The sequence below is a fragment of the Leiobunum rupestre genome, chromosome 8 (genome assembly GCF_980474605.1).
Source record: "Leiobunum rupestre chromosome 8, qqLeiRupe1.1.hap1, whole genome shotgun sequence".
Taxonomy (NCBI): domain Eukaryota; kingdom Metazoa; phylum Arthropoda; class Arachnida; order Opiliones; family Sclerosomatidae; genus Leiobunum; species Leiobunum rupestre.
This window is the reverse complement of record NC_143391.1, coordinates 7,698,971-7,769,173: the sequence shown is the minus strand read 5'-3', so window position 1 is coordinate 7,769,173 and position 70,203 is coordinate 7,698,971. Positions and strand designations below refer to the sequence as shown.

At 37.8% G+C, this 70,203-nt stretch overlaps 6 protein-coding genes across 9 annotated transcripts; 3 read left to right on the top strand and 3 right to left on the bottom strand.

The window, feature by feature from the left end:
• Positions 1-19,270: 19,270 nt before the first annotated feature.
• LOC149932283 (uncharacterized) lies at positions 19,271-19,960 on the top strand. Its single transcript, XM_090157013.1, has 4 exons — positions 19,271-19,298; positions 19,379-19,571; positions 19,632-19,709; positions 19,773-19,960. Exons 1-4 carry the CDS (start codon positions 19,281-19,283, stop codon positions 19,793-19,795), a joined length of 312 nt encoding a protein of 103 aa, XP_090013139.1. The 5' UTR covers positions 19,271-19,280; the 3' UTR covers positions 19,796-19,960.
• Positions 19,961-24,649: 4,689 nt separating this feature from the next.
• On the bottom strand, positions 24,650-27,178 carry GatA (glutamyl-tRNA(Gln) amidotransferase subunit A, mitochondrial). The gene is made up of 10 exons (XM_090155404.1): positions 27,067-27,178; positions 26,725-26,884; positions 26,471-26,666; positions 26,275-26,412; positions 26,015-26,190; positions 25,820-25,932; positions 25,553-25,745; positions 25,279-25,396; positions 25,020-25,225; positions 24,650-24,952 (listed from the first exon to the last, which is right to left on the bottom strand). The coding sequence occupies exons 1-10, from the start codon at positions 27,082-27,084 to the stop codon at positions 24,798-24,800; spliced, it is 1,473 nt and encodes a 490-aa protein (XP_090011530.1). The 5' UTR covers positions 27,085-27,178; the 3' UTR covers positions 24,650-24,797.
• A 15,546-nt stretch (positions 27,179-42,724) lies between these two features.
• Positions 42,725-44,729, top strand: LOC149932281 (NAD(P)H oxidoreductase RTN4IP1, mitochondrial-like). 2 transcript variants are annotated; one of them, XM_090156425.1, is made up of 9 exons: positions 42,725-43,117; positions 43,270-43,337; positions 43,400-43,468; positions 43,541-43,665; positions 43,739-43,787; positions 43,845-43,981; positions 44,054-44,237; positions 44,291-44,386; positions 44,601-44,729. In XM_090156425.1, the coding sequence occupies exons 1-9, from the start codon at positions 42,874-42,876 to the stop codon at positions 44,712-44,714; spliced, it is 1,086 nt and encodes a 361-aa protein (XP_090012551.1). In that variant the 5' UTR covers positions 42,725-42,873; the 3' UTR covers positions 44,715-44,729. The 2 variants fall into 2 exon arrangements, with proteins under 2 accessions (XP_090012551.1, XP_090012550.1); XM_090156424.1 differs by having other exon boundaries at positions 43,186-43,337.
• On the bottom strand, positions 44,715-47,251 carry LOC149932280 (protein FAM76A-like). Of its 3 annotated transcripts, none has more exons than XM_090156426.1 (10): positions 47,214-47,251; positions 46,784-47,120; positions 46,658-46,722; positions 46,524-46,587; positions 46,292-46,459; positions 46,051-46,199; positions 45,923-45,988; positions 45,722-45,863; positions 45,549-45,650; positions 44,715-45,156 (listed from the first exon to the last, which is right to left on the bottom strand). In XM_090156426.1, the coding sequence occupies exons 2-10, from the start codon at positions 46,865-46,867 to the stop codon at positions 45,064-45,066; spliced, it is 933 nt and encodes a 310-aa protein (XP_090012552.1). In that variant the 5' UTR covers positions 46,868-47,120; positions 47,214-47,251; the 3' UTR covers positions 44,715-45,063. The 3 variants fall into 3 exon arrangements, with proteins under 3 accessions (XP_090012552.1, XP_090012554.1, XP_090012553.1); XM_090156428.1 differs by having other exon boundaries at positions 46,304-46,459; XM_090156427.1 differs by having other exon boundaries at positions 46,784-47,238.
• Positions 47,252-48,532: 1,281 nt separating this feature from the next.
• On the top strand, positions 48,533-52,927 carry Cul5 (cullin 5). The gene is made up of 18 exons (XM_090156423.1): positions 48,533-48,642; positions 49,038-49,147; positions 49,305-49,404; positions 49,464-49,643; positions 49,717-49,858; positions 49,919-50,157; positions 50,218-50,311; positions 50,371-50,501; positions 50,564-50,671; positions 50,739-50,803; positions 50,872-51,004; positions 51,066-51,197; positions 51,261-51,384; positions 51,450-51,622; positions 51,679-51,840; positions 51,901-52,019; positions 52,084-52,207; positions 52,268-52,927. The coding sequence occupies exons 1-18, from the start codon at positions 48,601-48,603 to the stop codon at positions 52,460-52,462; spliced, it is 2,373 nt and encodes a 790-aa protein (XP_090012549.1). The 5' UTR covers positions 48,533-48,600; the 3' UTR covers positions 52,463-52,927.
• Positions 52,904-54,718, bottom strand: LOC149932278 (prefoldin subunit 3-like). Its single transcript, XM_090156429.1, has 4 exons — positions 54,558-54,718; positions 53,908-54,201; positions 53,707-53,845; positions 52,904-53,131 (listed from the first exon to the last, which is right to left on the bottom strand). The coding sequence occupies exons 1-4, from the start codon at positions 54,627-54,629 to the stop codon at positions 53,052-53,054; spliced, it is 585 nt and encodes a 194-aa protein (XP_090012555.1). The 5' UTR covers positions 54,630-54,718; the 3' UTR covers positions 52,904-53,051.
• Between the last annotated feature and the right edge of the window lie 15,485 nt (positions 54,719-70,203).

Genomic DNA, 70,203 nt, shown 5'->3' with positions numbered 1-70,203 from the left:
CCCTCTAATCAAGATTTAACCTTTAAAATTTCATTCGTAAAAAACCAGATTAGGCCTTCATAAATTCATTAATAAAAAAAGACTTTATTACCTATTATGCTTACGATGCGTGTCTTAATTTCAGTGAACCTAAGCAGCTATCGGTGGTTCTGTGGTAGAGCGCTCGACTGCCAAGCCGAATGGCCTGGGTTCGAAACCTGGGTGGCGCATTTGTTTTTAATCAATAGAGAAACGCTAAATTAGAATTTCTTCGATGCAATAATTTCAATTCTATTTCAATTAAACCAAAATTTCGTACTCTATTAAATACGCTTCCGATAAAGCTGAAGATCTAATTTTCAAAAACGCGTAACAAGTGTCGGTGGTTCTGTGGTAGAACGTCCGCCTGTCAAGCAGGAGGTCTCGGGTTCAAATCCCGCCCGATGCGATCGCAAATTGATACTAAGACGAATACCGTGTACAACTGGTGGAAACCCTGCTATTGGCGTTGAGAGGTAGCATTACACTCAGCACTCGGTCCGTCCCAAAGTCATTAAGAAGAAGTTGGAGAGAAAACGCCCATATAAACACAACAGACTCAACATGCACAACCATCAGAACACAAACACAACAAATTCAACACTCACAACCTACGCATAAACATTACAAAAACGTAATACACCAAACCGTCACGACGGTGAGCGAAAAAACACCATCCAAACCAAACCGCAAATGAATCCGTTAACGCTCACCGTCACACGGTGGTTTTGCCAACCCTTCGAGAAACTGCGAACGCAGTGATTACACTTTGCACCGAAAATGCGAACGCGTTCGCAGGCCTGACAGACAGACACACAGACCCACAGACAGACACGGTAGTTGTATAACCCCTCCTAGGGGACTTTGTCCCCTCGGAGAGGTAAAAAACACTTTTTTCAAAGCTATATTCTTATTTTTAACTTAGTTCCAAGAAAAAATCAACATTTGAATACAAGTTAATGAATGTATACAGCTATAAAACCGTTAAGGTAATTTAAACAGGGCCGTCTTTAGCTTTCAGGCGCCCCTGGGCTAATTATATTAGGCGCCCTTTTACACATTTTTTATAGTATGTGTAAAAAATTAATGGCCAGACGGCGCCCCTCCGGGGAGACGCCGTGCCCCTGCCAGGCGCGGCGCCCTAGGGCTTAGCCCTACCTAGCCCAATGGTAGAGAGGGGTCTGAATTTAAACAAATAGTCCTCTAGCGAGGAGCATGGGGGAAAAGTGTTTAGTATCGAAGCCGCGTTGCCTCTTTGCACGGCTATTGCAATGCGTTGAAGTAGGTACTATACCCTCTTTTTCGCGGTCTTTTCAACCCCTTTTTTTTGGCCGCCCGCTAGTCGGCCATTACCTGGAACCACCGGTGGGGGGTCTAGGCTCGGGTCTCCCAGGATATGGAGAATGGCGGTTAAAGGGGGGAAAACTCAACATGAACGCGCCCAGCTAAATTACAAAAAAAGAGTATATACCGAGCGCGGCTCGCCAGTCACTTCGAGAATTCTTCGGCCGATGGAGTGAACCAAAGCTAGGCCATCACGCCCGAAGGACCCAAGGGTTTCGAGTCCTAGGGCTGTGTGAGTACTCGAACATCATCGAGTACTCGGCCTTTTCTGAGGTCGAGTACTCGAACTCGACCTCGAATAAGTAATTGGAGAATACTCGTCGATTACCGAATACCAAAAAATTTAATATTCGGGTACCCGATTACTCGAATAAGCTGCTCTCTAAACTCGTCGAGTATTTGTTTTTCTATTTTCGTTGCTACAAAGTTCGAAGAGGGGTTTTTATACCTTTTTGGGGGGCAATAAACGGTAACTACATAGTTGTGGAAACTGTGGTTCAGTTAAATTAAAGGAATATTTTTCAGCATTGAAAGCTACTCCGTTTAAATTTAATTTCATAATTACTTGAATAAAACCAGCTCCTAATCAAGTACTCGATAACCCGACTCGTTAAAAATATTACTAAATTTTTTTTTAGTTACTCGACTCGAATAAGAGAAAGTCTCCCCTTAATCAAGTACTCGCGTACTCGACTCGACTTCAATATTACTCGACTCGAATACTCGATGAAAAAATATTTGATACTCGATAACCGACTCGATTGCCTAAAACCACTACTCGCACAGCCCTAGTTTCGACTGCCACGGCTTTAAACACGTAACAGTTTTCTAGGCCTTCGTACTTGGTGTCAAGTTTGTTATATTGTACTATTCGATTTAACCATCTATATTATAAAAACCACTTCGTCGTCGTCGTTCGAGCTTTTGGTTAGTCAGTAAGGAAGGCGAAGGTGGGCCGGCGAGGAAAAAACGACCCGCGGAACATAGGGAAACCGAGACAGCCTTTGGCTTCGTTACTGAGGTGATTCGACTAACTATTTTCTCAAAATCTGTCGCCCCTGAGAGTTGGACCGTGTTTGTCCCAACCCGCAATACACCCGAAATTTTATCTCTTTCCGCGGCGAATTTCGGAGGAGGGAGGGGAGGGATCGTATGGGGTAGTTTCAGAAGGCCTGTTAGTTTCGGAAACGGGGAGGGCCGGAGGGTTTCGTGGTCGTTCCGATTTAAAAGTCCTGTGGCGCTCTCGGCGTACGTTAGTCCCGTGGCCTTTATGAATTAGCCATTGGAAAAAGGGGGAAGAAGGGCCTTACTGGGGTGGTTCTACTATGGGGAAAAGGGTACGACGGTAATTATCACATGGGAAAAAGAGGGAGGTGGGTACCACGGTAATTATAACATGAGAAAAAAGGGGATGAACGGTAATTATCAAATGGGAAAAAAGGAGAGGTATGGCCTTACTGGGGTGGTTCTAATTTGGGGAAAAGGGTACCATGGAAATTATCGCATGGTAAAAGGGGGATGTATGGCCTTACTGCGGTGGTTCGACTATGGGGAAAAGAGTGCCACGGTAATTATCGCATGGGTAAAAGGGGTTGGGGGGCGTACTGGGGTAGAGTGCCTCGAAACACACAACTAGCTTAGGGCCCGCCTTACAGGCGGGCTTCTCGGCTAGTCTATATTATAAGGAGCGCTTGGTACGTTGGTCGTACGTCCCAGCTTTCTGGAATGTTTGCTTAGTCTGTCATGAAGCCAAAGGCGGGGTGGCGAAAAGAAAGCCAGCGCGGGACGGAGAGAGAAGCTGCTGCCTTTCGATTTGTTAGTGGCTCAACTGTAGCCCTTTTTGTGTTTTTGCTTAGGTAGTAAGGGTACCAAAGGCGGGGGACGAACGGGAGAAGACAAAGGCGGCACGGGACAGAGAGAAACCGGGACTACCTTTCGCTTGGTCACTGGTGGTGGTTCGACTAGCCTATAGGCAGAAATAGCGAGGCACCAGCGACGTCTCCTCCCCCCCGCCTCCCACGCTGAAGTAATTATAGTCGACCTTGAACCACCGACGTTCGGGCTTTGGATTAGTCACAAAGGAAATCGGGACTGCCTTACCTTGTTAAGCCGGCCGAGTGGTAAAATCTACGCAATCTGCGCGTATGGGTAGTGGGTCCTCTTATTCCACGCTATTCTGTGGTCGCGAAAACTTATTACTAGTGGTGCCGCCAGGGGGTAGGCTGAGTAGGCTATAGCCTACGTGTAAATTTCATGAGGACCCCCAATTTATCTAAATTAATAGGGCCCCATCCTTTTGTCCAGCACTAGTATTTTACTTTTTTATTCCTTTCGCTTATAACTAACCGATTTTACTTGATATGAACATGAACATGGGGTCGGGTTTTCCAGCTATTTATTTGTTACAGTCCGCTTGAGGTCAATTTCGCAAGGCCATCTTATCGTAGATTTATTGTCTACTCTCACCCCCGAAAGCAAGCCGTTCTAGAACTGGGCCAGTAGCATTGTGGAAGGTAAAGCCTTTGATGATGCATTTCCTAGAAGTGAGAAGGGGGGAATGGAGCGCTTCCCAATTCTAGGAAACTCAGTCAGAGGTCGCGCATCTCGAGTACATTGTAAAATACCAAAACAAATTCCATGACGTTATGGTTAATCCGTAAACGCGCGACTCGGACTGAGCCTGACTTTCTTCATTATTTGCAATATGACGGGCAAACGTTACTTGTCTGGAGCACAAAAGCGTCTCAAGTGAAAAACAATTAAACTAGTCAATGATGGACAAGAAGGTACAATAGAAGCTTTCGTTACAAGTCAGCGAATAAAATCGGCTTGTCAATTAGTACAGGAGGAACCGAATAAATTTACGGATGCAGGATTGGACTCCGGAGGCACAAAACAACAAAGTAATTTTTATTCAAGCAGTTCAAATAATTGTTCCAATGAAGAAAACCGGGATGTACCAGAAACGGAAGCAATTTTTAATGTTCGAGAACCGGATGGCAACGAAAAAAAATAATTCTTCAGATTGGGAGCTAAAGTCTCTGCCAGAAAAGCAAAAAGAACTTTTAATATCTAATTTATCAGCGCAAAAACAAAAACAAAACCCAAGTGAGGAGCAATCAAACCAGGAGCCGAAGGACAATATACCGAGTAAGAAAATCAACTCATTAAGCACCATGGCGACCATGCCATGCGATTTAAGTTTCGACAAAGATAGTCTCCCAGTACAACCAAACCAGAGGTTCTGCAAAATCCACAGCTTTTTTATTCTAGAGCTAATGAATTATGTCAAGGAACTATAAAATCTTTAAAGGATACGAGAAATGAAGATAAATTTAACGAAATGTGGGCTGAGGCGTCTAAAGTGGCAAATATGATAGAAATCAAAGTAGCTGATCCCGACGCTTTAGCCAAAACACAAGGAAAAAGAATAAAAACTCAGAACAAAAAATTTAAAAAAATTTTTGTTTATGATACAATTGGTAGTAGAGTAACTGATGAAAGAGTTACCAAACCATAGGTCAAAAGCACCGCATAACTTTCTATTCCATACTGGATATGTTTGTCAGTGAAATGTAAACGCGATTTACGTACAACAATATGTTACTAAAACGGATAACAGCAGCTGAACCTCAAAACGAAAACTTTTTAAATCATGAAAAAGTTCATTTTTGTAAATAATTTGAAAGATTTTCTTTTAATATTGACGCTCTAAAATGTCAAACTAAAATTGCTAAAAACCTTTTAATTGATGGAAATTTTAAAACCGTTGAAGATTGTTTCAAACATCTTATTCCAATTAAGGAATCTCCTAAAATATTTGAATCTTGTCAATTGTATACCAGTTTCAAGCGCAACTGGCGAAAGAAGTTGTAGCTCGTTAAAGAGAATAAAGTCATTTACGCGAACAACTATGGGAGAAAATAGGTGGTCGAATCCAATCTCTCCATTTTATCAATAAATCGCGACTTGTCTAACATTCTTAGAGATAACCCTATGCGCGTTGTGGATGAATTTGGAAATGCTAAAAATAGGAGAATGTCTTTCATTGTTTGAAAAAATATTTTCTTATCATTTTGAAATATCTTTAAATTGACAATAAACATTTCTCTTAAAGGTTTCATTGTGTTATTTCGTCTACAAATGTCTCTAGCTTTGATAATTTTTTAGGGGCCCTCTCAAATGTTTAGCCTACGTGCAAAAAAATCCTGGTGGCGCCACTGGTGGGATTGGCTTGTCTGGTGGTTCGGATGTCCTTAATGATGGAACGAAATCCAGGCGGACCTTTATTGTGCCGTGATCTCTGTCGACCGGGTTCAGTGTGGATGATTTGGCCGGAGAATTTTCGACTGCTGGGAGTTCAGCGATGCTTGCCGGAGTTGTGGACTGTTCCTCTATGCTGCTCAACGGCATCCCGACTGGTTCCGAGGTCTGCGGTAGAAGTGCCGGTGTCCATCTAGGCGATATCTCTCGGTTCTCTGGATTTGCTACTGGTTCCGGTGTGTGTATTTGTTGCTCTGAGTATCTCTGGCGGATCAGATTTTTGTACCGTCGAATTGTTGTTCCTGAACTTGTTTCAATTTCGTACATCGTTGTCCCACCCTATTCGGCTTTTAATTTCCCATTTCAACCACTTTTCTCTTTTTCCGAAGTTTCGTGCGTATACTAGATTTTCTGGCTGTTGCCCTTTAGGACTGTATTCTTTTGGTTTTTCCAGTTCGTCCTTCCTTCTTTGTATCATTGGGTTGCAGAGATGGTTCTACGGTAACCAGGATGTACTTGTTCTCTATTAGGCCTGTGAAATCGGCATGCGTTAACTTCGGCATGGGTGCATTGTTTTAGCAATTTGCACATTCCCGGACAGTTATTTCAATATCATGATTGATTTCTGACCACCAGATCGTGGCTCTGGCGGAACTCTTCATAGCGATAATGCCTTGATGGGTGCTGTGTAATTCCTGCAGCATTTCTGGCTGGCGAGATTTCGGAATTACAACCCTATTTCCTCGCAGTAATATATTGTCCACGTTTGACAACTCCTCCCGTGCTCTGTGGTATGGTTTTATTTCAGCTGGGATGTTTCGGTTCCTCCATCGACTTTGCATGTTTATCCACACTTCCTGAAGAATTGGGTCCCTTTTTGTAGCTTCTTCTACCATTTTGGCGCTTACGGGTCCTCCATTCATCGCTGTTAGGAGCAGGACATACTCCGATGGCAGTGGCGTGTTGATCATTAATGTTGGCAGAAGTAACCGTCTGAGAGCATCAGCGTTCCCATTCAGTGATCCCTTTCGAAACCGTATTTCGTAGTCATATGCGGCAAGGATTAAAGCCGAGTGATGAATTCGCGCTGCTGCCATGGGTGGAATTTGTCTGTTTTCTCTCAAAAGAGTGACTAGGGGTTGGTGGTCCGTGTGCAGGATGAATTTCCTTCCGTATAGGTAGTCCCTGAACTTGTGGACTCCGAAGATGATTTCAAGGGCTTATTTTTCTATTTGCGAGTAATTTCGCTCGGCCTTGGTGAGGCTTCTGGAGGCAAACGCTATGGGTTGATCGATGCCATCCACATTGAGGTGCGATATCACTGCCCCCACCCCAACTGTTTCGAGATGTACCTCCTTGGTAACACCATAGTGTATGAGTAAATTCGATTTCTGTATAGTACTCTTTACTTCGGCAAAGGCATTTTGCTGTGGCTCTGCCCATGACCACTTGGTGTCCTTTTGTAGCAGGTCGTAAAGAGGGGCTAGTTTGGTGGCGTTGTTCGGTAGGAATCTGGTGTAATAGTTCAAAAGTCCTAAGAACGAACGTAGTTGTTCTACATTGGTGGGTGCCGGGGCGTCCATTATGGCCAGCATCTTGCTGTCTTGCGGGTGTAATCCTTCCACGTCAAATAGGTGCCCCAAGAATTCTACCCTGGGTTGTAGAAACTCGCATTTGTCCATACCTAATTTCAATCCATGGTCCTTTAAGGTAGTCAGGACTGCGTCCAAGTGTGATAGGTGCTCGTTTACCATTTTGCCGCCCAACAAGATGTCATCTTGAAACGGTGATACGTTCTTGTGGTTCTGTAGAATGTTTTCCATGTGGCGTTGGAAAATCGCTGAAGAAGACGAGATTCCTTGGGGAACCCTTTTGTAGTGTTGATTACTGTGAATTTCTGTGACTCATCGTCTAACTCGAGCTGGTTGTGAAGTCAATTCGCGTGAAAAATTTGCAGCCCGCTAGCCTTGAAAATATTTCCTCTGGCCGTGGTATATTTCCGTGTCCAGGTTCGGATTTACAGTTGTTTTGAAATCCCCGCAGATTCGAATGGAGCGTGAGGTAGATGGTGTTGACTTTTCATGTTCCTGGGTTTCAATTTTCTTTATCTTCTGGACGGGAACGATAGGTGACGCGAAGTTGGAAAATGCAACGGGTTCTAGGATGCCGATGTCGACCATCCTTTGCAGTTCCTCTTCGACGTCTGCCTTTAATGCGTAGGGGATTGTACGAGCATGGCAGTACTTGGACCGTGCGTCATTCTTTAAGTAAAAATGTACTTTTACTCCCTTTAGTTTTCCTAATCCAGGAGAGAAAAGGTCTGCGTTCTTGTCTAGGATAGCTTCCAATGTAGTGTTTTCCTCTTCCTTGGGCAAAACCTTGTTTATTTTTGAAACAGAATAAATGGAAGGTAGAATGTGTAGCTCAGAGTACAGCCATTTGCGACCGCAGAGGTTTGGGCCGGTTCCCTCCACTATGAGGACTGGAAGATTTGTGGTCTTCTCCTTGTACGTGACGGTGACTTTCGCTCTACCTATGATGTTTAGGCTGTGTCCCGTGTAGGCTTGAATAGGTTACTTCAGGTTTTGATTTCAGCTTCCTGAACCATTCGTGGGTGATCATTGCATGCCCTGAGCCGTTGTCCAGATCGAAGGGTACAATCGTGTTGTTTACCTCGAATTTGGCTACTTCCGCTGGCGGGATGTGATTATCTTCTTCGGAGAATGTTGTGGGAGGGTCCTGTCGTTGACAAATCGATCGCTTTCTTGTCTGACCACGCTTCAAGTGACTGTGCCAAGGCGAGGTTGCTCTCCATGAGCACTAAAGAATCCGGCTGCTGGTTGAACGCTCTTCCATCACCGTCATTGGGGACATTCTTAAACGATGACTCATTCCGAATAGCCATCGGCCTTCGTTTGGGCGCCCAAATATGTGTGCTGCATTCTTGCAACTGCGGTAGCCAAGTCGATTCCTTTGGAACTCACGGCCTAAGTTGTAAGAAGAGTGCGGGTAGGCTTTCGCGTCATGGTGCGGTGAACTATATTCTTATATTCTTAAACGCGCTTTGGTGTCCGCTGGGGTTCCGGCCATCCTGGAGCCCCAGGTCTATCGCATGAGGATGGAAAGCGTCCCGACGGTTTATCCTTGGTTCCCTGGTATGGTGGTAAATCCCTAGTGTGGGATTTTACCTGCACCGACCCTCTAGCGCCTTCCTATTTGGCCTCTTCTTCTTCAGCCCCTCTCTTTGGCCGCTTCCCTGGCTGAACAAAAGAAGAAAGCCAAGTGTCACAATATGACATAGTGATATTTATGTGATACTGATGTAACGCCCTCTAAGAGGGGACAGGGCCATTAAGTAAATGGACTAGGAGAATAAAGTAGCTTCAATCTTAGCGCTCTTATATATTTAATGGTTAAATAATATAGTACAATATAACAAACTTGACATGGTGTCAGAAGTGCTTTCAAGATATTCGCACTGACCGACTAACGTAATTATTTCGGAATCAAACAATATATTTTCCACAAGTATGAGGGATTGCTAAACCGTGGTGATCGGTTGATCATTCCTGCGGCCCTTCGAGAGTCAGTGATGCGCCAGATACATGGCGCCCACCAAGGGATAAGCTCTTATCTCCGCAAGGCTCGTCTCCGTGTGTATTGGCCAGGCCTTACCTCCCAAATCACGACATTCATCCATAGCTGTTCTATTTGTCGATCTCAGGACCGAGCTCAATCCCACGTGATAACATTTCCTCACCCCATTCCTAATCGTCCATGGGAAATTGTGGGCATGGACGTTTTTCATCACAACCAGCAACAACTTCTCTAATGCGTAGATTATTATTCCAACTACTTGGAAGTTGATGACCTTCGTTCTTCAACCGTTGCCTCAGTCATACGTGCAATAAAACCACACTTCGCGCGCCATGGCACACCTCAAAGGATAATTTCCGACAACGGACCACCTTTTAATTCAAAAGAGTTTGCGGAATTTTTAAAGCAATGGGGTGTTGCATATACGACTTCAAGTCCTCATTTTCCACAATCCAACGGAATGTCAGAGCGCCACATACAAACGATAAAAAATCTATTTTCCAAGGCAAAAGCCGCTGGCATAGATCCGCATTATGTCCTCCTTGAATACCGCTCCACACCTCAAGCCTCACTCCCCTCACCTTCCAAGATGTTAATGGGCCGTCTTCTGCGAACACCTTCAACTACAAATTCCCAGGTCCTAACTACACACTACCCAACTCATGACATTCACAATGCACTGACTGAACGTCGTTCCAAATTGATAATACACCCTGCAAAACCTCCTACTCACTACGAAGTTGGATCTCCCGTTCGTTACTTTGCATTTTGCATCCCATCGCAACTGGATTCCCGCAACCATTGCTGCCAAAACTGACGAATCTGACTCAAACATTATCGAAACTCCAAATGGTGCCCGCTACAGACGCACTGGACTGCATTTAAAGCCTAATCATTCCTCGGTTCACACTTCTCTCTCTCTTACCCCAAACCACCTTACCTCAATACCACCCCAGCTTCCTCCCTCTTCTTCCAGTTATGATCCCCCGATTCCTGTCTCGTACAAATCACCTATAGTACATCAGCCAGTCTTCATTCCACAACCCATTCCTTTACCTCCAGCTCCCTCTGCAATTCCCCTGCCTCCTCAACTCGCTGTAGTCGGTGACGATAATGCAGAAGCTATTGTCGTTGATATTGACAATAAGCAGGCTAATGAAACTGGGTATAATGATAATTAAGATACTGAAGACTCAATTGCTGTGATGGAGAATAATACCGATGTTCCTAAAGAATTGACCCCACTGGTTACCATGTTCTACGACAGACCTCAACCTGGACTCCCATTACCTAGTTCAACTGCTGAACTCACTGCGCGTGGAATTCCTGTTCAAATAACACGTAGTGGAAGAATATCGAAAATGGCTAACCGTCTACTCGAAGACTACTGAGAACTTTCATTAATTGTTTTTCTATCTAATCTATTGCCTTGTTAAAAAAAGAAAAGAAAAAACATGTCACAATATGACATAGTGATATTTATGTGATACTGATGTAACGCCCTCTAGGAGGGGACAGGGCCATTAAGTAAATGGACTAGGACAATAAAGTAGCTTCAATCTTAGCTCTCTTATATATTTAACTAGCCGAGAAGCCCACCCTACGGGTGGGCCCTCAGCTAGTTGTGTGTTTCGAGGCACTCCACATCAGTAAGACCTCCCTGCCCCATTTTCCCCATGCCAGAATTACCGGGGTACCCTTTTCCCCCCCGCGCAAAAATAACATAAAAACTCGTATTTTTCTCTCGAACCAAACCCTCCAATGAGGCACCCCGTCTCCCCTTTTTCCCGTGCCAGAATTACCGTGGTACCCTGTACCCTTTTTCCCTCGCAAAAATAACTTAAAAACTCGCCTTTCTCTCTCGTCCCAAACCCCCCAGTAAGGCACCCCTCCTCCTTTTCTCCATGCCAGAATTACTCGGGTACCCTTTTTCCCCGCAAAAATAACAAAAAACTCGCCTTTCTCTCTCGTCGCAAACCCCCCCTGTACCCCTGTAAACCCCCTGTTCCCAATGGCAGATTTTCTCCCCCTCATGATGAACAGAAACAACGACGCTCGTCCCTTAAAATTTGAAGAGACCGAGAGACCTCGCCTCGCAGAACGGCGGAAAGGCCGGGAGTGTCGAAAAGCTTGCCGCATTCCTCGTCCCAGCTTTGACAATGTTACCTACTGCTGCCCTGACCAAGGATTCTATATTTTAAAATATAGAATACTTGCCCTGACTGAGTAAAAAGACTCCAAGAAACCGAGATAATAGGCAGTGGCGTTTCCAGGATTTTTTTCGAGGTAGGCTAGAATATTAAAAGTGGGCCCCCAACCACATATTATTCTAAAAACTAAATGTTAAATTTATAAAATTGTTGAATGTGCTAAGCGAGACAATTTAAGTTATTTATTTTAAAAAAATTCGAAAAGAAAAAGCGGTTCTTCTGTTCTGTTTAGAAAACTCATCAACAACTTTCATGGGATTATCTTTCAAAATATTGGTTAGATCTCTATTAAGAGATAACAAAGATAAGTTTGAAAGACGATTTTCTCGCATCGTCGTTCGTGTGTTTGTTTTTATTCTGTTAAAGGTGCTAAAACTCCTCTCGCATGCCGCGCTGGAAACCGGGATACACTGAATTACATTAAAATACTTCACAATCTCTGGATAGCCATCCTTGATGTCCAAAATACTCTTGTGGCAGTATTGAGTTGATACAACGTTTTCGGTTGTCATAAGGCGTTTGACAACTTTTATTCCATCTTTAATGTCTCTAGAATTGAACTGAAATCTCTCAAAAATATTACAAAAATTTATAACATCAGCCTCGTTTAGAAATTGAACACTCTGAGGATCAGACGCCAATAAATAATTTAATACAGAAGAGTTATCGGTCAACCTTCTATTCATTTCTGCGCTAAATTTATCCAAAATTTCGAAATATGTACTTTTTACCTCTCCGAGGGGACTTTGTACCCTAGGAGGGGTTATACAACCACCGTGTCTGTCTGTCTGTCTGTCTGTCTGTGGGTCTGTCTGTCAGGCCTGCGAACGCGTTCGCATTTTCGGGGCGAAGGGTAATCATTGCGTACGCAGTTTCTTAGAATCAGGGAAAAGGTTTTTCCAAAAGCGCCCTCTTTTTGTCATTGGGTGTAGTATCATTTTTTAATCAGCCGGGATTTGAATCCGAGCCCTCTTAAACGACAGGTGAGATTTCTACCGCAGAACCACGGATACAGTTACGCTTCACTGATAATTAAAAACTCTTCCGAGGAGAGGTATATTTTGGCTTGCCAACTTATTAATTTCTGGCTCACGTTCATGTTTTCATTTTCCCTGTTTCCTAAGCTATCGTAAACTATGAACTCTTTCAATATCTTACTAACTACCCTTTTCCTTGGACCAAATTCACTCTTTGGATCTGGTATTGAAACATTTACTGTTTTGGCAAGCTTGGAAGCTTCGTCCCATATTTCAGTAAATTTAGTATCAGTTCTCATTTCTCTAAGTTCACTAACTGTAGCTTTGCACAAAGCAACGGCTCGTGAATATGCCAATTGGGAGTTTTGTAAATATTCCGAAAGACCATTTGTTGTTCCTAAAACTTCGTCTAAAGCAATTAACCGTACCAAGTTTTGAAAGTTTTCTAACTGAGAAATGTACTCTCTAAACTCCGCCGACTCTTCCGATTTACCATTTTCAATAATATTGTCTAAACCTAATAATACGGCATCCAATCTATTTCTGAAGTAGTTAATCCCTTTTCGTTTACTCGACCACCTTGTATGGCAACTCTGGGGCATTTTCAGTACATCCTTGTAATTGCGAGCACTTTGTGATTCTAAAAAAACTCGGATCTAAATACTGAGATGCACTGAAAGTTGTAAATTGCTTGAAGAAGTCCAAGAAGTTCTCTAACGGGCCCTAACTTCGAACAGCAATCTATTAAAACTAAATTCAAACGATGAGCATAACAGTGTATGTAGGGACAAGGGCCACCAACAGCGGTTTGAACCTTTATCTCTCGACTCGTCCGCAATTACAGAGTAGTATCCACCGGAATAATCAATTTCTGATTTTATCATTTTTTGAATTATGTTACCACTCAAAGAAATTAACTCATTCTGAATTATACAACTAGTGTACTTCGCGTTATTGGTAGAGGTCGGCGTTTGGATAACAATTAACCGTTTGTTTGGATAATATCCATAACCAAAATTATCCAAAAAATAATCAGTTATTTTTGGCTTTTTCCCATATTAAATCGTTTTTGTCCATGGATAATATCCACGGATAAACGGTAAACCGCAATTTTTATGATTAATTGAAATTTTGCTAGTTAATTTATCTTCTCCGCCGATCTCTAGTTATTGGGCATTTTATCTAATTAATTTTTTAAATCAGGGCACATCTTCTTAACCATCTCTAAAATTTCGATAAAGTTACCTCTGTTGTCCGAATCACTCATTTCCTTATGTCCCCGAAAAGCAATATCTTGCTGAGCGCAAAGAATAACAATTTTAACCAACGTAGCTAAAACGTCGCGATTCCGCGTAACATCGCTTTCTCTTTGATTATCGATTTTCATCGCGACTGATCCGTTATTTTTACTCTGACGATACATTTGAAACTTTTCGTATGCAAACATGTGGGGTTATTTATCAGAGCTAAAGTGTTTTTTAAATATCATGTTCTTAGTAGTAGAAAATGACGAAAGCAAAAGCAATACGTACGCCTTGTTGTTTTCAACCGAATATTCTAGCATTGGAAATTTATCATACCAATTTAAATTGAAACTTCTTTTTTGCCCATTAAAATCGGTTTGTGGAAATATTTTAAATTTAGGCTGAACTGGGTCATCGTCTTTACTAAAGCTAATATCTTTAACAGGTTTTATTGTTGGTATCTGTGCTTTTGCTGGTTTGTCGTTACTCAATAAAACAGTAAATGCTAATCGACTGTCAAGCATTGAATTCGCCAAGTTAATCTCACCAATAGTATTTTCCCTTTTATTAATTATTTCTTCGTGTTTTGGTTCGGAGTCGTTTGAAATACATTGATCCTCACCAAATTCTCCTTGCCCACTTGGTTCTGTAGCCGCTTTTTCTTGGGCTTCAATAATTTCATTGGTTTTAATTTTGAAAAACTTTCGAAGTGTATCCTTTTGAGAATCAATTTGTTTTTTGTTCTAATTTTCTCTTTTTTCGCTTTTCGGCTCCTGAAACGTGAGTGTTATTAAATCTTTTCATATTTAATCTCCACACTAAAACTAACCATTCAAATGAACTTTATAAGAGCGGGCTGAGCGGCTTTAAAAAATAAAAAAATTCCCTAGGAGGAGTCAGAGCTTAAACCCTATTATAACAAAAACAGTTCTTCGAACTGAAAAAACAGTTTAGAGCTCGTTAAATGGGCAGCCTTAAAGGGACATATAATATTTTTATTGTTGATTAATATGTCAAATTCATTTAAAGTATTAAAAAATATTCCTGTGAACAACAGTTAGACGTCATTCCGCCTTTCAAATCACAGTCCACTGCTCTTCCAATTTTTAACACAAAATCTTTGATCCAATTTTGCCCACGAAGGTATCCATATTTAAATTTATTTTCTTCCCTACACATTTAACATAAAAATTTTAAATTTATTATTATTTATTTATTGCAATAATCTGCAACAAAAATAAAATAATAATAAGAATAAATTTTAAAATTTTTATGGAACGTCTTGTTCAAGTAAGCGTAATCCTAAATAAAAAGGTGTGGCGAGTATAAAAATAATACAATTTTTTTTATAGGACGGAATGCTATCGGCGCTCAAGGCCACTTTCATAGAAGCGGGTGCGTTTGAAGGCCAGTTGCCAAGTGAAGATCATCTCTATCAGATGAAAGAGTTGATGCGTTTGCTGAAACCCATCAAGGTGGCAACTGACCGCTTCCAGAAGCGGGAGGCCGTTGCCCACCTGGTCATCGGCTCGCTTCTGGAAGTGTATGACCAAATAACCGCAGCACGAGCGCCCTATTTTAAAGAGCTACAAGAAGAATTGCTATCGCGATTAAAATCGCGTTTTTTTGAAGAGATCGTGGATCCAGAGTACGTGGTGGCTGCCGTACTTGACCCTCGAGGGAAAACCGCTCTATTTCCTTGTAAGATAATTTAAAAATTTATTTTTCCAAAACTAATTTAATACATGAAAAATGTGTTTTTTTACAGTGTCGTTTCCCGTCATGAATGTGTCGGAGACGTTGGAAGGAGGGTCGATCTTCCGGTCGCTATTTAATGTGGTCAATCTCCTCACATTCAGGGAGTGGGTACAGTTGAAAAATTAAGATATCTGTAAGTGTTGGTAAATGAGTACATCATAAATCATCGTGGTAATAAGATTATCATTCTTACCTTTATAGGTGAAGGTGTGGAGAGAATAAAAAACGGCCCTTCTCAGGGCCAAAACAAAAACGGCCCTTTTCAGGGCCATTCTCATTTTGAAAAAAGGTTCACCATAAAATGTATTGACCTAAGCTTATACGTTAAATATGCGCATCAACGTTTGAATGGTGCCGTTTTGGTGGTATTTGCTTTGGGCCCAGGGAAGTATTAACTTTTCTTGGGGCGCCAAAATTCTTATAAATATTTTCCATTTCCTCAAACGTTTTATTCAAAATTAGATCTACTACAGTCAGGCCCAAGGGAACATACTATTCATACCCACTTGACCGGTCTGTGGTGCCACGGATTAATTAACCTGTAAGGTTATTTATTCCATGGTCTAGCCTTGTTAGGTTAAGCCCAAGGTGCGTCAAAATGTTAATCCACCCCTGTTTGGGCCCGTTCACAAATTACGTAATAGGGTGAGGAGGTTGGTATAAGTGTAAATAAAAGTGCCAGGGGTGTGAAGGGTAGCTAAAAATGTTACGTTGCGTGATTTTATACCACAACCTAAGTTGTTAATTATTTTAAGGTACGGTCGCAATTTAGTACTTGTTTTCTCACGAGTTAAAACAAGTAATAAATAGACTAGAACTAAAGAAGACATACGCCATATAATTTTCCCCCTTTAATAACTTAAACTTTCAGTTGCGAGTAACTTGACAACGGCAAAGGTAAGTCGGTAAGTCATTGAAAACTTCAATGTACTAAGTTAAGAACAAATAAAAATTATTTTCAATGAATGTCGCCTATTTTTTTAGTAATACGCATACTGTATCATATCAACAAAAATGACTAGAAGGCCCAATAAAATAAAATACTGGTCCCTAACTTGCGAGAAAACTATTTTTCCTACTGAAAATAAGCGAGTGTTTATAATTGTGATTTTAGCTCGCAATTAAATAATTCTTCGTGATTTTCTCCCAAAAAGGGTTATTTACACATTTGAAAGCGTTTCAATTTTCAATAGGCCTGAGAGTTCCAAGTACTAGGAACAAATCGTGGAGAAGATGTGTCTGGCATTAGCCACACAATGATTTATTTGGCCATTGGCGAAATAGATTCAATAAAAAATATCATTCAATGAATAGGAAGTGTCATACTTAGTCTATTACGCTACTTATGGTAACGCAAAAAAGTCTATTTTCCGATATTCTCTCGCCCTAGTAGCGTAAAAAAATAATAATAACGATTTAAAATCATAGTTTAACTGAAATAACAACGATTTAAAATCATAGTTTAATTGAAATAATAACGCAGAGAGTAGAAAACTCATGGAATGCGCCCTGCCGGCTCCAATTAAGATTAAATCGTCTATTTTTGCGTTTATGAGTTGGATTGACAAATTTTAAGGATGGTAATGATCACGAATTCATTCTCTTTTTAGGCCCTGAGAGTCCAATGACGCCGCCAGCAATAGGCACGAGTAGGCACGTGCCTACGTGGAAAACTAGAGGGGGCCCCAAATTTATTAAAAAAGGGGCCCTATTTTTTCATATTGGTAAATTTTCCGTAGCGGAATTAATAGAGAAATTGCTGAAAAACTTGTGACTATCAACTAATGCACATATTTTATGGGTTTATATTAACTCCATTTAAAAAGGATAATACCCATTGTATAATGATTTAAGGCTTGTATATAATTCTCTTCGCTATATTTTTACGACTATTATGAAACGACCGTCAGTAGCAGAGATGTAGACTCACTTTCTCTTTTTATTTCGTGCCCGCCCTATATGGGGATTGGGGGGCGGGGCAAGAAATATTGCGTTTACTCAATAGTGGTACAATTAGATGGTTAGCTCCTGATATAATTATGCATAAATATTTTCACACAAAGTAAGCGTTATTTACATTTTTTAAAGCATTTCCATTTTTAATGGGCCTTGGCTGTATCACTCGTTGATTTCCAAAGACTAAGAGGAATTCGCCGAGAGTTATTAGTCTTAAGTGACATAATAATTTACGTTGTCAATGGTGAAACAGACTATTATTAAAAAAATGCATTAGGTAAATAGGTAGTGTCATACTTATGTTTATTATGTTACTTATGGTTGAAGTAAATATATTTAAAATTGGTGGGCAAGAGGGGGCCCCAAATTGTAATGCCTACGTGGGAAAAAACCCTGTCAAACTTTAAAATCTTATCTCCACTTGATTAATGGGCCGAAACTTGTAGGGCAATGGGAGAGTCCGGCTTCCTAGAATTTAGCCAATTTGCGCGAAATAGGTAAACTTCACTGTTAGCTCTGAAATAAAAAACGCCCACCTCCCCCAACAATTTGAGTGGTTAGCCAGTGGCTAGAGGGACAGCGCGTCAGCCCTCCAGAATAAAACCGAACGTTGTCCACTTGTTCCGCAAATAAATTGTATTATACACGTCTTGAAAATCTTTTCCAACGAGATTTTGCTTTCATGGAAATTATTACAGGTGAACAAAAAGGCAGTCGCGTGTTTAAGCAGGATGGTTATTTGTATTTAAGAAATAAAAAAAAGCCCAATGGCTCCATTTACTTTCGGTGTTATTTCCAAACTAACACCGTATTAAAGTGCAAACAAACTGCAGTTTTGCGACCTGGTGCTGAGCGTTTGGAGATGTGTAATAACCATGGACACAATTACAACCCACCAGCAAGAAGAACCAAGAAAATGGAGTTCAAAGGTAAATTACGGACTTTAGCAGCCTCAAGTTTCGCCTCGTCTCAGAAGACAGTTTTCGACCGCCTTCGTATGGAGTAAGTAAATAATTTTCTTCCGAAAATCAGACAGTTTTGTAAAGGCGATTTGAAAATGACAACGGTATATTTGATATTTAGACATGACGTCACCGACGTGACTGATACCAACATGAAAAGCATGATGGGTAGAGCAGCACGGGAAAGATTTCCGGTGAATCCCAACAGCGTTCAGGGTGCTGCAGAAAATATGGGTCCAAGAGGCATAGCTGAACACTTTTCTAGAGATTCTTGTGGGAACCCATTTTTCAGAGTGATGCTACCCCTTTTTCACACTCTGGGTTTTGTGTCTCAGTACATGGCGGACAATGTGATGCCAGAAGCAACGTCAATGTTTGTAGACGGCACATTTAAAGTTCCAAAACTCTTCAAACAGTTAGTTGTGATTCATTTGGCAGCCAACTGTACAAACTATGTAAGTTATATTTTACTTATTTTAGCAGAAGTACTGACAATAAGAACTTTAAATTGGTGCCGGTTTTCTCAGCCGTTTACGCGCTGATGACTGTAAAATCACAGCAGGCGTACAACGAACTCTTCCAGTACGTTTCACAAGAGTTTCCTGCACTATGTCCGACCGAAATAATGACTGATTATGAATTAGGCCTTCAAAACAGTCTCAGGCGTCATTTTCCCGCCGCCCAAATGAATGGGTGCTGGTTCCACTTTGCGCAGGTAAATAAAAGCACCTTATACATTTTACATTGATGTCGCAGTAATTTGTGTAGTAAATTTAAAACATCCATTTTTGTAAAATAAATTAGGCTATATATCGAAAAATCCAAACCGTGCATTTGATAAATATCTACAAAGTTAACGGACCAGCTAGAGACGCATTGAAAATGATTATGGCGCTTCCTCTCTTACCAGCAGCACGGATTCAGGAAGGAATGGATATCATTAGATTTAGAATGGCAGCAATGGCCTATGTGCGTAGATAAATTATTCGACTTTTCGTAATATAATAGTAATGAGTATAACGGCTACAATAACGTAATTATTTATTTAGCTACCCAACACTAAGTTTGCAGCATTAAATGGACTTGCTCAGTATGTCCAAGACTACTGGATTAGAGTTGTAACGCCGGCGGTTATATCTGTCTGGAACTTACTGAGGAGGACCAATAATGATAATGAATCGTGGAATTCAAGATTTAACAGATTAGTGAACTATCAAAATATTGGAATTTGGAAATACATTGGTATAAATTAAAACCATATTGTCGGTTCTTAATATTAACCAGTAATTTTCTGTTCTTTAGATCATCTCCAATTAACGGAAGACTCTCAAAGACGAGACCACTCCGCCGCTCTTGAAGGGATGAAAATTCGATCGACACGTAATAAGCGTTACGTACAAAATGATAAATAAGCAATATTTTGACTTAATTCTGCATTTAAAGGGTGTCAATTATACAAACTGTAACAATTTTGGTAGCCGAATACGAGCTCTTACCGAAGAATTTCAGAGCGAACAAATCGACATCGTTCAATTCTTAGAGCGAGCAAAGCACTTTATAAGCCCTGAGAATGACGAAGATGACCAAGATTTCGGAGACCCGCAAATTCCAGGCAACCAACCACCTCCATCTCCACCACCGTTTCCACCACCATCTCCATGACAGTCTCCACCAGCTTCTCCACGGTCTCCACGACCGTCTCCACTCCCGTCTCCAGGACAGTCTCCACCAACGCTTCCACAAACGTCTCCACCAGTGGCGCCTCTGGTAGTAGCCCAACAACTACTACCACCATCACCACCACCACCATCAGCAGCAGCAGCAGCAGCAGTTACAACTACTATTGAGACGGTGCGCATGAGGGTAGTGCGCGATCCAAATTCACCCCTCGGAATGAGATTGGAGCTGGTCGAAGCTCCACGAAAAGACGCCGCCTACGCTCCAGCGGTTCTTGGAATGGTTAATGGTAAGCGTAAACTAGGGACGTAGATCTGTTTTTGCAAAGTTTTTTTCATTGACATATATTCAAAATTCCGCCACAGCGCTGCCAGGACAGTCAACCACCGTAAAGCCCCGGCAGATCGTCGGCGTCCGCCATGGCCTTCAAGGACCCAACCAGCCACCGTCTTCGACCGCGACAAACGCCGCAACGATAGTGAATGGTAAGCGTAAACTAGGGACGTAGGTTTGTTTTTGCCAAGTTTTTTTGACGTATTTTCAAAATTCCGCCACAGCGCTGCCAGGACCGTCAACCACCGTAAGGCCCCGGCAGATCATCGACGCCCACCATGGCCTCCAAGGACCCATCCAGCCACCGTCTTCGACCGCGACAAACGCCGCAACGATAGTGAATGGTAAGCGTAAACTAGGGACGTAGATTTGTTTTTGCCAAGTTTTTTTTGACGTATTTTCCAAATTCCGCCACAGCGCTGCCAGGACCGTCAACCACCGTAAGGCCCCGGCAGATCATCGACGCCCACCATGGCCTCCAAGGACCCATCCAGCCACCGTCTTCGACCGCGACAAACGCCGCAACGATAGTGAATGGTAAGCGTAAACTAGGGACGTAGATTTGTTTTTGCCAAGTTTTTTTTGACGTATTTTCAAAATTCCGCCACAGCGCTGCCAGGACCGTCAACCACCGTAAGGCCCCGGCAGATCGTCGGCGTCTGCCATGGCCTCCAAGGACCCATCCGGACACCGTTTTCGATCGCAACAAACGCCGCAACGATAGTGAATGGTAAGCGTAAACTTGAATTTGTGTGCCAAAAAACTTTTCATTGACATATATTATAAATGAGCGTTCTTGAATCAGTTGAAGGCATGTTAAGAGATTACGATCTTTACGACGGCCTAATGCCAATTGAAGCTGATCGCTCTGAGGAAGAACCTGTTGCAGCACTAATTCAGAATGTTCTTCTTGAAGCACAAGTAAAAAAATAAATATTGTACGGAAATATTCAAAATGTATTAAACCTTTTGGTTTTAGAACGATCAAAACGAATCTGAAGAGTGCAATATATGCTATGACAATATTGCCAGCATGTTACAGGTGCTTTTCTATGCTTCAAACAAAAAACCAATGTCCGTTTTACCGTAGGACAATAGATTATTTGATTGGCGTCTAGGTAATAAAATCCTGTTACTTTTTGTTTTGTAATCATGAAAACCAGTGTTTTAAGAAGCAATGCATCTTCCCAGCCACATAAGCAATTATTTTTGTGTTGAATTATAGATCTTCAACCTCATTTCTCCGACTCCACCAGAATCCATTGAATTGGGAAAAATACTGCTAGAATTACAATCACGATTTCGGGTGCCATGGTTACGCGGGACCTGTTCTGAGAAGACTACGAAATTTATCTTTATAATTAGGTGGTAGTGCCATCTATATTTTGTAAAGTTATATGGTTGAAAATAAATAATTATTAGCTAACTCACTGTAACTTGTGTTAAAAAGGATCGTGTTGACAGAATAAAATTGTTTTAAACAACTTCAAAGGTTTGTTTGTTACGATAAATCATACATTTCAATTTCGCGTCAGATTCGCCCAAAAATTCAATTGCCATATAATGACCACCACCAGAGAAAGAAGCCGCCACGGTAGAACGATCGATAAAATTGATAAAGTTTCCTTATTGAAATAAATTGTTCCCGCGTCAGCCAGATTTAGTTGTACCTCTATTTATTCCCAACTCAATGCCTGAATCATAGTGTATTTTTCTCTACTAACCTTGTGCCTGAATCTCTCAGTGGTGCCATTTTAGGGGACAATTTTTTAGAAAAAATCTTATAGAAAACATGCGTTTTTGTGCTATTACACCCAAAAATGAAAAAATGAATATATGTATTTCAAAACCAATTAGACTCATGCTTATTGCAATTTCAAATTTGTCTACGATTTTTCAGAAACAAGTAATGACTTAAATGGATCTTAAGGACAATTGAAGAAATAAATCATTAAACTAGTTTAAAACCAATCAGACTCATGCTTATTGTAAATTTATCTGCGATTTTTCAGAAACAAGTAAAGACTTAAATGGATCTTAAGGACAATTGAAGAAATAAATCATTAAACAATTGATATTCAAACTTACCCGCCTATATTAAAAACATCCCGCTGAATAGTTTATAATTTTCCCGACCAACAATCCTACTACGCAGAGACAAGGGAAGTCGGAGAAATGGAAAGTCGGAGAAATGGAAAGTCGGTGAAATGGAAAGTCGGAGAAATGGAAAGTCGGAGAAATGGGAAGTCGGAGTAATGGGAAGTCGGAGTAATGGGAAGTCGGAGTAATGGGAAGTCGGAGTAATGGGAAACGTATCAGCACCGTTCGTGTCTCCGCCGTTCGACAGAGCCACTTGATTTTTGAACCCCTCCTCTTCTATGGAGATGTGCGCTCCTATTGACTGAACGCAGTATCAGTCACGTGCTTCCTCCATGGCCATGTTATGGCGCTAGCGGCTTGCCGTAGTCAATGAATGGCCGCTGATTGGCTGAAGCTTAAGCAAAGACTATATAATCATTAGTCGTTGCTACAAAATGTCTTGGCGTCAGGTTCTCCCATAGACGGGAGCATTCTAGGTAGGAGTATAAGATTTCTATGCGCACCCTCCCGCGCGGTTGCCGAAAACTAGTTTCCCGCCACTTTTATATGCACCAACTTTATAGTGCCGCTTGTAAGAACCTTGGGTAAGATAGATGTTGGCGAAGTTCTAAGTTTTTGTTGAAGCTAGGGGAGGGCTCTCGAGGCAGACTCTTTTTCTTCTGTCTCTAGCCAATGTGTATATATTTATTCTATATGCTTGGCAGTGGCGGATACAAAAAAAGTAGTAGTAGTGTTTTTTAAAATGGCGTAGCTTTTGTAGTTGTTTTACGTCCGTAATGACGTCAGTCATCGGAAAAACCGACTCTTCCAGCCGATGACTTCGGTGAGTAACCGCTGACTATCGTGACGTCAAAACCGGAAACGCGAAAAAGCGTACAGGTGGGCTGCGTTCAGAAACGCTCACCGGTGACACCGGTGTTTTACTGAACGGCATTTTAATTTCGGGTATTGACGTTACGATAGTCATCGGTGAGTGGTTAGCACTTTCGCTTCGCAGCAAGAGGAGCCGGGTTCGATCCCAGCTTGTGGCACTGGGTGAAAACTCGGAACAACTCCTTCTGCGTTGAGTTTGCAAGTTCTCTCCCCACTGGTTTAAGGGGTTTTCCCCCGAGTTCTTCGGTTTCCCCTTCCATAAAAACTTGTCGAGGTTAACGGTAATAGTTAGTGTAGGGAGCTGTTGGCTCGATCGCGTGGCATGCAGGGCTTGCCACCACCCTCCTACGCATTGTAACCCGGCCACCTTAATTAATGGCTTCAAAAGTCGCTTGATGGCTTAGGCCTAGGGTGGTGCCTTGGGTATTAGCCTAGCTGATTATTATTATTATTATTATTATTATTATTAAGATAGTCGGTTTTTCCGATGACTGACGTAAAACTACGATTAATGCTACGCTATTTTAAAAAACACCGATGACTGAATAAAAGCGTTCAGCAACTTACGACGTCATTATGACGAAAAAGCTCATTGGTGGAAAATATAAATCCATCGGTTTTTTTTCCGTTGACTGTTTATAATAATAATAATCAGCTAGGCTAATACCCAAGGCACCACCTTAAGCCTAAGTCATCATGCGACATTTGAAGCCCTTAATTCAGGTGGCCTAGGAAACCGATGTCAGCGATTACTAATCGGTGAGTCCGATCAAAGATAATTTAAACTCGTACCCTAGATTCGAATACTGAGAGCTTTCCCATTGACGGTTTTGTTCTGAAGCGTTTACCCTTTTCCGGCACGTGACCAAAGAAAAATCGGGCTCCATCGGTTGTGGCACGGCCAACTTCGATCACGCGCTGCCGCGCTATATAGCACGTGATCGAAGTTGGCCGTAGTTGCGGTAAGGCGCAAACCATGGAGCGAATTTTTTCTGAGTTCCGGCGGGAAGTGGGTAAACGCTATCGGCAACGCGCGAGAGAGTGATTTCGAATCTAGGGTACGAGTTTAAATTATCTTTGGTCCGATGAGCGCTGCTGAACATACCCTCCGTTTGCAAACGTGACGTCAATCCCGGAAGTGAAAAAAATCGTACAGTAGCGAATGCGCATTCAATGGTCCAACCGTTTGCTGTTACTGAACGCGGCCATGGGTAAGCATAAGCGTCAAGGGGGGCGCCCCCCTATATGTATCCGAAACTGATGCTTGGGACTAATTGCTATTAGCCACAACGTTCTACAGCTCATATAAAAATAAAAAATTTTATATAAGTAAAACCACGTAAAAGCAATAGCTTTCGAACATTTCCTGGAAGCTATAGTTTATATTCCATTTCTGTATTTTCTTTGGTCTATGGTGAGGACAAACAATTCCACCTTTGGCTTAATTGAACTTTTACACAACTTAATTTACTTAATTTTCTACATTTAAATTCCATCAAGATATTTAAAATTAACATTAAGTTGTAGCCATTTAGCAGTATTAAGTAAATTTCTGTCTTGCAGGTACTGTCCAATCAGTTGAAGACTTAAAGGAAGACCCCTTTCAGACAATTTACAGGGAACTGAGACGGCAGGAATACCTTTATAAAAATTTTGAAAAGTTTACTAAATAATTTATAGACTTGAATATATAAAGATGCGTAGTACCAGCCATATTAACCGGCTCAGTGAAAGAGTCTTCGAGAGATGACTGTTCTCGATTATCTTTCTTTATCCATTCACTATAAATTGGTGCATCAGTTAAAGTTACTGGGGTTAGTAATAAGTTGATCCCTTCTCTGAAAACATGTTCAAAGTCCTGACTAATCAATCTACGCAGTTTTAACGCTTGAAGAAAATATTTTTCATAATTGCTGTAAAAAAAAATCATGTTATAGTTGCCTCATTTTTTAAAGCTTTTAATTACTTTTTCAGTAAAAAATAATTTCCAGTAAGTATACGACCCCTTACGACTTCACTAAACCCTTCATGTCGTGTTGATGCAAATAATTCATCAGTAGATGTTTCATTTTTTGCCCTGTGTCCTTTGAAATTAAAGAGTTGTGTAAAAATCAAATAAGCAAGTCATTGAACACAATCATTTTTCCCAAACATGATACTATTTTTGTGTTGGTGAATTGTAAAAAGGCAAATTGTCAAGAATGGTGATTAAATTGAATTTGCACTCTTGTAAAAATTACCAAATTCTATCCCATCATAACGTGAAAAATTTGAGGCCACTTCACAGCAATTAATTACTGAATAGCAAGAAATGCAATATTTGCTATGAGGCAATGATACCTCAATCACTTCAGCACCCTCATTTTCAAATAAATCAGCAACTTCTCTCCATAAAAATGATATTTCAGGAGATAATTCAGACAAGTTAAATTCCTGAAAAATAAATATTTTTGAAGTACACATGACCCAAGATTTGTTTTGAAGCAAAGTTAGGCAAACATTCGTACTTTTGGTATTCCTATCCTTAGACCTTTCACTTTTGGGGTTTCTCCTAGAACAAATCGCGGAAAATGAAGGGGTAAACAAGTAGAATCTTTCGGATCTGGTCCAGAAATGGCATCTATATCCAGTTTAATTTAAAGAGAAAAACGTAAAAACTAGAGAAATTAAAAAAGAAATCCATTGTTAAAAATGGTAATTACTTAAAATAACTGCAACATCATCAGCTGATTTTGCCATAACCCCAGGAACATCCAAAGAGTTTGTAAGTGGTACAAGTCCATGTCTGGACACTAATCCATAGCTTGGTTTGAAACCAATGACACCACAATGAGCTGCGGGATTCCGAGTTGATCCACCCGTGTCAGAACTAATTGCTCTGGATTTTATTTTTCAAAATCTAAAATTAGTATTTTCATATGTTCAGTAAATATGCTTCTCTCAATATCTAAAATTTTTGTACCCATAGCATGTTTTTGACGCAACTGCGACAGCACTACCTCCTGAGCTCCCTCCAGCTATACTCCAACTATTTCCATTGCTTTTACCACTATTCCATGGATTATAAGCTGGACCAATAATCGAATTAATTGTACTAGAACTACAATAGCATTTAGTAAATAAATACAGTACAATGTTAGAATTATATAAGAAATCACCCCATTGCAAATTCATCCATATTGGTCTTTCCAATTATAGTTGCACCATTATTACAAAGCTTTTGAACTACAGTAGAGGTATAAGGAGGGATATAATTGGCGAGCATTTTTGAAGCACAAGTGGTTTTAATTTGATTTATGCAAAAATTATCTTTAATTGCGATAGGCACACCGTCCAATGGTCCTAAAGGTTTTCCTAAAATAAAATAGTTTTGACGGTTTCCTCTATGAGATAATATTAACTAATTGACAACCTTCCGCATATCTTTTGTTAGAAGAAATTGCCTGTTTTTTTCCAAGATCTTTACAAAGTGTAATGTAGGCATTTAAGTGTTTTGTTGCTTCAATGCGTTGTAAACACTGTTCAAATACTTCAGTAGCAGTGATCATGCCACTAGACAATTTTTGTGATATCTGTAGAAAAATTGAACATTTCTATTACTGTGCAAATAGGGACCATGCATTTTGCAAAACCCTGTTATTTGAATTTGGACCATTTTAGCACCACACTGGAGTCCTGGACAGATTTTCTAGTGTGTCACTAAACAGAGCCCGCCTTTTTAGGCATATTGCAGATTATTAGTAAAAATAATTACTTCTAAAATCGTCCACATTATCTTTCAATTTGTGTAAAACGGTATTGAATAAATGAAAAGCCAGGGAAAATTTTAGACCCTCCTCACCGTCACCACCGTCAATCTGCCAGAAAAAAAGGGGGAAAGCAGTAAGAGACGTTTTCATATTTATATTCCGGATATCGCTGGACTCCTGCAGCATCAAAAATAAAATATCAAAAACCAAAGACTGAATTAAACAATAAACATTTTTTTTATAAACGAAAAATGAAACGTTTTTTCTAACTCTTAAAACTTACAAAAACTAAGCGTTTTTAAAAATTAGGATAATTATATATTATTATTTTGGTTTATATTTTATATATTAATGTGTTTTCTTCTCCTAGCAGAACGATTTTCGCTATGATAGTTCGCAAATAGAACTGACTTCAATTTTCGAATAGTACTACAACTAATCTTACTCTCTATTATGTTTTCGAGTTACTGTTTTCGAAACAGAATAATTTTTCCGTTTTTACATGAACGCCTTTAATCACAAATAGGAGGGAGGGATCAAATTTGGCCCTTTATAGCGCCATAACCGCACATAGAACCGACCTGATATTAAAACCATTAACACTACTATTTGTACCCTTTAGAATGTTACCTTGTTTGTCGAGTTACCTCGCACGGTTTTCAAGAAAAATGATATTTAGCGTTATTACATAAGCGCGTTTAATAACCATATTACAAATTGAAGGGAGGGTTCAAATTTGGCCCTTTATAGTGCCATAACCGCACATAGAACCGACCAGATATTAAACCATTAACACTACTATTTGTACCGTTTAGAATGTTACCTTGTTTGTCGAGTTACCTCGCACGGTTTTCAAGAAAAATAATTTTTGGCGTTATTACATAAGCGCGTTTAATAACCATATTACAAATTGATGGGAGGGTTCATATTTGGCCCTTTATAGCGCCATTACCGCACATAGAACCGACCAGATATTAAAACCATTAACACTACTATTTGTACCGTTTAGAATGTTACCTTGTTTGTCGAGTTACCTCGCACGGTTTTCAAGAAAAATAATTTTTGGCGTTATTAAATAAGCGCGTTTAATAACCATATTACAAATTGAAGGTAGGGTTCAAATTTGGCCCTTTATAGCGCCATAACCGCACATAGAACCGACCAGATATTAAAACCATTAACACTACTATTTGTACCGTTTAGAATGTTACCTTGTTTGTCGAGTTACCTCGCACGGTTTTCAAGAAAAATGATATTTAGCGTTATAACATAAGCGCGTTTAATAACCATATTACAAATTGAAGGGAGGGTTCAAATTTGGCCCTTTATAGCGCCATAACCGCACATAGAACCGACCAGATATTAAAACCATTAACACTACTATTTGTACCGTTTAGAATGTTACCTTGTTTGTCGAGTTACCTCGCACGGTTTTCAAGAAAAATGATATTTAGCGTTATAACATAAGCGCGTTTAATAACCATATTACAAATTGAAGGGAGGGTTCAAATTTGGCCCTTTATAGCGCCATAACCGCACATAGAACCGACCAGATATTAAAACCATTAACACTACTATTTGTTCCGTTTAGAATGTTACCTTGTTTGTCGAGTTACCTCGCACGGTATTCAAGAAAAATAATTTTTGGCGTTATTACATAAGCGCGTTTAATAACCATATTACAAATTAATGGGAGGGTTCATATTTGGCCCTTTATAGCGCCATTACCGCACATAGAAAGGTCCCTCTAAAATTTGGTGTTGGCGACCAAATTATTTTTATCAAAAATAATTTTTTGAAATTGGCCATTTTTCGCGTTTTTCGCAAAACTTCGTTGTACGATCTGGATAGAGGGGTGGCACTTATCATTTAATTAACGAAATATGCCACATCCAAACTCAACGAAAATTTCCAATAAGCACCTTCTTACGTATAGAAACGCCTCTGTCAAATTTGGTGTTGGCGACGAAACTATTTCTATCAAAACGAATTTTTTTGAAATTGGCCATTTTTAGCATCTTTCGGAAAACTTCAGTCCGTGAGCTTAGGCGGGGTGGCACTTAATATTTGAAGATCCCCTCCAAAATTACCAGAAATTTCGACAACTTTTCATTTCTAGGTTACAAAGAACTTAATTTTTAATTTTCTATTCTTCTTTTTTATGAAATACTTTTGAGATGAAATATTTAAAATATTAAAAAAATCAACAGATAATTTTAAATAGACGCTAGCATAAACTCTATTTGTCTTATTCAACTTGTTAAAAAGGTCCACGCGCATCTTGATATTTTAGCGTGAACGGGCTCGAGCGATTTCGCGCGTGCTCCTCGAAATAAAAAAAAATGCGCGAGCCTGTTACGCTAAAATATTAAAGAGCACGCCTAACATTTTAACAAGTTGAAGAATTTATGCTCACGCCTATTAAAATCCTAATTTACTTTTTTTAAATAGTGTCTTGGCCTTTAATAAACTCATTTGAAAAGTAGTTATGCCTTTCCCTTGGCAATTTTAGACGATCAACAGGGCAAAGTATTACGCTATGAAATCGGACATTGATTTACACGGAGAAAAATTTAAAAGCAGACTTGAAAAAGCCAGAACTGTCCAAGGAACACGAACCCATCATTATTTTATCCCAATTAGCAAATCTGAATTAAAAATATAATAATAATAATAATCAGCTAGGCTTGAAGCGACTTTTGAAGCCATTAATTCAGTTGGCCGGGTTACAATGCGTAGGAGGGTGGTGGCCAGCCCTTCAAGCCACGCGAGCCAACAGCTCCCTACACTAACTATTACCGTTAACCTCAACACGTTTTTTGGAAGGGGGAAAACACCTTCTTGAGCGAAGAATCCTTTTTAATAGTTAAAGGATGTGATGAGAACTTGGCATTGGACACACGATCCGAATTTATTCCCGGACAGTATGTTGTCATAGTTTTTGAGCAAATGCTATATTTTGGGGTTGTTGTGGAAACAAATGACAAATATCGAGAATCAATAATAAGTTTCATTCACCCTCACGGTATCTTAACTTCTTATAACTGGCCCAATCGAAAAGATGAGCACTGGATTCGAGAGTGTGAAATACTTTGCCCTGTTAATCATCCAAAATCGCCAAGGGGAAGGCATTACTACTTTTCAAATGAGTGTCTATTAAAGACACTATTTAAAAAAAGTAAATTAGGATTTTAAATTAAAATTATCTGTTGATTTTTTAATATTTTAAATGTTTCCTAAAAAATAAGAAAATAAAATTAAAAATTAAGTTCTTTGTAACCTAGAAATGAAAAGTTGTCGAAATTTCTGGTAATTTTGGAGGGGATCTTCAAATATTAAGTGCCACCCCGCCTAAGCTCACGGACTGAAGTTTTCCGAAAGATGCAAAATATGGCCAATTTCAAAACAATTGATAGAAATAGTTTCGTCGCCAACACCAAATTTGACAGAGGCTTTTCTATACGTAAGAAGGTGCTTATTTGAAATTTTCGTTGAATTTGGATGTGGCATATTTCGTTAAATAAATGATAAGTGTCACCCCTCTATCCAGATCGTACAACGAAGTTTTGCGAAAAACGCGAAAAATAGCCATTTTCAAAAAATTAGTTTTGATAAAAATAATTTGTTCGCCAACACCAAATTTTAGAGGGACCTTTCTATGTGCAAGGAGGTGCTTATTTGAAATTTTTATTGAATTCTGAGATGGACTCCTTTCTAAAAACGATGTTTTGCGCTACCCCGCCAAACAGCGCTTATATCGCAAACTAGAGCCTATAGAGTAAATTGTAAGTCAAATTCGGAATCTGTAGGTCATTTTAGCTAAGAGTACCAATTTTCATATTTTGAAGAGCTTTACAAATCATGTTACTGAAAAAAATGTGTATTAAGTAACGAAACTCTAGCCAAAATGCATAAAATTTCAAAAAAGCATAACTTTTCAAATTTTTGAAATTAGCCCGCTAAACTCCAGGTGACTTCATATTTAGGGTAAATATACCATGGAAAAACATTTGGGTGAAATCCGTCACTATCGAGCAACAACGCTTGTCGATTTCACGTGGAATGACCCATATACAGATATTGTATTAATCCGTATAGTAAAAAAACCCGCCTTATCATAATGGTTTCTTTACTTAAATATTTTCCCTAAGGAAGTCAATGGCTCAGCGGTAACCATCCGCATTGTTACAATGCGACCCGAGTTCAATTCCTGATCACGATCAAATTTTACATTAAAATACTAAAATATTTAATTAAATATAAGATTAATATAATCTATAAATATTTAATTAAATATAAGATTAATATAATTTATAAATATTTAATTAAATATAAGATTAATATAATTTATAAATATTTAATTAAATATAAGATTAATATAATTTATAAATATTTAATTAAATATAAGATTAATATAATTTACAAATATTTAATTAAATATAAGATTAATATAATTTACAAATATTTAAAATGATGTAGAATAATTATAGTACCTAAAGTTATAACTTTGTAAAGGACATTCGCCAAAGCTGTTTTTTAGAAAAACACCGTAACTTAGCAAGCGTTGGTTAGAGTAAATCTCTTGCACGAGGCAGACCCGGGTTCGATTCCCGGCTGGCGCCAATGAATCGCAAATTGGTACTAAGACGAATACCGTGTACAATTGGTGGAAACCCTACCATTGGACGTTGAGAGGTTGCATAACACTCAGCACTCGGTCCGTCCCAAAGTCATTAAGAAGAAGTTGGAGAGAAAACGCCCGTACAAACACCAAAGACTCAACATCCACAGCCATCATAACACAAACACAACAAGCTCAACACCCACAACCGTCATAACACGAACTCAACATCCACAACCATCATAACACAAACACAACAAACTCAACACCCACAACCGTCATAACACGAACTCAACATTCACAACCTACGCATAAACATTACAATAACGAAATACCCAATCAAACTGAGTTAAAACCGTCACGACGGTGAGCGTTAACGAAAAAGCAACATCCAAACCAAGCCCAACCGCAAACTAATCCGTTAACGCTCACCGTCGCACAGTGGTTTTGCCAACCCTTCGACAGTCCTAGCAACTGCGAACGCAGAGATTTCGAGAAACTGCGTACGCAATGATTAACCTTTGCATGGAAAATGCGAACGCGTTCGCAGGACAGACACACAGACACACAGACAGACAGACACGGTGATTGTATAGCCCCTCCTAGAGGACATAGTCCCCTCGGAGAGGTAAAAAAACATAATTTCCTTAATTATTTATATTTAAGACTAGTTAAGACTAGCATTTTAGACAGAACATAGTCTAGAATCACAGTGAGAAAATCGATCAATAAAATACTTAAATTTTAAGTATTAAGGAACTTCTAAAATTCGTAAAAGAATATTCTTTCTAATTCAGTCCACGGGGACTCATGTGTGGTCTCAAGTGTGACTACTGGAACCAACATGTCCATATGATTTTCAGTAAAATCATCTGCTCCTTTAGGCTCGCTCTGATTTAGCCACTTTAAACCGTTGTCGCTTGCACACAGAAGCTCAGTAACTCGGCGTGTCACAATCCGTGAAGGTCACACTTTGAGCGCTGGTGCAGGTGATGCTCGGTGGACCGCACGCCGGTGCTTTGCAGCTCTTGTGATGGAGGAAAAGTAGATACCGCATGTACTCTTTTGCAGATCACCACGTAATAGAGGTCATAGGGCATGCTAATGAAGGTGTGCAATTGTTGAATTACTAAATTTAACCCAGTTTTATCGCAATTTTACACTGTTTCTTGCGGAAAAAACTAACGTGATATTTGCCGACACCCACCTCTCCTCCGCCTGAGATTGGGTGAGATTCAGCTCCATCCCCTCCCTCCCCTATACGCCTCACGTAATTTATTGACGCTCCCAAAGCTAAGACATAAAAAATTACCATAAATGTATTGGAGCCGGCTCCCGGAGCCGGTTTAAAACACTTGGAGCCGGAGCCGTGGCTCCAGATCCAGCTCCGGCCTGAACCGGAACTGGAGCCGAAAGGGTTTAAGTCGGAGCCAGAGCCGGAGCCATGCGGAGCATTATTACTCAGTACTTCTCTCTCACGTAGCACTATCCGGCGACTGCGGAGATCCTTCCTTCAAACGCTTAAGGACTCAATGGATATCACTCGATCAAACAAAGTTTGTAGCTGCCTCAAACGATCTATTCACCGATGTCCTAAGTGATCTCCGTGATGAAATGATTAGTTTTTACTCCACTGCTCTCGAAAATGGAGGGTTTCTGAGAGATGACGCTGTACTGCAATATTAAAGCCTTGTTTATCTCGGAGGGGTTCCCAATAAACAAATCGGCTTTAGAGCACCTGGAGCTCTCCACCATGCCAGATGGATGGCGAAGGCCATTTATTCTCTAAAAATCTACCTCTTTAGGGATCAGATTATACTTACCTCTCGTGAACGGAAAGGCCTGCAAATGATCTGTCAGTTTGTGGCTCTCTTAAATCCTGATTGCAAAGCCTCCTCGTGGCGAGAGCCGGGCAACGTATGGCTAATAACCTGCGGCTGATTTGCACAGGTATCACTGTCTCTATCCGGATTGTCCTTAATGGGGTCACTGGTGTCGTTCGCGGCTGCCGGGCCTGATTTCTGGGCTTGCGCGCCAGTTCGCATCGCCCCCTTCGCCGCCAGCCGGAGGGGTGACGGGTGTGTTCGTGGTTGCTGGGCTCGGAGTTTGGGTTCGCGCGATGGTTCGCTCCATACCTGTCATTTGATAACCTTATCGGGGATGGTTTTTGCAGTGGAAGAGAAAGTCTCTCTAGTCCTCAGCTGCGCGAGGATGGGTTCTTGGGCAGGCCCATGGTGTCGCCTTTTGTTGGGCCGTGATGAGGGCGTTTGTTTGCCATATGTGAGCCTGTTTTTATAGCTGTCTCACTGGCCGAACGTTTGTTTCGCAAAGCACATTTTTGTCCGGACCTGGTTGAGTGTTGTGGGCCGCCGTAGTGCCTAGCGGAACGGCGGGGTACAAATACATAACTTTATGTCAGTTTGTGGCACTCATGTATGCCAAATATTGGCATAAAGCTCCTCTTACTGCAGAGGCTCCGTGGAATGACCGAGACTTCCTCATTACACTAACAGAGTTCCCGGAACAACCAGTGGCCGATGTGGCACTCAAAGCTTTCAAACGACATCTCTGGTACTCTGCGGAAGAACTTGTCGGGCTAGCATTGTTCGACAAAGATCTCGACGTCGAAACGAAATCGAGAATGCAGAAAAATTTGCTCCTGCCGTCCAAATCCAAGGGACTAAAACGACTGGACGGGAAGTTGTTTGTTCCTGCAAACACCCTAGATACCTATGTTACAGAGAAAACGGCCAACATATTTGATGTTGTCTTGGACAATGGCAAGAACATGTCCGCAGAGAGTTTCTTGCTCAATGAACCCAGTCAGTGGCCAGAAGATGCAACCTACAGGCTGTTCCAAGAGAACGCTGCACAAATGAAGGTGGTAAACGACTGCGCCGAGAGGGGAGTCGCTCTGATTCAGCAATATAATCAAAGTATGACAAAAGATGAGACCCAGAAGCAGTACCTTCTGCGCCTGGTAGAGCTCCATAGGAAAGCGAACCCTAACCCTTCCAAAGGCACCTTGTTTCAAAAATGATATCATAATAACAACGTTGTTGACGATGATCATTGTGTTGGTTCCAATTTGTGAAGTAACTATCGTTAACAATAAACATGATTTTTCGTATATTTGCTTTTTTTTTCAAACGCATTCATAAAGTTAAATATAGTTGCAACCCCTAAATATAATCCAAATTATCTGAAATTTTGCAGGGCTTATCCAATTTATGTAAGTAACAAGATCCGTCTTGAGGAGAAACAATTGAGTAACTTAAATTTTTTGGACCACCCTAATATATATATATATATATATTTATTTGTTTATTTATTTTGATTTTTTTTGCTAGGCAAATACCCAAGGCATCACCTTAGACCTAAGTCATCAAGCAACTTCTAAAGCCATAAATTCAGATATATATGCAAATATAGAAATGTTTTGGTGCACATTGATTTTCTTGTTCGTTTTATGGGAAAATGACCAAGGAAACATTTTATGTAAATTTATTAATATTTAGGACTGCCTCAACGAGCTAATGTTTGACCATTATAAACACACCCATTTATAAGCAAAAAATAATTATTTCACTCAATTACTTTAACTGAACGAAATATTTAATATTTATTACTTACTTAAGTTTACACAGGGTTTATTAAAGTAATAAGTACCGGTATACAAAATAATTGGCAGAAATCCCCACAAAACCAGGTCCTAACTTGTGATTTTCAGCAGTTATGACCTGGTTTTAATTTCAGGTCGGTTCTATGTGCGGTTATGCCTCTATAAAGGGCCAAATTTGAACCCTCCCTTCAATTTGTAATATGGTTATTAAACGCGCTTATGTAATAACGCTAAATATCATATTTCTTGAAAACCGTGCGAGGTAACTCTACAAACAAGGTAACATTCTAAAGGGTACAAATAGCAGTGTTAGTAATATTAATATCAGGTCGGTTCTATGTGCGGTAATGGCGCTATAAAGGGCCTAATTTGAACCCTCCCTTCAATTTGTAATATGGTTATTAAACGCGATTATGTAATAACGCCAAAAATCATTTTTCTTGAAACCCGTGCGAGGTAACTCGACAAACAAGGTAACATTCTAAAGAGTACAAATAGCAGTGTTAGTTATATTAATATGAGGTCGGTTCTATGTGCGGTAATGGCGCTATAAAGGGCCTAATTTGAACCCTCCCTTCAATTTGTAATATGGTTATTAAACGCGCTTATGTAATAACGCCAAAAATTATTTTTCTTCAAAACCGTGCGAGGTAACTCGACAAACAAGGTAACATTCTGAAGAGTACAAATAGCAGTGTTAGTTATATTAATATCAGGTCGGTTCTATGTGCGGTAATGGCGCTATAAAGGGCCTAATTTGAACCCTCCCTTCAATTTGTAATATGGTTATTAAACGCGATTATCTAATAACGCCAAAAATCATTTTTCTTGAAAACCGTGCGAGGTAACTCGACAAACAAGGTAACATTCTAAAGGGTACAAATAGCAGTGTTAGTAATATTAATATCAGGTTGGTTCTATGTGCGGTAATGGCGCTATAAAGGGCCTAATTTGAAACCTCCCTTCAATTTGTAATATGGTTATTAAACGCGATTATGTAATAACGCCAAAAAACATTTTTCTTGAAAACCGTATGAGGTAACTCGACAAACAAGGTAACATTCTAAAGGGTACAAATAGCAGTGTTAGTAATATTAATATCAGGTCGGTTCTATGTGCGGTAATGGCGCTATAAAGTGCCTAATTTGAACCCTCCCTTCAATTTGTAATATGGTTATTAAACGCGCTTATGTAATAACGCCAAAAATTATTTTTCTTGAAAACCGTGCGAAGTAACTCGACAAACAAGGTAACATTCTAAAGGGTACAAATAGCAGTGTTAGTAATATTAATATCAGGTTGGTTCTATGTGCGGTAATGGCGCTATAAAGGGCCTAATTTGAACCCTCCCTTCAATTTGTAATATGGTTATTAAACGCGATTATGTAATAACGCCAAAAATTATTTTTCTTGAAAACCGTATGAGGTAACTCGACAAACAAGGTAACATTCTAAAGGGTACAAATAGCAGTGTTAGTAATATTAATATCAGGTCAGTTCTATGTGCGGTAATGGCGCTATAAAGGAACTAATTTGAACCCTCCCTTCAATTTGTAATATGGTTATTAAACGCGATTATGTAATAACGCCAAAAATCATTTTTCTTGAAAACCGTGCGAGGTAACTCGACAAACAAGGTAACATTCTAAAGGGTACAAATAGCAGTGTTAGTAATATTAATATCAGGTTGGTTCTATGTGCGGTAATGGCGCTATAAAGGGCCTAATTTGAACCCTCCCTTCAATTTGTAATATGGTTATTAAACGCGATTATGTAATAACGCCAAAAATCATTTTTCTTGAAAACCGTATGAGGTAACTCGACAAACAAGGTAACATTCTAAAGGGTACAAATAGTAGTGTTGATGGGTTTAATATCAGGTCGGTTCTATGTGCGGTAATGGCGCTATAAAGGGCCAAATATGAACCCCCCCATCAATTTGTAATATGGTTATTAAAAGCGCTTATGTAATAACGCAAAAAATTTATTTTCTTCAACACCGTGCGAGGTAACTCGACAAACAAGGTAACATTCTAACGGGTACAAATAGTAGTGTTAGTAATTTTAATATCATGTTGGTTCTATGTGCGGTTATGGCGCTATAAAGGGGCGTTTAAGTAATAACTGCAAATTCATTCAGTTTCGCCAAGCTCGATATCATTTCTACAGCCTAGTTCTTACTTTACAATTAATTGGGCCAGTTAATTAAAACCAACTAATTGTAAGCAAGAAAATTGTACAGTGTGAACAGAAAAAGTTCACACTATTTAATTTTCTTGCTTACAATTAGTTGGTTTAAATTAAGTGGCCCAAATAATTGTATAGTGTGAACTGGGCTTAAGAGTAAGTTTAGTTGTACCATTCAAAATTTTAAGTCAGTTCTGTACGCGTATTATCATAGCGGATATCGTTATGCTAGGAGAAGAAAATTTAATAAAATATAAAATAATTAAACAAAATTAATTACAATAATGTAAAAATAAAAGTTATTTGTAAAAACGCTTGCAAGCTTTTGTCGTATTATAAATATATAATGTTTTGTTTTGTTTATCGGTTTGAATATATTATATTTAATAATAAAATTATAGATATTTAAATTTATAAGTAAAAACGTTGATTTTTCTATTTTATATAATATATGTTTAGTTTCGACTTTCGGTTTGAATATTTTATATTTCGTTCTGTGGGAGTCCAGCGATATCCAGAGAATAAGCAGAAAACGTCTTTTACTGCTTTCCCCCCTTTTTTCTGGCAGATTGACGGTGGTCTCACCGTCCTAAGCCATAGAAATCTCATAGGTACCTAGAACGCAGTGCTTCCACTCCGGGAAATTTGAAATTCCTTTTTTCTTTATTAGGTAACCAAAAAAAATCCCTTTTTTCCCTTTTTAATGTTAGAAATTCCCTCAAAATTTCCCTATTGATTTCTAACATAATATGAGTTATTTATTTATTTATTTATTTAGAGGTTATCTACAAAGCCGCATAGTCCAACTTATGCGTAGACTGACAGAATCGCGGGATTAAAAATGAACAAAATATAAAAAATTACATAAAAGTAAGAAAAAAAAATAATAGTAGCAATAATAATGAGATATATACAAATAATTAAAAGCAAAGCCAACATTAAGAAAACCGTGAACAAAGGAGAAAAAAAATAAAAAAAAAATAATTATGAGTTCATGACCAGGCAGATAAATGTTCAGATAATAACAAAAGCGACATAAGACCCAAAAGTGTGTCAGTACGGTATAACGTTTAAAGGGACTGGAAAGTGGGGTTTTGAAATCGTCTAGTGACGTGTATCTCCAAAAAAATCCGGACCCTGCTTTATTTCCTTTTTTCCCCGCTTGAGGAATTTGGCTCTGACGGAGATGTTTTGAAAATAGTGAGGAGCGACCCGAGAGAGACTATAGTGACAGGTATTCATACGCGAACTAAGGTATTCGGGCCTTCGTGGACGTGGTTTTGGTTCTAGTATTTTAATATTTATTTAATTATAATGATGTTAATGAACGAGTTCAATTCAAATAAAAAACGGAAACGTGATGATACGAAAATATCTCTTGTTGGCGAATTAGATAAGTGGGAAAAAACTGTGGTGTAGTACTAAGGTTTATCAAAATGCTCCAGTGAAACCAAGGCCCTAAGAAATTGGCTTCGATTCATCTAGCGTTTTTTTACAAAATTCGATGAAACTCGTAAATAATAATTTAAAAAATTACGAACACACTACTACCAAAAGACCTTATCACTCAAATGAATTTTTCGTTAAACATTTGTTGTTCACTAAACTAAATCTCAATAAAAATTAATGAAATTTGAAAACTTCCTACGAGCTCAGCTATAACACTAACCAAGACCACGCTGGATTTCGTCATACAAAAATCTCAACACAGCGGTGCCTGTTTACGTCTTCGCGAACTTAAGAAAAAGTAGTTCTACGCGCCAAATTTCGTTAATGACGTCACGGATGACGTTTTTCAAAACCCCACTTTCCAGCCCCTTTAATGAGAGCTTGGCCTTGTCGCGAAGTAAGAAGAGGGAGTGGAAGAGGGGGTTGAAAATAAGTCATCAAAATTTGAAATTTCCTCCACTTCAGCGCCGCCAAGTGAGGCGTTTAGAACGTATGTCTACGGGATAATAAATCGAAGATATAAAATCACGGTAGACCATAGACTAAATATAGAGCTGCTAGTACTATTCCAACTAGTAGGTTATGTAGTCTATTGTGAGACTAGCTCTCAGTAAATATTTTAACGGGCGCAAAGGTAGAGTTGACACACTTTTGGGTCTTATGTCACTTTTGATAATAAATAGCGGAATTTGTGATAATTAGATTGTGTAACAATATTTGATGGCAAAGCATTCCAATCGGTAATGACACTATGGGAAAAATAATTTAGTCGAGTAGTAGAGGCGGCGCGCGGTTTACACAATTTTAAATATAATATTTTCACCTAATATTTAACTAAATATTTATTTTATTATTATATACCACGTGGCTAAAAAAGGGGCTACGGCCCGAAAGCTCGCCGAAATTATTTTAAATTTCTTTTAATAAAAGGAAAACAAATTTTAGTTATGAAGTTCTTTGAGTTATTTTTGATATTATACAAAACCATGACTTTTAAAACTATAAATGTTAAAGATATTAAGCAACAAGAGTCCAAGAGTAACTATTGGAACTGTGCAGCTGATTCCCTTACTAGTCAAAAAGCATTCAAGTTGGAGAAAAGACTAGACCATATTTATTTTCAATGAACTATATTCTGCCGCGTACAGGCCCATTGGAATAACGCGTACAGGTCTATTGACATAATGCGTACAGCCCAGCCCATAGGAATCTTGGTAAGAAAAATTCTAAAATAGTTTATTTATTTGCTTCACTCTCCCTATTGAAACGCCCCTTTCGCAATCGGGTAAACGGAATTTTCGTTCGGGGAAAAGAGCATTCGGGCAAATGAGCATTCGGGCAAATGAACGTTCGGCCAAATGGGTTTTCGGGGAAATGGGTATTTGCCTGCCATCTATGGCGGGGCTTGTCACCTGTTCGCCATGGGTCGTTCAGCCAATGAGAGGCGAGAGAGTGAATACGCTACGCCGGACGCGTCATCCCTCGGCAGATTCAGCGCTCCAGAAGCGCAATCTTCCGAACACTCTCGTGGGGATTCTAGTACATGGAGGTCATATGGACATTATTATTGCCACCTGTGCTATTCTGCGACGTGCGGTGCATTGACATTCTGATTGGTTTCCTTATTTTGTTTTCCCTTGTTTTTGGTGTAATTCTACCATTTTGTACAGTGTTCTTCGGGCTTTTTATTGTTTTTCTTTTTTGTTTTGTTTGTTTTTAAATTGCGTGCCTGGTGTGAAGGCCCCCGCTATATACACCAAAAACTTTATTCCGACCCCGCCTGCAGGGTGAAAACTATTCGCCAGTCCGGCACTGCTCAAACTTGAGAGAGAGAACAAAGTAAACGTGTATTCTCAGGCCCCTTTTTTCTGTAGGTGAAAGTTTCATAAGAGGGCCAGTGGTGGCGCTTCGGTAGCGGGGACTCTAGTAAAACGGAAATTTCTATCTTGACTCCAGTCCAGGAGTAAATGGTCTTAGGTTTGATGTACAATATGGTACGCAACACGAAGGCATTGTGATGAATATTTCTATCTTTTACCTATTTAGTTCCAATATAGACAGTATATATATACTGTCTATGGTTCCAAAGACGTACCTAAGATATCTTATTAGTTTAAAGATTCTTATATATACACTCTTTTACGAGCGTATCGACCCCCCTTTACAATCTCCCATGTGGCGGCCGCCACCGCCGTACTATCTGCCTCCACTATTGAATTTTTTCCCCTAACGGGTCCCCTCCCCATGTAGTCAAGCTATGGATTCCCCCAAGAATATTTTCCGTAAAAGAATATATATATATATTTGTATTAGTAGAATTTTTCGTATATCTAATTAATTTTAAGTGTAAGAATCTTTAAACTAATATATATTCGAATATGGCGCCTTCGCGTAAAATAAGGAAAGTGGAAAAGCGAATCCTCCTAGTTTCCACCCTTTTAGCGATAAGTTTTTTGTCGTACGTAACGCTCCTAGCGGGATTATTCACACACGCAAATTAACATTAAATGCGAGCATTACGCTCGGGCGATAATCATTGTCAATTGAGTACTATCTCCTCGTAGCTTTGGCCGCTAAAGCGCAATCGAAGTTGGTCGTGGCTGAAGTTCTGATCGAGTTACGGCGCAATTCGGCCCGAAAGGTGACATTACAGGAATCGAATGAAGAAAGTTAAACGCGAAATACGGTATGGTTTAGAAATTAATAGTTCACGTTATTTAGGACGTACACGCCTACACTTTGTATCATTCGATAGGTAATTTAACCTAGATTTAATAGTAGCAGTTTGAAATAATTCTACCTTGTCATATTGTCGCAATTCGGTCCGAAAAGTGACATTACAGGAAACGAATGAAGAAAGTTAAACGCGAAATACGGTAAGGTTTAGAAATTAATAGTTCACGTTATTTAGGACGTACACGCCTACACTTTGTATCATTCGATAGGTAATTTAACCTAGATTTAATAGTAGCAGTTTGAAATAATTCTGCCTTGTCATATTGGCGCAATTCGGCCCGAAAGGTGACATTACAGGAAACGAATGAAGAAAGTTAAACGCGAAATACGGTAATGTTTAGAAATTAATAGTTCACTTTATTTAGGACGTACACGCCTACACTTTGTATCATTCGATAGGTAATTTAACCTAGATCACGGCCAACTTTGATCACGTGCTGTTCGCGCTACTACGGCCAACACATTCGTCGAAATTCCGCGAGCAAGTATTTTCCCCCTATAAACTGTACTATAATGTGTAGGAGTTCAGCGCCACGCTCGGTGGTTATATTGTCCCCAATGTAAAAACTATACTAAAAATAATAATCCGCTAGGGGCGCTGACGTCATACACATCTTTTGCTCATAGGTTAACACAGGAACGTCAACGAATGAGATGGCCGCTGTAGCGCGAGAGATGCGCGAGAAATCAAAGTTGGCCGTGCCTAGATTTAATAATAGCAGTTTGAAATAATTCTACCTTGTCATTTTTGCGCAATTCGGCCCGAAAAGTGACATTACAAAAAACGAATGAAAAAAGTTGAACGTGAAATACGGTAATGTTTAGAAATAAATAGTTCCATTACACGTCTATACTTTGTATCATTCTTTGAAATAATTATCCCTTTGTCTATACTTGGTATCATTCTTTGAAATAATTCTCCCTTTGTCATTTTCTTAGTAGAAATGGGATATAACAGTTAAACTTATGTTTCTTTAGTTTAGTCCAACATTGTTTTTCTATCTTCGCGTTCTCTACCTTAGCCAAAAATGAACTTTTCCGATTTTCGTTCTGGCAGATTGACGTCGGTCACGCAAAACGGCCAAGGAGATTGCACTCTTCAACATACACGCAATCTAAATTAAATTTCTCTATTAGCTTTTGTTGTTAAGACTGCTAAAACATAATTATATTTCTATTTATTGTATACATCGACAAATGATGAAGTTTCAATTGATCGTAAATTATATGCACATTTTGCAAAGAAGAACCAGTTTCAATAATAACAGATATCTAAAAATAAGTAGATCATACATGAAAGCTCTTCAAACATCAAACTTAACTTCAAAAGAAAGTTTATTTTTGAATTTGGCAGTACCATTACCAGTAATTAGAAATCCTTCAGACGTCTTAATTAAAGTAAATGCTGCTAGTATTAATCCAATTGATGTAAGAATGTTAGGTATGCTGTTTATAATTTTTTAAGAGTAGTTGATATTTGAGAGTGGATGTTACACTCTTTCTTTTCAGAGGGTTATGGTTCATCAACAATTGATATTCTTAGAAATATTGACAACTGTCCATCTAAAACTAACACATTTCCGCTTACACTAGGGAGGGATTTTTCTGGAGTTGTAATTGATACTGGAAGAGCTGTTAGGAAATTCCAAAAGGGGGACAAAGTATATTTCACCTTTTTTAAATCATATGTATAAAGCAACTTACTTAAACCAAATTATTTAAGGTATGGGGAGCCTTAGGAGTTCAAAGGCCAGGGACCCATGCAGAATACATAACAGCTGCAATGTCTACTGTAAATTTTAAAATTTAATATCTTATTTTGGAAAATTTAAAAAAAAACTAATAACTGCAAAAATTGTATTAGATTTCTCACAAACCATCAAAGTTGAATGATTGTGAAGCGGCTAGTATTCCTTATGTAGCTTTAACAAGCTGGATGGCTATGTGTGAATTTGGTCAAACCAGCGAAGCTGATTTTAAAAACTCCAGGTTTCCATCATTAATTTAAGATATTTTAATTGTTATTTTAGTTAAAAATGTTATTATGACCTCACTTTTAAAGAGTTTTGGTATTGGGAGGTTCTGGTGGAATAGGAACATTCGCAATACAAGTTAATTGAATGATCCGTCTATCTAAATTCTTGTAAAATAACAAATTTCTATTATAGCTGCTGAAATGTTGGGGTGCGAATGTAACTGCCACATGCAGCAGTGATGCCAAGGATTTATTATTGGAATTAGGTACCAATAATATCCTAGATTATAAAAGCGATGATTATAAAAATGAACTACGTCAGTTAGCTGGGTAATAGTCTTGGATATTAAAATGCAACATTAATAATTCAAACATGTAAATTAAATTTAAAACTTCTTTTAGGTTTGATTTTGTTTTAGATACCATCGGCCTTAGGAATGACCCCGAAATTTTATCTTTGCTCAAACCAACACTAAGATCAAAATTAGTCACGCTTGTACCACCATTTTTAAAAAATACTGATAAATATGGTTTCTTAGGTGGATTGGCCTTATCATCTTTAGAAGCGGCTTTTGATACTTTAACGGTATAGGCTGATATTTAAGATATTTACTACTTTATTTAATGTTTAAAATTTAGGGCATTTATAATGGTGGTAGAAGTATCAGATGGGCTTTTTTTGCACCCAGTGGTCATGTTCTTGAAAAAATTTCAAGAATTGTTGATAATAATGAGGTAAAGACCAAAAATCAATTTTGTGCTATCTATCAAATATTTTAATCCACTTTTTAATGATTCTTCTTGACATTTACATTTTAAAATACCATAATAAACGATTGTATTTTGAGGGAAAATACTTTCTTGAAGCAATGAGTAAAATATTCAAGGAAGCGCTCAAGAATTTAAGTAGACGCATGTAATATGTATTTTTTACGCCCCCTTTTTGTAGATACGACCTGTGATTGAAAAGACCTTTTCACTAGAAAACGCCACTGATGGATACACTCATGTTGCACAGGGCCATTCAAGAGGGAAATCTGTGATAAATATCGCTGCACCATGATTGTCTCTTAAAATGAAATAACTACGTTTCCAGAAAATAAATAATACATTGAATGTTTTATGTTGACATTTATGGTTAGTCTTGGCAGCTTTAAAAGAGTTTTACACTACTTTTATGATATTTTAGTGAAGTGGTTGTAACCATTTATGAAATATATTTTAATAAAATAAAAATTAACCATAAAATTCGCTTTAAAATTGTATAATTAAAGTAAAAATAACCCCAATTAGGTAAACTAATTAAAAACCAATGTTTAGAGGAATAATTTTGTTCCACGCTTACTTTCGCGCATGAATTGCTTTTCTAAATATACAAGCGTGCTAAGAACTGAATTAACTACAGGAAAGTGTCACGTCGATAATGGACTATCAGTATTATTTCCACCTTTTTTATTCTGTTTCGTCAGTGTTGCTACTTGTTTCTGCATTGAGCGGAGTTTAAGCTATTTTTTTTGAAAAAACAATTATTGTAATAATATACTATAATATAGTATGCTAATACTAGAAGTGTGCAAGTACTTGGACTTTTAACTGCTTTTCTAGGACTTGATTGAGTATCAAAGTCCTTCACCAAGGCCTCGAATTTTAGGGATGATGGTTTCCTTGAGAGCTCAACTTATTATTTTTAAAGTTGGAAATTATGTGTTTAAAGTAATTTTAATTCTTGTTAACTTATCATTTAGTAATTAGTTTGAAAATTAGACATTTTCTTTATTTAAACAGCTTAGGGATAAATGGGACTTGAGACTCAAATGAGCCCAATTTTTAAGGGTTTGGGAATTGACTTGAAACCAAAAAACCGGATTTGCACACCCCTAGTTAATTCTATATATACCTGGAGTTCTTGAACTTGATCTGTGTGTTCTTTATTAATACCTTGAACTTTATTTCTCATCTCCTTATCAGATGAAAATATTTGTGCTTTTAATTCCGCTATCTATTGAAGAAGTGGCACTTTGAAAGTTAAGCTACAGAACTTGAGGTGTGAAAAGGAATTTTAATACAAACCTGTTTATCTTTTGCTAAGAGTTGTTGATCTTTTTGACCAAGTTGCTTTTGTAATGAAGCAATTTGCTCTCTAAGTTGTGTAAGAGCAACCATGTGATCAGTTGAATTCGGGTCAACTAATACATTGTCACTGCTGCTGGTACTAAAAGAAAAATTTTACTTAAGTTTTTATGCCTTTTATAAAAGAGTAAAATTTACAACCTGTTTGGTATAGTTCCATTCGAAAGGTCCATTCTTAGTTTTTTGCTTGAGCCATGATCATTATTTCTATTTAATTTGAAACAAAAATTATCCAATGAAACTATTGAGTTTAAGCTTCAGTTTCATACTTATGACTATTTGTATGAGAATGTTTATGGCCATGTGATCTGTGATGTAAAGAACTTTTAGAAGAGCGTCCACTGTCATTTTGTTTGGCTTTGGCAAGGGCTCTTTTGTATGATAATGTACATAACCAACACAAGAGTTTTCCATCCACCTAGCAATAAGAAGGTAATGTAGTTATCACGTAAAAACCATACAAAAAATATATATATATTCTTATGTCACATGGTACATATTTATCCGTACAAATATCTTCACCTTTTTCCGGCTTTCATCTTTTCTGTCAAATGCACATCTTTGCTTACACTGATCACATGTGAGAGGTGAACCATATTTCTTCTCAGAATTGGTACATCTTTGACATTTTGAGCCGATAAAAGCGGCAATGATATTACAATATTCACATGCAGTAGGCTAAAGGCAAGTTTGCATTGTTAAAAGGTGTAATGTTATATAATAAAACTTTATAAATTAGTACCTTTCCATACAACTTCACATTTTGTTCACATTTCTTACATATAGTAGCTGAACTGCTTTTCTTCCTAGAAAATTGTTCATACATATTTTTTAAAGATCACACCTAACATTTTACTAATCACAACCTATCATTACATTTCTTGTTGAAACTCAGTACGGCAATAAGTGCATTTGACACTGGTAAAACTTCCATTACAATCCTGAAAGTACAAGGAATATGTAGCAACATTGAAACACAGTTATATAAGTATTTTAGTGTACTTTGCAAAGTTGTTGATCTTTAGTAAGTTCATCAAATGGGTGTCTGGAGTTACACTTGGTACAGGCAAATAAGGCAGCAGCCATTATGTATTTAGATTTAAATTGTTTAACCAATTATGAAATTAGATTTAGCTTTATAAATGTAATCGACAATAAATTTTCTCAAACTACTGTAGTTAATTTGTTCAACTTCCAAATTCTGTTTCAGCAGTATCAGAGTCTCTTTAAAGTTTAATCAACTTTGTTTTCTAATCGTTCACAAAAAGTGTAACCAAGGCTTAATCGAAACATAAACTGTAATTATTCTTCTCTTTACGTTTTGGCCTTGGGTTTAATACTTTTTGAAAAATAATAAGGAATCAGAAGTTTGAAATTACAATAAAATGTTAAAATAATTGATAATTTCAACTTAAAATAAATTATTTAATACCGGAAAGATACGTCGTTGCGTTTGTAAGGACATAGGCTAGTCTTTATGGTAAGGACCAGAGCTGCCAGCTTGGATAAAGGAATATACTACCTTTATCCAAGCTGCCAGATATAAATTTACCTTTCCCGCCCAACAGCTCTTCAACGGAGCCCAATTATAAATAGGCCATATTTTGTAAACAAGCCCAAATTCTAGCCCAATTTGGCGAGAGTTTTTTTTTTAAAGGCGCGCTTTTCAAAATATTGGTGTTTGCGTGATGTTATAGTTTTAAGTATCATTGGAAATTTTATAGAAACAAAAGGGGACCGCGTGTATAAAGGGAGAGAGTAGGGAGAGAGAGAAGCCAGATAGCGCGCGTATAGAGGGAACCTGACAGCGCAGCGCGCGTAAAAGGCGAGAGAGTAGAAACCGTCCGAAGCCTGGGTCTAATAGTATCGGTAGATAGCATGTGTGTAAGGCGACTTTCGATAGAGAACCTGGCAGTGCACGTAAAGTGTGTGTAAGAGGGGAGGGGATTGAAAGGCTTTTTTATGCATTGCGGGAGGGAGGGAGATGAGAAGAATGAAAGGCGGTTTTTTATGCATTTTTTTATTTAATTCTGTCCAAAATGAAATTCATGGTTTCCACAACTTCAATTTCAATGACTCTACTGCCTAATTTTACAACTATTTCCCAAGACATTAAAGTAACTGGCCATTTCGTTGAATTCATCGTCGCTGTCGAACGCTGGGTTCTCCAAAAGGTTTCTCCTTTGGAAATAATGAATTATTGTTATTATTTGGCGATGTATAAAATATGTTTGCTCAATTTAATAACTATTTCTTGTATGCTCTTATTTCACGTCTCGCTCGCTCCGCTTAAGTCTGTGTCAAAAATACCCTTTGGGGTTTTGTGACGTCCTAGTATATTTCGGAGTGCTTTAAAGCGTATTCATTTGAAAGAAATCGGTATCCTACCGATTTTAGTGTATATTATCGAAAACCTCTGAAAGTAGCCCAAAAAAAAAGCCCAACAGCCCAATTCAATTTTTCCCGCAAGTAGACATAAAAAGAAGCCCAACTGGCAGCTCTGGTAAGGACTCAGGAGAAAGAAAACATCCCAAAAGTTTCAGGTTTGCCCAATTGATGGTCTACAATTTTCCGTAAAAATTTATGAAAACCAGAAATTCTTCCGTTTTTTAACGCGCACTTTCGCCAATACTATTTCAGTTGGTGCTGTTACATAGCTTTCTTGTAAAGTAAATTGTAATATTTTAGTCGTTTTAGCTTTAATAGAACTTATAACTATTCATTAAATATATAGATAAATTAGTATCAGACTGGTATCTAAGGCTTTGGTCAACACCTCTGACTAGCTCTAGCAAAAAAAAAACATCACAAAATCTGAAATGGCGGTGTCTACTACTGGAAGGGAGTCTTTAATGTTGAAGGTACTTTAATTTTTTCAAAAATTAAATACACATATAACTTAGTGTAGGGGGTTAATTAAATTTAATTTGTTGTATATGATTGTAATGATCAGATTAATCCTTTAAACATAATTAGGTAGGAAGTGTACGCTTTGTTTAAACCTTGGTCGTGTTGTTTTTATTCCCCCCCTACTTACCCAGTTATCTTCAGAGCAATTGTATATATACGTTAAAAAAATCTTAGTAATCATAATATTACCCGAGGCACAGCAATGAATGACAAAGTAACATTTAAATAAATAATTTTTATATGACTGAAAATTATATATATAATCTGAACACCATTTATTTAAGTGCCTAACGATTGCAAATATTTCTTACAGTTAAAACTTGAGTTTCCAAATTTCCATTTTCAGGATAAAGGCCAGCTCCAATTTGAGGAGCATTGGCCTAAAATGAGAGTTACTATTTTAAAACTGTTAAGGCAAGAACCAGTTAATCGTAGTGAGTGGCAAGACTTATTTTGGTTAGTATCACTTCTTAATTTTGATAAACTGATGGTAAATGTCTAACTGTGCAAATTCTAAAAAATCTTATTAGCATTACCTTTTGGTTTTCCAAATATCCCACAATCTTGATCGGCAAAACTATTTTCAATACTTTTATTTTTAATTTCACTTCAGGTCAGTTCATTCGGTCTGTTTGTGGGATGATAAAGGTCCACCTAAAGTCTATAGTGCTTTACAAGAAGATATATTAGATTTCATTAAACAGGCTCAAGCTGTAATTACACTTGATTACCAATACTTTTGATATGCAATAATTTTATTTCATTATAACAGCGAGTTTTAGCTCACCAAGAAGATCAAGCTCTTCTTAAAGCGTATATTGCTGAATGGAGGAAGTTTTTTACTCAGTGCAATTATTTACCTATGCCTTTTGGCCAGCTAGAATCTACATTATCTGGCAAAACTCCTCCAGGTCCAAAGAAAGGTCAAAACGAGGAAAGTATTGTTCGAAAAGTAAGGCTCAAAAAATAATATTACATAATTATAATAAAGTTATTGTGTGATTAATTTTTAACATTTTTTTCAGCTAATGCTAGACAGTTGGAATCAAAGCATTTTTTCTAATATTAAACACCGCTTACAAAATAGCGCTATGAAATTAGTTCACGCTGAAAGAAATGGAGAAGCTTTTGACTCTCAACTCGTTATAGGAGTTAGGGAATCATACGGTATAAAACTAATATTATATTGTAGAAATATATTCTGATATCTTATCGCTCACATTTCAGTAAATTTAAGTTCCAATTCAACTGACAAACTACAAATTTACCGAGATAATTTTGAAAGAGCCTATATTGAAGCCACCGAAGCTTTTTATAGAACCAAAGCTCCGCAATATTTAGAAATAAATGGGGTTCAAAACTACATGAGGTATGCTGATCACAAATTAAAAGAAGAGGAACAAAGGGGTGCTAAGTATTTGGAGCCTTACATACCAACCCAACAACAACAAAATAATGGCCTAAATGTAAAAAAAGAAAAACTAATCAACTGTCTATGCTTTGTGTGATAATTTCTGTGTTTATAGCTTAATGAATGTTGCGTAGCAGTTCTAGTTACTGCTTTCAAAGAGATAATTCTAGCAGAGTGTCCAGGGATGATCAAAAACAACGAAACCGAAAGTATTTGACAGGAAAAAATTCTGTTTGTTTTAGTTTATATGTCATTTTCTTTCACACAGGGCTGACATTAATGTTTAAATTAATGGATCGAGTACCTGATGGAATTGCACCAATGTTGCATGATTTGGAGCAGCATATCGTTAATCAAGGTCTGGCTGATATGATTTCTTCGGCAGATATCATAACCCAAGTACGTATTATAAAATTATGCCTAATAGGTAGTTTGAAATAACAAATTAATAAAAAATGCAGGACTCTGAAAAATATGTGGAGCAGCTTCTTGAGCTTTTTACAAGGTTTAGCAAACTAGTCAAAGAAGCTTTCAATGATGATCCCAGGTTCCTAACTGCTAGAGACAAAGTATGATTCCTCTTTTTAACATAACTGGAGATATTTAGTAATAATAATTTGACTATATTTACATTAGGCCTTTAAAACTGTTGTCAATGATACCTCTGTGTTTAGGCTAGAATTACCTGCTAAACAAAAAGGGTATAATGACCAATTTTTTTTATAGGTTTCACATAGTTTCTCATTACATAACTTTTTTTGTATTTTAGTATTGCAAACAAAACACTACCAGAATCTCGATGTCCCGAATTGTTGGCCAATTACTGTGATATGTTACTCAGGAAAACCCCTCTTAGTCGCAAATTAACTTCCGATGAAATAGAAGCAAAATTAAGAGAAGTTGTAAGTAAATTTATATTTTGAATAACTTTTTTGTTACAATGTTTAAACATTATATTTTCAGCTATTAGTGCTTAAGTATGTTCAAAATAAAGATGTTTTTATGCGATATCATAAGGCTCATTTGACTCGGAGGCTTATACTAGACTCCTCCGCTGATAGTGAGAAAGAAGAGAATATGGTTGAGTGGTTGCGAGTATGTTACAATCAAACTAAATTTCCAAAATATCAGCCTTGTGATATTTTTGTATTTTTCTAGGACGTAGGTATGCCTGCAGATTATGTAAATAAACTTGCTAGAATGTTCCAGGATGTAAAAGTTAGTGAAGATTTAAATCAACAGTTTAAAAATGTGCATCGAAATAGCAAAGGAAGTTTAGCTGGTAAACATGGAAAGGTTTTGTTTTGATTATACTGTAATGATAACCTTAATTATACAAATATTTAGAATCTATAAATATAAAAATTCTAAATGCGGGTGCCTGGGCAAGAGGGAGTGAAAGGGTCCAAGTCTCATTGCCATTAGAATTGGAAGACTTTATACCTGAAGTAGAAGATTTCTACCGGCATAAACACAATGGAAGGAAACTTCAGTGGTATCATCACATGTCAAATGGCACAGTATGTTTCACAATATTAAAATGAAAAAATTACCTTAACAATCCAAATTTTTCTAGATAACATTTAATAACTCAATAGGCAAGTTTGATTTGGACGTGACCACATTTCAAATGGCAGTGGTGTTTGCTTGGAATCAAAGGCCAGATGATAAAATATCATTTGAAAATTTAAGACTAGCCACTGAGCTACCAGATGCGGAATTAAGAAGAACATTATGGGTAAACAATATATATATAATAATTAATCAACAATGTTTGAATTTGTTGGGTGTTTTTTAGTCTTTAGTCGCATTTCCTAAATTAAAAAGACAAGTACTACTCTGTGAACCCGAAGCAAAATCTCCAAAAGATTTTGATGACAGTACTCTATTCTTTGTTAGCAAAGATTTTGCTGTAATGTGAGTATTGTTACTGCTATTTGCAATAACATATTGATAATAAACCATTATTCCCTTATGACAGAAAAAATGGTAAACCACAAAAAAGAGGAAAAGTAAATTTGATAGGAAGGTTACAGCTATCAACTGAAAAGAGCAAAGAGGAAGATAATGAAAGCATTGTGCAATTAAGGATATTAAGAACTCAGGTTAGTATTACATATTTAATGATTGATTTATTTACGCTGTTTCTTTACATTTTATTTTAGGAAGCGATAGTTAAAATTATGAAAATGAGGAAGAGGATTAGCAATGCCCAACTGCAAACTGAGCTGGTGGAGATTTTAAAAAATATGTTTTTGCCCTCGAAGAAAATGATTAAGGAACAGATTGAATGGTTGATAGAACACAAATACATGAGAAGGGACGAGGACAATATAAATGTGTTTATTTATATGGCTTGATGCGTTGGTTTAATTTAGCGAAAAAAGATATATAGTGATTAAAAACACAAAAGAAGCACTGCCGATGGTGCGCTTTAAATATCGAAATGACCAGGAATGGTTTATAAAAACGGTTTGGTTTGTTGTTTTTGGCAATGTAAAATTTCTCAACGCTTAAAAAAATCAATTTTTATTTTCAAAGATTGTTGGTTATTAAGGAGTTAAAAAGCTAAGTCTTTGAGATTATTTAAACGTCCACCAAAAAAAATTGCCTAATGGTGTATCTCATTCAATTTTAATGATGTGTAAATATTTCTGAAGTGTTAAAATCTTTTGTGACCACTGATTTGATTTTTGAAGCTTCCACTTCTTTCCCCAAAATGAAAAACTATCACATAGCAGACTAGGTGTTATGTATGGGGAAAGATTTTCGGCAAACATATGCAAAAAGCAAAACAGAAATAGAGGTTTTAACCTTCATTATTTCTATCCTTAAGTTGTTTACATATACTTGTAAATTAGTTTAATTTCAGTTAGAATGTTTATAATAAAAAGAGACATCACAATTTTACGTGGATGCTTAGACATGGTAAACAATAAGCTTAAAGGCTTAAGCGGTTAAAGCCGGTGGATTTTTTTCCCTGTCTGATTGACGTTTGCGTACATCCCAGTTGTATACCCGAGCCATGTCTTTTAATTGTAGTTAAGGACTCAACTTTAGACATTTTGTATTAAGAGCGCATTATGTTAAACATTGTTTATGGTAAGTCTCTAAATTGTTTTGCACTGTTTCTCCTCTTGTACACAATTGATTATTAGATTATCTCAATTTCCAAAATACCCCTCTGCTCAAATGCAGGATTTTTACTTTGAATGGAGACCATTCACATCCATTAAATAATAATTAAAATATTGTCAAAGTTAAAACATCTGAAATATTAAGGATCTTTGCATAGTTTTAATTTAATACGATTTCTATAATTTTTTAATATTTAATTAGAAAAATTATAAGCTGAAACTAATTAAAACCACAAAACATTTTAGAACTATATCAATGTAATAGGAAATAAAGCTATTCGAAGATGAAATCCAGTTAAAAACTCAACCCAAATAAATTTAGATTATTTCAAGTGGAAATGTTTTGCAAAGTTCCCACATCAAAGTGAAGAGTCTGCTTGCAAAAGCTTTTAGAGACCTAACATAAATGTCCTGCATTTCTTATCTAATAGTCCAACTATTTGATCTGAGTTTTTTTTAAAGGATACTGACTTCAGTAGTTGTTAATTGATCCCTTAAGAAATCTAAATCGTCTTCCAATTGAGCTAGTGCTTTAGTTGCGGTTTGCAAATTCTTTGAAAGAAGAGATTCAGCATCTTCTATTTCATATTCGAGCATGACATTTGCCTGTATAGAAAATAAATTTTTCCAAAAGCCACATATTTGAGGAAAATATGGTATTAACTTACTCCAAGCCAAAGACAGACTTTATTTGTCGGTGGAATCTGAGCTGTTGCGTAAACCTGCTCGGTTAATAAAAACTGAGTTTCTATAGCATCAGATGAATCCTTTTTACTCGTTAGAAACTTTAACACATCCAATGTGCTCTTAATTTCAGGAACTTGTCTTTTAAGCCGTTTCTTTTTCTGTAGCATATTTAATTCCATAAATTTAAACTTGCTATGTTCCTCATCAAGTCTACGTAAAACTGCTGTTGCATTTCCTTGGTTTTCATCCTGTGCCATAAACTGATCAACATCATCCTACATAAAGAATTAATAATTACATTTCCAATATCAAGAACTCCTAATCAGACACTTTTAATCCACCAATTTAACTAATCAGTTAGGCTAATACCAAAGGCACCACAAAACATTGAACCACCCCTTTTTCTGTCTAAACAAATTAGGACAAGAGTTACTTCTCAACACAATCAGGAATATAAATCATAACTTGAAGCAGATGGCAAAATTTAAGTTTATAAAAACACCAAAGAATTCCCTAATATGGAAAAACAGTGGCGATTATGGATCATGGAAGTTTCACATACATAGAATGTCATTAAGACTCGGCATTTCGTTGAGCTTTAATTTTCATACATAAAAAAACATTAAAATACCACAAATTGTGCTTCGGGTATGCCTATGCTGTTCTTCGGTTTTTCCTCGTTATTTTCTTTTCCTTCAGCCATTTCATAAGGCTAGACTTATAAGTGTTATAAAACGTATCTAGCTTGTTACAGTTACACCCTGGTTAGACCCAAAGACTATATTTGGTTCGACCAAACCAAAGATAAAAGGACAGTAGATATTAGCATTAGACTCAAGCGAGTGTAGGAGCACGTCCAACTTCGATTACGCGTATCGCGCTTTAGCCTTGGAGTGTTTTTTTTTTTTTGGAGAGTGACACGCAAAGTGATGTCGGCTAAAAGCCTTAGACACCAACATTTAGCCTTGGAGTAGAGAAGTTGACTCTACTCCAAGCTTTAGCGGCCCCGTAAATCGCCTCGCTTCTCATGTTAATTTGCGTGTATGAATAATCCCGATAGGGGCGCTACACACGACCAAAAACCTACTATCGCCAAACGCGGGGAATACAAGTGAAATCGCGGAAAAATGTTTTTTCTTCGGTTTTCCACTTTTCTTTTTAGAAAAAACAAGGTGTAGTAAGTTAAACTATCTTTTCGCAATATATTTATGTATAATTCATAGTTTAAAAAAATATTAAATTAAATTAAATGCAATATTAAATGAAGAAAAACATACGCTTTTTTACGCGAAGGTGCCATATTAGAATACATAGTTTTGAAGGCTGTAGAGTGGTTCAGAGCGTTTTGTCTCTCTTAAACTTTAAAAATCTTTAATAATCACAAATCTTTATTAATAGTGTATATATATATATATATATATATATATATATATATATATATATATATATATATATATATATATAGCAAATTCACGAGTTTATAACCGTTCTTAGGTAGTATTTTCTGTAAATCTAATTAGTTTTGAGAGAAAGAATCTTAAAACTAATATAATTGAAGATAAAAGATGCTTAGGTACATCTTTGGAACTAAATAGGTAAAAGCGAAAGTAGCATAAGACCCAAAAGTGTGTCAGAACGGTATAGTAGTTAATGAGAGTTGGTTGCAAAGTAAACAAGTCGGCCTAGGCCGTAATATTAGTTCCCCATCGGTGTACTCGGGTGGGCAAACCCATACACCCTTAGTAGACACAGATAGGCAAACTAATACAAAAGCTAATGAGGCTACGTGATTTCTTATCGTTTTATATATAAATTGCCATCCTAAGTTAAAGAGTGGATGCCGCCCACTATCTGGGTCACAAAGCGGGAACCACTTTAATTAGCACCATACTGGCGACTGATTTGTTTTATAGGAAATAGGAAATCAGTTGAAGACGCGTTAGTGCGATGAAATCATCTCAATTTTTAGGGCGTATTAATATTTCCGTGGCTTACGATATCGTAGCATTCGGTGACTCTCCCTTTAAGGAGGGGGCGGAAATTAACGGCAGTGCGTGCGCGTCAAAGAGTTCTATCGAATGATACCAACTTGTTTTTTCGGTCACTCTCCCTTTAAGGGGGTTGGTCGGAGGGGGCGGAAATTAACGGCACAGCGTGCGCGTCAAGGAGTTCTATCAAATGAGACCAACTTGTTTTTTCGGTCACTCTCATTTTAAGGGGGTTGGTCAAAGGGGGCAGAAATTAACGGCACTGCGTGCGCGTCAAAGAGTTCTATCGAATGAGACCAACTTGTTTTTTCGGTCACTCTCCCTTTAAGGGGCTGGGAGGCTATTCTCTAATTTATCTCGATCTCACTCTCGATGTCGATTCGAAGTCGATCTCGAAAGCGATCACTTCGATCGAGAAGTCATTTCTCGATAAACGCTATTCTATACTTCATCGAAATCGACTTCGAAGTGATACATCTCGACTCTCGACAAGCGAGTAGACCACTTGGGTTCTACATATTTCCGGTTGTAATCGCGCATAGGCTATCTATTTTCCGACCAATAAGAATACACCATCACAAAAACAGCTGATTACAAACGCACATGTTTTATAGTTTAGAGAAAGGATATTTATTTTCATTGTAATACTGCAGTATATATTTAAAGTCCAAAGGATTTATTGTTTGGTAAAAAGTTTTGGTGTAAAGAATTGGTTGTGTTTTTTTAGTGAAATTTCTTTTATTGGCTTAGATATATCTTCTATAAAGAAATAAATTAATCGCTGAACTAATTTTTTCAATGTCGGAGAGACAAATTCGTGTTTCAGTTTCTCAGCAAGAGGCAATAGTGGAATTTTTGTCTCATCATGAACAATTCAAGCCGAGCTATGAAAGCGACATTGCTTTTTTCCCTAAGAAAGTAAGAAAGACGGTTTGGGTAGTGGACTAGTGGTAGCTTTTTGGCAACACGGGAGAAGGGTGTGGGGAGGGAGTTAAAAAGAACTACCAGCTCTATGATTGGTTGAAACCTCTGTCGAAAGCGATCTCGTAAGCTTCGGACACGACGAGATCGACTTCGAGAAGTTCATCGAATTCGAGTAGCATTTTTCGACAAATATTTTATAGAATAGCGTTTTTCGACATCTCGTGAGAACGATTCGAGATCGAGAGAGATCTCGATCGAGAACTGCTTACAGAATAGGGCCCCTGGTCGAAGGGGGCGGGAAAAAGAGAGACCAAAGTTTAATTCAAACTTCAGGCCACACTAACTGCTGGATGAAATATTCAAACAAAAAAACGCGCCGAAACTTTCGGACAAGAGCGACATCTCTGGACCAACTATACAAACTATAAAAGTGTTCAAGGCTAAAGGTTCAAGCGGTGTTTTCGGAGATGACGGCGTTGCTCACTTGATTAAGGCGTCGGTTTTGGAGACAACGCGGCCACAAATCTCGGTTCGAAACCAGGTGAGGTCAATAATATAAATTATTTTTCGCAGCTCCATCTACCGTGTAGTCGCTTTCCACGACAAACAAACCAACAACAACAACAAATAGCAATAGTGTCACTTCGAATATATATATTCGATGTGAAACTAACAAGTCGGCCCAGGCCGTAATATTAGTTCCAAATCAGTGTATTCGAGTGGGCAAACCCATACACCCTTAGTAGACACAGGTAGGCAAACTAATACAAAAGCTGTTGAGGCTACCTGATTTCTTATCGTTTGATATATCAATTGCCATCCTAAGTTAAAAGGTAGATGCCGCCCACCATCAGGAGACCCGGGTGGGAAAACTGATATAAAAGCTGTTGAGCCCATGTGATTTCCTATTGTTTGATATATAATTTACCAATCTATGTTAAAGAGTGCACACCGCCCACCCTCTGTATACGCGGGTGGGCAAACCAATACAAAAGCTGTTGAGGCAATGTGATTTCCTATCGTTTGATATATAATCTACCATCCTATGTTAAAGAGTGGCCACCGCCCACCCTTAGGATACCCGGGTGGGAAAACCAAATTAACCAATACAAAAGCTGTTGAGGCCACGTGATTTCCTATCGTTAGATAGACGGAAAGTATCAAAGGTAAAATAGGTAAGTAAAACACGACGAACATAATTCTTTTAAATTATTGAAATGTGATATAAAGAAATTCTTAAACTGGGATTAAAATGGGTTTATTTTACGAAATTTATATCAAACATTTGGGTAGTTTAGGCACAAAAAGTCATGTAAATTCGCAAATTCATAAAAAAATACCCATGAATTTATTCACTTTTCGATCACTCTCGCTTTAAGGGGGTTGGTCGGAGGAGGCGGAAATTAACGGCACTGCGTGCGCGTCAAAGAGTTCTATCGAATGAGACCAACTGTTTTTTTCGGTCACTCTCCCTTTAAGGGGGTTGGTAGGAGGGGGCGAAAATTAACGGCACTGCCTCAGGCCCGTACATTTGGGGGCGCCAGGGGATGCTCAGCGCCCCAAAATGAGTACTTGAGCATCCCCAATCCGACCGACCCAAAAAAAATCAATTGCTCAATTACCGAAAGATATGATCTAAAATATTTGTATATTAATCAAAAAGGAAAATTACTTTTACTAACGAACTAGTATCAGTAGATATTTGAAACCATTTTACTATAGTTTTTGAAAATTGCTTTCGCGCGTCTCACTGCACCAGAAAAACTTTTCAATTGTAGAAATATTGAACCAGCTTATCAAAAATGTTTTGACGGATATTTAAGGGCTACAACCGGGTACATGAAAAAGAGAAAAGTGATTAGACTCAAAGCATTGGCACCCCCAAAACGAATTTGAGCGCCCCCGAGTTTTGGCGGCTGTGTACGCGCCTGCACTGCCTGCGCGTCAAAAAGTTCTATCGAATGAGACGAACTTGTTTTTTTTCGGTCACTCTCCCTTGGTCGAAAGGGGCGGAAATTACCGGCACTGCTCGTTCTATCGTTTGTTATAAAAAGTACCATCCTAAATTAAAGAGTTGACTTTAACGTATTGTTATTAAAGGGGGGGTCGAAATTGTGCCACCTGTTACCTGACAGACCTGAAACTGCCCACACTGTAACTCAAACTTCCCGCCACGCCCGTGTCACCCTTCGTGGAAAATCCACTGGGTGGGGGGTGGCGAAGTTTGAGGTTCACTTGACCTTAAACGCCGTAAATATACGTAAAATAACGCGGAAAAGGGAACGACAATTGCGACAACTTAACTAGCCAAATACAAACTATAAAAAGGTTCAAGGCTAAAGGTTCAAGCGTAAAATCGAAGAGAACGGCGTAACTCGGTTGGTAAAGGCGTCGGTTCAAGAGAATACGCTGCCAGCAGCTATCTAGGTTCGAGTCCCGGTGCCGGCAATAATATAAATTATTTTATGACTTACTTTTCGCAGCTCCATCTACCATGTCGTCGCTTTCCACGACAAACAAACATACAAACAAACTACAACACTTAACAACATTCCGTCCATAGCAATAGTCCCACTTATATATGTATATATATCGATGTGGAACTAACAAGTTGGCAAGCCTCTCCTCGGAAGAATTGTCCCAAGTGGTATTAATTTATCGAGATGACCCTTAAAGATAGATCTCCGCAATTCAGAGTTATTTACTAAAAACTTTCAATCCCGCCCAGTATAAAATTTTAATTATAATTAAAATAATTGAGACGAAACAACCGAGTATAATTTATTCAGAATATTATAAATTAAGTAGTTACAACAGCGAGTTAGACGTATTAAAACAATGCACAATTGAATTTAACCCTTTTTACAGTACAAGTTTATCAGTTGAATATAATACGAAGCAAATTTTAATGAAAGAAATATCTACAGAGGGTATTTGTATTTTTCTCGCTTACGAAATAGTTGCCGCATCTTTAACGCTAATTTTATTTCCACACTCGCCCTTGATGAAGATACCGTAGAATAGCTATATTCGATATCTGGTAGTGGACGACTCGAAGTCTTCCAGTAGACGTTGTGACACACATCGCATGGAAAAGACCAATGTCGTCCAATTTCCAATAACATATAATGACTCGCACACCCAGGAAATCAATGACTGCATTAGGAATCGTAGATATCCAAATATCCACACCAAATGTACTAACAAGAAGCAAAAACCTTACCATCAACAAAGCACATAGAGCCACTTGACTAAACGACAGCTCGTATATCAATAAACGTTAAATAAACGCCTTTGCATTATTACAACTATGTTTAAGATGATAATAAAACCCATAAATAAATAAAAAAAAACTAACAAAGTCGATCACCCACAGGTTCTACCCTTTAACCCTCTTATCTCTGCTGACTGCGATAAAACAAGATTTGATCTTTAAAATTTCATAGGTAAAAATGTAGACTTTAAAAACCATTAATATACTCTTCCACGAGCTGTGCGCTAGTAAAATGGCGCCAATTCTCTGTGCATCTAAAATGTATCAGGTTGCGGCTTAAAGAGTTTCAAGCTAATGACCAAGTTATAAAACAATGTGATGCTAAATACATTGAAACATTTTATTTATAACAAAGCTTTAACAAAGTTAGCCTTGTCTCAACGTCACACACATTCAAAATACGCAGAAGTAACGTTATACTACACCCAATGCAATATCAAACATTAAAGTAACAGAAACAAAAACAAAAACAAAATAAACATCTACGTAAGGTGTTTATAATCTTCCCCCCCCCCCCCCAAACAAATATTACATTTATTTTTATCCCGGTTTTACTGGTATTTAAACTTTAGAGATGTAGACGTCAATGGCTCATCGGTAAAATGTCGGCTTCATAAGAATGTACCCGGGTTCGATTCCTGACGACTATCATATTTAACTACAAATTGATCAATTTCCACATTTGACAATTTTATACATATCAAAAAAAAATAAAATGGTACAGGAAAAATAGAGCGTTCTATAAAATCGGCCCAAAACCCGCCAAACTTTTCATACAGACTATAGAGATCGTTCAGCAGGACTAACAACCTTCGTTATTCTTTGGTTTAAGAGAATTCGGCTTATGTCCTGTCTTTCTATGAATATTTTTGAGACGAACCTTTTAGGAGTTCTAGGAGGGACCCTAGGCGTTGAAGTATGTTTCTTTTTAAACCCGTGGATTTGGGACAAGTATTTTGCTTATTTGCCATCATACAATTATTACAAAAATCATTGAAAATAAGAAAAACGGTGAGGAAAGCCGGAAATTAGTAAAGCCAGGGCCGTGCTTAGAGGTCTCGCGCCACGGGCGAAATGCCGTGAACAATTGGTGGAAACCCTGCCATTGGACGTTGAGAGGTTGTCACAACACTCAGCACTCGGTCCGTCCCAAAAGTCAGAGAAAACGCTCGCACAAACACAACAAACTCAAACACAACACTCAACAAACACAAACACAACACTCAACAAACACAAACACAACAGACTCAACAAACACAAACACAACAGACTCAACACCCACAACCGTCATAACACAAACACAACAAACAGTGAAAAAGACGTCTATTTTTATCGCGCCAACGCTATATGTACATTTTCGGTGAAGCTTTACAATTTGCTCATTGACAATTTTCTTATAGCACCTAGCGGTTAAAATTAAAATTTTCAAAAAACGTGAAAATATTTTTCGATTTAGATGCAACTTTAGTAAAAAGTGTCCCCCGGCATGTATAATGTACTGTACAAATTTCAACTTTCTAGAAAACATAGTTTTTGAAAAAAAATCACTTTTTCGAGCAAAAAAACCACCTGTATAATTTCGCAAAAAGAGCGGAAAACGTAAAATCCGTTTTCCTAAATTTTTTCGCTTGTGAGTTTTCACTGGCCGAAACGAATTGTCTTTCATGATAACATCTTTGCAGCTCGAGTTTTTCACTTTTTCTTATCCCAAAGATATGGGTATTTTCTAATCTCTTCTACAATAGATTCAGAATTAATTTTTGTCATTTTAAATTAATACACTGCAGAGTGCACACCACTGATGATAAACTATATCAGATCGAAGAGCTAAGCCTATAGGTCTTATCTCGAAATTTCAAAATGGCGACTTGAAAAAGGTAAACACACGCGCTCCCTCAGTTTCCTAAATCACGTGACTAAAAGACTGGCTATGATTGGTCTACGTCTACGGAAAAAAAACCGCACCAAAATAATTATCGCAAAACTAGAAATAGGGCCCGCGACGCAAAAACACGAATTTCGCAAAAATAACAGGAAATGTTTTTCCTTTTCCGCAAAAAAATACGAAAATCGCACAAAAATCGCCCAGTGAAAACCGGGTGTAAGAAGTTGATGGTTAAAAATAGTGTTGTTAATTTTCTGGAAAAATAAAATGCGGAAAAATTTCCTGAAAATTATATTAATCTTATATTTAATTAAATATTTATAAATTATATTATACCTTGGGGACGAGCCGGCGTAGCCGGCGAGTCGTCCCCAAGGTATATATAGGTAACGAGCGTTTTAACATTAAAATCGATAAAACTCGATGCCTTCACGCTATGGGAAAGTTAACTTAAAAAGTAGATATTTTGTTGCTGAGGTACCCATAAGTTTAAGTAACTTTTAGACACCTGTACAGGTAAAACGGCTTGGTTTGTGATGAAACTTTTTTAAAGGGATTTTCGTTTATAGTTTAAATTAATTTCCTAGCCATATTATTTCTATTAAATTTGATAAGAAAGGTTATAAATAATTTTTCAAGAATTTTGCTGATTTCAATTTACACCAGGTAGCGATAGCATCTAGGCTCAGAAAAAATTGACGTTGTTGCGCTAGCCTCTTTTGAAATGACTTTGGTCCATGAAAAATGAAATAAAATGGCGTCCATGTGATGCGTTAGCTCGAGTTTCGTAAGCCTTGGTATTCTAGAAAATAAATGTGTCATCGTGGTGAAGCGTGGTGTAGTGGTTATAGGCGTTAGTATTTAATACCCTTTACGTCCTGACGAGGTGGGTTCGAATCTAGTTCGTATGGGTTTCATTTCGATAACATAATTGTTATAATTGAACCTTAATTTATTTACATTATTACTTTAATTTAAATTCAGTGTTAATATGTAAAAGATTTTGGATTTATTAAATATTTCCCCGGAGAATTACCTTGATAATACTCGGATAGAAGGTTTTCTAAAAACGAACAATACCTTTTTCGTCTTCTTTGTGATAGTGAAATCAAATATTTGTCGAATAGCATAAATGTTATGTTACGCATGACTGCGAGTAAATCAGTAAGTTTATTCCGGTTAATTTTTCTGTGAATCAAATGGATGGTAATAACAAAGAACTAGAAGCTAGTTAATTTGCTTACATGCAAAATATGCGAGGTACCAAGTAACCCAGGAATTGGGTATAAACGTTTTGGCGAATCTTAAAGTATATGTTTTCAGTATGGTTTGCTACGTTGAACCCAGCAGAGTACGACTGGTTGGAACTTCATGATCATTTGCGATCTTTTTACCCGTTGAAAGAAAAATCTTTTGAAATTCCAGTTGGTGAATTACGCAATAACGATCTTGTTGCTGTAACACGAGTCGTGTTACACGACATTACCATAACCAAGAACGTATATATGTATAAGAACGTTGAACAAAAGGCATCGCTTGGGCCATGATTTAATCGGTTTCAAAATTACTCCACCCTAAAATCCGTGTGCAGCGCGCGCTTGAGCTAGAAATGGTTTTAAACGCGCTCCGCGCGTGGTTTTTTTGGGCGGAGTTATTCTGTAACCAATTAAATCATGGCACCAGGCGCCAATTTGATCGTTCAACCAAGGATCCTATATGTTAGATATATGATCCTTGGTTCAACGTTCTTATTATAACCGGGCGACGGTAGGTACCTCGACTTTTATATAACCAGGCAACGGCAGTGTGTGCAGTACATTAACTTGGGAAAAGTTCAACCTCAGTGTTTCCTAAATAGCTTACAAGTAGACCTTGTGCCTGACGAAATTAGCTAAATAAATTTTATTGATAAAATGCTAATTAAGAAAGTTAAAGTATTCCAAAGTAATAAGAATATAAGAGCCCTTGTAAAAACATTCTCTTGGTCGGAGTAGTGGCGTACTTCTTTGATATCAAGTGGCTGGAGACCAGTTTATTTCAAGTAAGTCAGTTCTCCATAATTTACTGTCCAAATACGGCCAAATATTCTTCTACTATATACTTTTGTCAAAATCAAGACAGAAAAGGTTTCTTACTGCGATAATAATGGGTTTACATTGAAAAGCAGCTGTCATTGGACTAGTGCCATATATTCGTCTAACCCATGCGACTGTGGGGACCGGAGAATATAAGAGCCCTTGTAAAAACATTATCTTGGTCGGAGTAGTGGCGTACTTCTTTGATATCAAGTGGCTGGAGACCAGTTTATTTCAAGTCGGTCAGTTCTCGATAATTCACTGTCCAAATACGGCCAAATATTCGTTTACTATACACCAGTTGGGTATGCAAAAGAAAAAAGGTGTATAGAATTGAGCGATTGCAGAAATTAGAATTCTTATGAGCTTACAAAATTGGTACACTATTTCCTGTGAGAAAAACCTTTCTAGAAAAATTTGTGATAATTCCTTATTACAACTGTTTGTTTTGTCTTTTGACTGTCAGAATTTTTAATTCCCACCATCAGGGAAGCAAACTAAAGAAATTTATCAATTACACGGCAACATGAAAAGCGTTGTCTTTTATTTTTTCAGACTCTCGCATTGGAGTTTATCAGAGGCTTTTATTGGGACATATGTGCGATTTAACAATCAAAATATATGTATTTTAGTGTTCGTTTAAAATGTTACATGCCTTCCTTTGGTTATATTAATAATTCCAATGTGCCTTTCGTTTCATTTCTAAAAATTGTTCTAATGAAAAAATCCAGTTCAAGACAATACTTTAAGTAAAGTAATAAAAATAAAATTTAGCTTAGCTAATGCTTTATGTCAACTAGCGAATTATAAAGCCAAGTACTTGGGCTAGTGTGTAAATGCAGGATTTTCTTTTAATTCTGGCTGAAAGTCAGTGGGTTTGTTGAATAACGAGGTGGCACCAAAATATTTATTAAATATGGTACAATGTTATAATTAAGTTTAAAATCATTTTAATTTATAGATAGAATAGAATTAAATAAAATGGAGAAATAAGTTACTATATGCAAGTTGCTAAATAACTTCATAATTTCACCCAAAATGTATTTATGGTTTGCTATGAAAAGTGCCATTGTACTAATTTTGAAAACTTATTTTATTTTTGGAATAACAAATTAATTACAAAAAATAATATATTTCAATATTGAATCAGGAACTGTTTTGATTTATAAGTATAAACATGAAAAAGTTATCTCTGAAAGAGATCATTTTAAATGTTTTATATTTCATAGTTTGAGGATTTTTACTTAATAGAACTTTTGTCATTGTTTATGTTATAATTTAAATTATATTAATCTTATATTTAATTAAATATTTATAAATTATATTAATCTTATATTTAATTAAATATTTATAAATTATATTAATCTTATATTTAATTAAATATTTATAAATTATATTAATCTTATATTTAATTAAATATTTATAAATTATATTAATCTTATATTTAATTAAATATTTATAAATTATATTAATCTTATATTTAATTAAATATTTATAAATTATATTAATCTTATATTTAATTAAATATTTATAAATTATATTAATCTTATATTTAATTAAATATTTATAAATTATATTAATCTTATATTTAATTAAATATTTATAAATTATATTAATTTTATATTTAATTAAATATTTAAGTATTTTAATGTACAATTTGATCGCGGTCAGGAATTGAACTCGGGTCGCATTGTTACCATGCGGATAGTTCACCGCCGAGCCATTGACTTCCTTAGCGAACATATTAAAGTAAAGGACCCATTATGATAAGGCGGGTTTTGTTACTAAACGGATGAATCTATATTATCTATATTATAAGGAGCGCTTGGTACGTTGGTCGTCGTCGTCGTCCGAGCTTTCAGGAATGTTTGCTTAGTCTGTCATGAAGCCAAAGGCAGGGGTGCGAGAAAGCGCCAGCGCGGGACCGAGAGAGAAGCTGCTGGCCTTCGCTTCGTTACTGAGGTGGTTAGACTATCTATTTTCTCAAAATCTGTCGCCCCTGAGAGTTGGGCCGTGTTTGTCCCAACACACAAGACACCCGATATTCTCTCTCTTTCCACCGCGAATTTCGGAGGGGGGAAGGGGGTGAGTTTCGGAAACGAGGAGGGGCGAGGGGTTTCGGGGTCGTTCCGATTTGAAAGCAGCGTTGCCAGATAGCAAAAATCCAATTCTAGACCCAAGGACTAAAAATTATAAATTTCCAGTCCAAGTTATAGGACATATTGTATTTGGCGGTAATTTCAATTTTGCATCGGATCTCCCACTGATGTTGGATAAAATTTAACTTTTAAATAAACCCATTTGCATCGTATATCCCACTGATGTTTGATAAAATTTCTCTTTTAAATAAACCCATTGACGTATGGTAAAATAAAACTTTTTAAATAAAAAAAAACTGAAAAATTATAAAAACACAGTTATCCATCGCATTCGTCAGCTGCGAGCCGAGAAATTCTTGGACGGTTAACGCTCTCAGTAAGAAATTTTCAAATTATAGGATTTATAGGATATCAATATCGAAAAGTCGGAAAAAACGTACACTGTTAAAATTATAGGACACCGAAAATGGTAATTATCGCATGGGAAAAGGGGGAGGGGGCCTTATAGGGGGAGGTCGATTATGGGGTTAAGGGTACCATGGCAATTATCGCATGGGACAAAAGGGAGTGAGCCTTACTGCGGTGGTTCGACTATGGAGAAAAGGGTTCCACGTTTATTATCACATGGTGAAAAGGGGGAGGTGGGTACCACGGTTATTATCACATGGGGAAAAGGGCGAGGTGGGTACCATGGTTATTATCACATGGGAAAAAGGGGGAGGTGGGTACCACGGTTATTATCACATGGGGAAAAGGGGGAGGTGGATACCACGGTTATTATCACATGGGAAAAAGGGGGAGGTGGGTACCACGGTTATTATCACATGGGAAAAGGGGGGATGTGGGTACCACGGTTTTTATCACATGGGGAAAAGGGGGAGGTGGGTACCACGGTTATTATCACATGGGGAAAAGGGGGGGTGGGTACCACGGTTATTATCAAATGGGGAAAAGGGGGAGGTGGGTACCATGGTTATTATCACATGGGGAAAAGGGGGAGGTGGGTACCAAGGTTATTATCACATGGGGAAAAGGGGGAGGTGGGTACCACGGTTATTATCACATGGGAAAAAGGGGGAGGTTGGTACCAAGGTAATTATCACATGGGAAGAATGGGGAGGGGGTACCCCGGTCATTATCACATGGGGAAAAGGGGGAGGAAGGGCCTTACTGGAGTGGTTCTACTTTAGGGAAAAGGGCACCATGGAAAATCTCGCATGGGAAAAGGGGGAGGGGGGTCGTACTGGGGTGGAGTGCCTCGAAACAGACAACTAGCTGAGAGCCCGCCTATAAGGCGGGCTTCTCGGTTAGTGGATATTTTTTATTGTACTTTGTTTTTTAATTTTTGTGAACTTGTTTTTATTTCGTCGGGAATTGAACCGGGAGCGCGGTTTTAGGACTTTGATTCGTTGCCGCTGTGTTATTGATTCCTTTTACGTTGTGTTTTTAATCTTTAATATATTATTCAATGACGATGTTAAACTCTTTAATTGTCAGTAGGTTTAGTTTTTTAGGATACTCTTTTTACCTCTCCGAGGGGACTTTGTACCCTAGGAGGGGTTATACAACCACCGTGTCTGTCTGTCTGTCTGTGGGTCTGTCTGTCAGGCCTGCGAAGTGCGAACGCGTTCGCATTTTCAGGGCAAAGGGTAATCACTGCGTACGCAGTTTCTTAGAATCAGGGAAAAGGTTTTTCCAAAAGCGCCCTCTTTTTGTCATTGGGTGTAGCATAGTTTTTTTAATCGGCCGGGATTCGAGCGCGAGCCCTCTTGAACGACAGGTGAGCGTTCTACCGCAGAACCACGGATACAGTTACGCTTCACTGAAAATTAAAAACTCTTCCGAGGAGAGGTATATTTTGGCTTGCCAACTTGTTGTTAATATAATATGTATCTTGATTTTAGGCAAAGGAAGGGTCGTATGTTATTTTTACTGATCGAGATAACGTTGTTTTTTTGCCTATTCTTTGATCTTATGGCGGAGTGGTTAGCACTTTCGCCTCGCAGCAAGAGGAGCCGGGTTCGATTCCAGCTTGTGGCACTGGGTGAAAACTCGGAACAACTCCTTCTGCGTTGAGTTTGCACGTTCTCTCCCCACTAATTTAAGGGGTTTTCCCCCGAGTTCTTCGGTTTCCCCTTCCATAAAAACTTGTCTAGGTTAACGGTAATAGCTAGTGTAGGGAGCTGTTGGCTCGATCGCGTGGCATGCAGGGCTTGCCACCACCCTCCTACGCATTGTAACCCGGCCGCCTGAATTAAAGGCTTCAAAAGTCGCATGATGACTTAGGCCTAAGGTGGTGCCTTGGGTATTAGCCTAGCTGATTATTATTTTTATTATTATTATATTTTTATCTTTTGTTTTTTGAGGAGACTTTATAGTGTGTACGTCGTGTTGTTTAGCTTATCCGGTTTCATGATCATAACGTCGAAAATTCCTGTTTGTTAATGGTAAGGTGTCGCACTAGCTATTCCGTCTACGGTCAGTTATTGATATACGAGCTGTGGTTTAGTAAGTGGCTTTCTGTGCTTTGTGATGGTAAGTTTTTCGCTTCCTGTTAATTCATTTTTATTGGTGTGGATATTTGGACATCTACGATTCCTAATGCTGTCGTTGATTTCCTGGGTGAGAAAAATACAAATACCCTCTGTAGATATTTATTTCATTAAAATTTGCTTCGTATTATATTTAACTGATAAACTTGTTCTGTAAATAGGGTTAAATTCAATTGTGAATTGTTTTAGTACGTCTAACTCGCTGTTGTAACTACTTAATTTATATTATTCTGAATAAATTAAACTCGGTTGTTTCGTCTCAATTATTTTAATTAAAATTAAAATTTTATACCGGGCGGGATTGAACCGAGATTACGTTTTTAGTAAATAACTCTGAATTGCGGAGATATCTTTAAGGGTCATCTCGAGAAATTAATACCACTATTGACAATTCTTCCGAGGAGAGGTATATTTTGGCTTGCCAACTTGTTAATAACGATTTTACTGGTGGTAAGGATAACTAAGTAATCATTACGAGGTTCGAAAATAGTCTCGTTAATTTTAAAAAAATCAGCGAATGTTCCATAAAAAATCGCATTACAGGTAAACAGACCAACTTCGTCGGTCGAAAGAAATTTTTTTAATTGATTTATCGATCTATATTGGATGACATTAAGCCGGGGAATACAAAAAAGGAACCAGAATTACTCGCGGAACTATACTTTTGGAGTTATAGGGGTTCAAATTTAACGTTTTTCTCAAAATCGGGAAATCACGATAGTGAATAGTCGCGTTTTTGGCAATGTCGGACACTGAAACACAAAATAATGTGGATACTATCTGAAAGTACAGAATTCATTATATAACATATTAAATTTTCATCTTGTGTTTCCAAGTCGTTCAAGGTCAAACGTTTAGGCCAAAACGAACCCGATTTTTAAAGCTTAAAACTGAGCACTTCACGTCAAATCAACCAGGCCCATACCACTCAAGTCACCAAATTTGATTAAATTTTCTGGGCAGGTGTAGTTATGGGTAAAGCGACCCCTTTACAGCAAAAGTGTATTTGGAAGTTATAGGATAAAATAATTGTTTTGCGATTTTCCGAAAATCCGTTGCACCCAAAGAATTAATAGCTATAACTTCAGTTCTAAGAGAGATAAAAATGTGATCGATGACTTATTTTAAAGGTAATGAAATCCTTAACACACCATATTTTAATTCAAAAAAATAAAAGGTTTAAATATTTGTAAATTTGAAACTTGGAAGTAAGTTATTCGCGGATCCCCAAAATAGCTAAATTTAGGAAAATTAATTTTTGGCCTCTATCGACGTATTTAGGCATAATAAATTATCTGTTAAATCATTTTCTTGAGGAATTAACGATTAAGGAAGTTACAACCAAATTACCGTACCCCCTCCCCCCTCCAAGCAATTTTAGATTTTAAAAGTGTTATACTTTTTATTTTTATTTACTTCATGAGATATAAAAATTGAAATGTTATTATTACTTTTGGAATTACTAGCAAAATGTTACTGC

What these genes read in the sequence shown, in the direction of transcription:
- LOC149932283 (XM_090157013.1), top strand. An exon ending in TGGAATTTGGAAATACATTG is followed by an intron (nt 19,572 to 19,631) that starts GTATAAATTAAA and finishes TCTGTTCTTTAG; the next exon opens with ATCATCTCCAATTAACGGAA. An exon ending in GATGAAAATTCGATCGACAC is followed by an intron (nt 19,710 to 19,772) that starts GTAATAAGCGTT and finishes CTGCATTTAAAG; the next exon opens with GGTGTCAATTATACAAACTG.
- GatA (XM_090155404.1), bottom strand. An exon ending in ATGGATGAATTTGCAATGGG is followed by an intron (nt 26,413 to 26,470) that starts GTGATTTCTTAT and finishes ATGCTATTGTAG; the next exon opens with TTCTAGTACAATTAATTCGA. An exon ending in GCGTCAAAAACATGCTATGG is followed by an intron (nt 26,191 to 26,274) that starts GTACAAAAATTT and finishes AATAAAATCCAG; the next exon opens with AGCAATTAGTTCTGACACGG.
- LOC149932281 (XM_090156424.1), top strand. Translation starts at nt 42,874, where the DNA reads ATGATGAAGTTTCAATTGATCGTAAATTATATGCACATTTTGCAAAGA. An exon ending in GCTGATTTTAAAAACTCCAG is followed by an intron (nt 43,666 to 43,738) that starts GTTTCCATCATT and finishes TCACTTTTAAAG; the next exon opens with AGTTTTGGTATTGGGAGGTT. An exon ending in GAACTACGTCAGTTAGCTGG is followed by an intron (nt 43,982 to 44,053) that starts GTAATAGTCTTG and finishes AACTTCTTTTAG; the next exon opens with GTTTGATTTTGTTTTAGATA.
- LOC149932280 (XM_090156426.1), bottom strand. Translation starts at nt 46,867, where the DNA reads ATGGCTGCTGCCTTATTTGCCTGTACCAAGTGTAACTCCAGACACCCA. An exon ending in TCTTAGCAAAAGATAAACAG is followed by an intron (nt 45,651 to 45,721) that starts GTTTGTATTAAA and finishes CTTCTTCAATAG; the next exon opens with ATAGCGGAATTAAAAGCACA. An exon ending in ATCAAGTTCAAGAACTCCAG is followed by an intron (nt 45,157 to 45,548) that starts GTATATATAGAA and finishes CAAAAAAAATAG; the next exon opens with CTTAAACTCCGCTCAATGCA.
- Cul5 (XM_090156423.1), top strand. Translation starts at nt 48,601, where the DNA reads ATGGCGGTGTCTACTACTGGAAGGGAGTCTTTAATGTTGAAG. An exon ending in AAGCAAAATTAAGAGAAGTT is followed by an intron (nt 51,005 to 51,065) that starts GTAAGTAAATTT and finishes TTATATTTTCAG; the next exon opens with CTATTAGTGCTTAAGTATGT. An exon ending in TAAGGATATTAAGAACTCAG is followed by an intron (nt 52,208 to 52,267) that starts GTTAGTATTACA and finishes ATTTTATTTTAG; the next exon opens with GAAGCGATAGTTAAAATTAT.
- LOC149932278 (XM_090156429.1), bottom strand. Translation starts at nt 54,629, where the DNA reads ATGGCTGAAGGAAAAGAAAATAACGAGGAAAAACCGAAGAACAGCATA. An exon ending in TACCCGAAGCACAATTTGTG is followed by an intron (nt 54,202 to 54,557) that starts GTATTTTAATGT and finishes TTCTTTATGTAG; the next exon opens with GATGATGTTGATCAGTTTAT. An exon ending in ATTAACAACTACTGAAGTCA is followed by an intron (nt 53,132 to 53,706) that starts GTATCCTTTAAA and finishes TACAATTAAAAG; the next exon opens with ACATGGCTCGGGTATACAAC.